Consider the following 72089-nt stretch of genomic DNA (forward strand, 5'->3'; position numbering starts at 1 on the left):
TAAAAATACTTTCATCGTTGTCATCATCATTATAATGACAGTTGTAACATACTTACAGTCCGCTTGTCTCCAGCTCAGATAGTCTTTCAGGTTGCGGTTACTAGGATACAGTACCACACGTCCATCAAATCCTGGCGGGTAGAGGAGAGGCTGCTCACCAAAAAACTCTTTCCAGTAAAAGACAAAAGAGGACGAGAACTGCGATGCCACGTGGGTCATGAGCTTGCTGCCGGAAGAAATAAAGTCAAACACACAACAACAACAACAACACAAGTATAATTACACACGCAGTTACCTTGCTCTCCTCTTGAACCAGTTGGAAGTCCTCTTGAAAACAAAACTAAATTCATCACTTTGTCCATAAGCAATGATAATATCCTCTAGCTCCTCCATGACCGAGCGAGCGCTGCGAGTCATCAGGCCCACGGCTCGGTTGTCATTGGGTTTGGTGAACTTGTGCTGCTCCGAAAACCTAAAACAATAATGACACCGTTAAATCTGATCTATAGGGACTATAACATTTGTTTTCCCACAAACATCACAGATGTGCATTAAGAAAAGCCGACTTACTTGTGGAAGTTGCGCCCATCCAGCCTCACAACAATGTAGCAGTTTCTCAGACAGGTGTCATCTACTTCAAAGTTACGCACATAGTCAAATTTGCTCTTAGCCATGGTACTAGTGGAAGAAAAATAACAGGGCAGTGGTCTGACAACACAAGACTTGACACTGTTGCAAAGTCTGCAGACATTTAGAACCTGCATCAGTCTGTTCCTGCAACAAAAACAATACCGATTTATTAACAATTGGTGTAGTATGTTGTCAAATGAATCTTAATTTAAAAAGGGATTCATTTTTAAGGGGCAATGGAGAAAATGGTAACAGCATACTGTGTATTTTTACATACAGACATTACAGTAAATTTAAGATGTCTGTAACATAAAGTGTCAAAAATATGTAGTCAACACTATTCACATCTTCCAACGCCTCCTCAATGAGATCCGTTTGTGTATTTGCGTTTATCCTAACAAATACGAACGAGAGACAAAAATGACAATAAAGTAACACTAGTAATGAACATTGCGTCACTCTTACCACACTTTAAACGACGGAAATCTTTCGTAATGATTATAAGCAAAACAACAATTTAAAACATCCTTCTGATAGCTTTGTTATCTTGACAGTTTAACCAGTCTTCGCAAATAACTTGTAAGAATCTATCAAATAACGTAGCACATCTCAGGCGAGTTGTATTTGGTCCGTTTCTGTATACGGTCGTACTAATAACACGGACACAATTGTACATGGTTCCGGATGAAGGCAAAATTAAAAAAATATATATACAAATAAAATGCTAATAATAATAATAATAACAATAATATATTTATATAACAGAGTTAGCATACCTGATATTTTGCATTTTTGTAACAAGGTCGCGTTTGTAGTGTAGTTGTGGACGATTCTTTAAATACCTAATATATTGTGCAAACATTTAAAATAACCCTAGACATTCTAAATATGAAAACACAGAACACGTTTAAAAAGCCCCAATTATGGCTTCGGTGAACACAAGTTCGAAGATGACCGATTTTCCCATGATACTTTGCGATATGCCTGCGGTCGTTTCAAACAAACATGGAGGAGAAAGAGAGGGACAGACGAAATAAGAAGCCAGATCGTCAAGAAAAAGACTCCGCTTCCAGCTCCAGTTCCTCATCGGTGCCACGATCGGTACCACGGGACGGCGACGCTTCTAAAGTAGACGTGTGTTCTGACAATTTTGACCCACTTTTGGCCCTATACGCTCCCGCGGTGCCGCTCCCGTTTCCGAACATCAAATGTTTCAACAACGTCGCGGAGTACGAGGGCTTTCTGAAGGGGGGCCGCGGGAGAGCCAAGCCGGAGAATGTGGAGAAAAAACGGCTGAAGGCCATGAAAGGAGTAGCCGACCCGGAACGCATCGAGAGGCTCAAGAAACTCATTGTGACCAAGAAGTCGGTGGATGAGGACGAGGAGGGAGGAAGCAGCAGTCGCGCGCCGCAGTCACGGCGACGCAAGCCTCAGAAAAATGTCCTGACGAGGATGACCCGTAGGTTCAATACACAGCATTGACACTTCTAGTAAAAGACACTTCTACATACTGTAAAATAAGAAGAAAGACAAACAACAACAACCACTACATACAGTACGCACAGGATTCCACAACTTTTAGCGTTATTTATTTTTATTTTTATTTAACATTTTTAGTGCAGTAGGCCTACAGCCGTTTGTTTTAGCAGTATAGTGTCGTTAGCTGGTTGTGAGAAAGAGAAAGCGAGAGACTGGAAGAGTCACAGAAAGGCAAAGTAGACATACTTGGAAGTGTTGGTCGATTCATGGATCAAACACCTGTTGGGAATTTTGGTGTTCAGCTTTTGGTAAAAGAACTAGACAAGTTATACAATAAGTACGGAGACATTGAACGGTTGTGTATTCAAAAATTTAGAAAAAGTCAAATCAAGTTCATCTGACGTGCTTCATGACTGGTGAGGAACTGACTCATCTGGAGTTGGATTTAAAGATTTGAGCCCAGACCAGAACAGAAGATTAACCTATTTTAAAATGTTGACTATAAATGAAACTATTTGTTATCTTAGCTTTTCAGCAATGTGAAAACAAGAACAACAATTTGATATACTCAATTTTCAAATGTCTCTCTGTTTTTAAATTAGGATCAGGATAATATGAATGCCTAAGAATTAAATGTTCAAAATTAGGAAACTAAATAAAATTATTTTAATTTGATAATCCTCAGTTGTAATAAATTCTACTTCTGGAGAATCATCGCACACAGTGGCGGAGCAAGGGTCCCCAGGGGCCCAAGCAAGAAGGGATTGGGTGGCCCTGGCAGGTGGGGTGTGAGTGGGGGGGTTGTCATGGGGCACGACAGACAACCATTCGTCAGATGCATGTTGTTAAATTTTAAAATTGCCCATCTGCATCTTAAAGAATCAACTTAGTTTAGTTTATTTGGGCATGATACATTTCAGACAAACATATAAATGGATTAAAAGTTACCTAGATAACAGATATCAGTATTTGCAGTTCAACAACATACAATCAAAACAATTGATGATCTCTCACGTCGTTCCCCAAGGGCCAGTGCTTGGCCCGAAGTCATTTATTTATTTGTTTCTTATTATTCATTAAGTTATTTATATTATATATAAATTATATCTGCTGTGTCTCCAAAATACTTTAAAGTGTTTTGTTTGCTGATGACACAACTCTTTACTGCTCTGGAGAAAATCTGAAACAGCTTCTGATTACGATGGAGAATGAATTAAAAGCATAAAAAAAGGTAGGTTTGACACCTACAAATTATCTCTAAATTTAAACAAAACAAAGTTGATAGTTTTTGGCACGAGACAAGTCAGGCACCAAGTCACAATTAGAGTAGATTCTGATGAAATAGAATAGAGTGTATGAAAATAAATTTCTTGGTGTAGTTTATCGATAAAAGATTAAGCTGGAAGTCAAACAAATACAATGTTAAAAGGAAAGTGTCCAAAATTATAGGGATCCTTTACAAAACAAAGGATGTTTTGAATAAGAACTCATCATATGCATTATATTGCTCATTATTATTACCATATATAACCTATTGTGTGGAAATATGGGGAAATATTTAGAAGCTGTTTGAAATCGGAAACAGTGACTATGATTTGAGGGGTATAAGTGTCGATAAAAATTCAAAATAAGAACAAATAGTAAGCAAAGGTGTGTTACAATTATAGGTGTATATCTGTAAAAATGCTTATCAACTAAATGTACAATACTGTTGGCATATCTATGCACGTATAAGTGCAGATGTTTATGTATAAGTTTGTGTTTGTTTGTTTTTTGTATGGGGGTAGAACTTGATAAGTTTTTTACTTCTTCCTACTCCCTTTTGAACATGTAAGCTGTGTTTAATGATGTTTATGTATGAAAAATATATATATTATTTTTTTAAATCTTTTTATTTTAATTGCAGTATTTCTGTTGCTGGTTTATATGTTTAGTAAACAAAACAATAATCCTAACAGCTTTTGTCTAAATAGCATTCCCAAGTTGTTTTTCTAAATAGTAATACTAATCTTAATTGCTTAATTATGGAAGAATAAATTAGCAATAAAGTATGTGGAGAGATTTTTCATTAGGCATGCACCTGCATTTACTCATTATAGCAATATTTTTTTCTAATTTAGAACAGTTGCTAAATTAATTGTGCTTCATTCAAATGACTAGTTGAAACAAAATAAAAACAGTAATACAATAGTAAAGTGCACACATATTTATTTAACCAAACAAAATTTGGAACCAAAAATAAAATATCTTCAGTATTTAAGTTATTAAACTGTGCAAAAGTCGGAACTTGGTTGATTTAAGGTTGATACAATATATGTTCAAGTCATTTTTAAAAGCGGTGCTTCCTTGGCGTTGTCTTGTGTAAAAGCAGTTATTATATGTTCAAGATTCAGTGATCTTCTCACTCTGTGCTCGATTGAAATTAAAGCCAGCCCTCAAATTCTAACAGTCATAAACAATTCTTATTACATTCACTGTCATTTGCTTTTCTCTTCTCCTTCTTTTTCTTTCGTTTTTAGCTCCTTTTCATCTTGTCGGAGAACCTCCTGCCGCCCTATTGTTTGTTTACACTAGCGCACGCACGCACGCAGTGACTGGAGCAACAAGTGTGTGTGTGTGAGGGTGTGTGTGGGGGGGTCACGGGCCCCTTTAGGGAATTTGAGACAGTCAATTGTTACTGCACCTAAGATATGCGGTTTGTGTGAAATCTATTGGCCCTCTGGGGGCCCCTCTGACTAGGGGGCCCCAAGCAATTGCCTGGTTTGCCGAATGGAAAGCTACGCCTCTGACCACACATGAGGGAGGGGCTTTGACAAAAAGGTTTGGAGGTACACCAGCCAAAAAAGCTTGCTAGCCGTACGTTAATTGGAAGTCAACCATAAACATTTCTTTTATGTGACCTCACTAGTCTAAAAATGACATTGTGTGTGATTAATATTACAGTTGTGGAATAAGACTTGTGAGGCAAAATTCATCCATCTCAGGGGGCGGCCATTTTGCCACTTGCTGTCGACTGAAGATGACATCAATGTTGCTCAGGCAACAACCAATCACTGGAGCTCACCTGTTTTCTGAAGCTGATCTTAAACCATTTTTACCTTTACATATTTACTTTCATTCATCTGAGAACACACACCTAGACAAGAATGTTTTGTAACACACATAACTGCAAAATATCACAGCTGAAACCAACCTGAGATGTGTTTTGTGTGCAGTATGCAAAGGCAGTCCTTTAGGCGAACTGCACAAATGTGTGGAGCAGAGGATAAGAGTCAAAGTTCACATCAGGACCTTCAAAGGACTGAGGGGCGTGTGCTCTGGCTTCGTGGTGGCCTTTGACAAATTCTGGAATTTGGTGAGTATTTGGACGTGATTGTCATTGGAGGCGGTTGTTGATTGTTGTCTCGTTGTCAGGCCATGGTGGACGTTGATGAGACGTACAGAGAGCCTCTTCTCGGCAAGGCCTTGTACCACGACAAGGCCCTCACCATTTCACGGGTAGGCTATTTACTAGGGCCCGACTGATATGCATTTTTTGAGGCCGATGCCAATACGCATTTTTGGCTGAGATAATACCGATTACTCGGTCGATTATTTAAAAAATATATAGATAATGAATAAAATGATCCCATACCCACTCCTTCTCAATGGGTGTCACTTACGCACTAACTTTTGCTGTTAAGATTTACTCTGCTTTGAATGACAAGTCCATAGTATGTATGACCTTATCAACACATTTCATGAAGTGTACAAGATTATTATATATATTTATGTGTCACTAATAAAACCATTCTTACTTGTTTTCAACTGCTGTACTGAATATGGTTAGAGTACATAATTGGGCTGGAAAAATAGCAATCACGATTATTTGATTGTGATTGATTCAAACGATTTGTGATTTCAAAACTTAGTATTTATTTAACTACTAAAGCTGCTCAATTATTTAAAAGTGTCATCGTAGCGTCTTGCCCATTCATCCCTGCACCTTGTTTTTGTGACGTACAAATGATGTGGAATTCAAGCCTACTCACCGTTCCTTTGCGTTTTGGCCTCTTGGGGGCAGTGTGGTGCCGTGCATCCATGGCGTACACACTTAAAGTGAGTACAGAAGAAAGTTACAATTGAATTCTATAAAATATCTCGTTTTTCACACATCAGGAAGAATTTGGGCCTCTGCGTAGTGTTATCTTACCTGTGAGTATGTGTTCCTACAATATTTGTGTGTGGAAATTCGTTATTTGAAGGAAAAACACTCCCGAGGTCGATGCTAACTTCTGGTTAGCATTTGAATGGGATCCTCCCTTTGCTTTTAGCATTAGAGCAAAGCTAGCGATGTTTTAAAAACGAAGCATGTTTTGTATTAAAATATAGAGTGGATGTTATTCTTATCGTCGTGTGTTTAGTTTTACTGTTTACTCCAACTGAGATGTCATTAAACAGTTTAAAGGCCGATTGGGGGACAAAAGAATAACCACAATATCATACGCTGCACACTTGCTAGTTACGCAAGCAAAATGGTGCATTCAGGGCACTTTCACAGCGTCAGAAACTTCAATTTTCTTCGGTAACGTTTTAAGGGGAAAATAATCGGGCATTTGCCCCATGTTTTGGCTGATGTTTAAAGGGCAATAATCGTCCGGGCCCTACTATTTACTCATTTGTGATTATACGTCTCAATAAACAACTCTTAGTATGATCAATACTGTGGAATGTTTTATGTACATGTTCACTCATCCCAATGTGGTTAAAATGTTTGCACAGCTCTTTGAGAAGCTGAAGCTTCAGGAGAGCTCAGGAGGTGAAGGCGCTACCATGAAGCAGTGTGTCCAGGGAGAGAATGGCCAGGGTCCGCCTTCAAACCTAAAGGGGACTTCAGAACACTCGTCCACTCACCTCAAAGGTGACCGCAAGTCATCAGAGCCACTGAAGGGCGCAAAGACTGGCCAGGAGAAAGAGTGCAGGGCATATGGCAAGGTCCATACTCGCCACATCAACCAGCTCTTCATCAGGGGAGAGAATGTTCTCCTGATCAACCCTCAACCGCTCTGACAGCCCCTGACTTCATTTCTTTTTGTGCCACTTCATCTAAAGCCATGTGTTGAATGCTGCTGTGAAACTGGCAGAGATCTGTGAAAATAGCCCAGGGTTGATCATACTGTATATATCATGTTGATATGTAAGATTTGCGTTGTGTTTCACACAAATCACCTTGCGGTTGAGGAATTAAAGATTGTTGCCTGTTCGTTTTGGTGTCCTTTTACGTCATTTGAGATCAAACAACATTATGGCGATTGGCGCACACATGGATACAAATAATATCTTGGGCTGGTGTAAATTGAAATTGTATTTTACTTGAACCTTACATGACTGGCCTGAAACAAGTAAAGCTAATGCAGTCACCGCACATGAACATGTTAACTCATTCACTGCCATAAATTCATTTTTAAAAAAGATTATAAAAAAATTGGGGCAAGAGGTGATAATTTTTTTTTTTATCGTAATTAATCGCATGACTTGACTATTTAACTCTAGTTTATATCGGTTCTAAATGTACAATAAAAGATTCTAGGTTTTCATACTCTTAACAAAAGTGGGAATTTTTTTAAACTAATAGAACTATTTCAAATGTATTTTTGACGTTGATGGCAGTGAATGAATTATAACCAAGAAAAGATAAAAAATTTGGGGCGTCAGGCGATTAAAGTTTTTAATCGTAATTAATCGCATGACTTCACTAGTTAACTTGCGATTAATCACAAATTTTATATCTGTTTTAAATGTACACTAAAAAAATTCTAGGTTTTCATACTCTTAACAAAAGTGGAAGCAAATGTTAAACTAATAGAAATAGTTCAAATGAATTTTTGACGTTTATAGCCGTCAATGGCAGTGAATGAGTTAAAAAAAAGGCAAATTTGCAACTAAATAAAATGTACATGGATATTATCTAATGACGAATGAACCCTACTTTTTTTTATTCCTAAACAGTATTGCTATGGATACACGGTGATGTTTCTAAGTTATGAACAGCAAGCAGTGAAGGAGAAGAAGAATACGGCGCACTTGTGGTTTTTAGTTTGAGTGTTATGTTTTATGATATGTTTGATTGTTATATTAATTGGAACTTTACTACTACATCTGAGACTATGGTGTGTTTGAATTTACACACGGATTATGTTGCTGACATAAGAATGTTGTAAATCGCAGACCCCTTAGTTACAGTATTTGTTGGTCTTGCAAGTGTGGCCGCCGGGTTCTTTAGTCTGAACCATCGAGAATTCATGTTGTTAAGAGTGCTGTATTTATTGCCTTAATGTAACCATTTTCCCCTCCAAATTTGTTAACAAAAATGTACTTATTCATGGTTTATTCATTATTAATTTATTTTAAAACCAATACAATAATTAATTGATTTGTGGTAAATAGAATGAAAGAATAATTAAAGTAGAACTTTAATATGAATGAATAATGGCTTGATTAATTATATTCAAAATAATTTTAAATAAAATACAAACTGAGAATGAATTATTGTTTTATTATCATCTTAAACAAATTTACATACGACCATTTTTAAACCTTATCTGCCCATTTTCAAAATAAACGTTTTACAGATTTTCATTTTGTTCATTTTTATGGTTGCCAGAGCTAAACAAACATACATTTGGTCCGTTGGTGGTGCGTGAACAGCCCAACAACCATAAAATCGGAAATCGTTATTTTATATATGCTGTACAGTATTTTTCGTCTTCTCATGACTGCGTTTTGGTACCATCCAGCAGGTGTCAGCATACACACGGCGCTTCCGGCGGGGCCATCGTCTCCAGCTTGTCTCTTGATGTTGCTTTTCCAGTTAGTTTGAGCAGGAATGACAGCGCGGTCTCAGCGGACTTCATAAATGCATTATGAATAATTGAGTTTGCGATGCTCGAGATTGCAGATGGCACTCAAAAGCTGTCATTTGTCTTGACGTCTCGAATTGCTTTTACTCTTTAATGGGCACATTACCCATAAAAGCACAATTTACGGCATCTCGTGGAAGCTGCAATGTAGATGTTTTTGTTTTGTTTTTGTGTTTTAATGGCAGAGGTTGCTCCCCCTCTTGCCGATATTTTTGTGTATTTTCTAATTTTAATTGGAGTGCAATGAAAGTAGGTCAGTTGCCTTATTTGAAACCAGAACTGAGTTGCTTTTATAATCAATGTACTGTACGTTCGACTTGCAGTCACGCCCACTTTCCGTCACAGCGTCCTTCAGAATTAAAAAAAGTTGTCTTTTTTTCTTCTTCTAAAAAATAAACCCAATTTTTACTTTTCTCTCTTTAGCCCGGGCAGGTGTTCTGTGGTCATGAAATTTTGTTGTCTCCTTGTGTAAAACAGACACAGGAGTACAAGCTGTCGTACTGTAAATGGCACTACCATGACGTCATATACAGCAATTACATAAAAACGTTTTAAAAAAAAAATCCTCAGATTTTTTAATGTTTTAGTTTGGGCAATATATACACTGCCAAAGCCATGTCAATAAAACTGTCAAGCAATCAAGTTCACTTATTAGATGTCTACAATTTCTAAACGCTGCTACTAGATTCACAGGACTTTTACGTATTAGTTTACGTATCTTGATACTTTTGATCACGTTTCCATCAACTACAAGTAGTGTCATTACTTGTGCTGCTTGAAGCGCTTTCGAATGACGCTAATGACAACGCACCAAATAACGCACACCATTAATTCATTTCAATCAACGGTTTAATGTTGTAGATAAGCAATATTGCTGTGTAAATCAAAATGGGAAGAATGCAAACTTTCTCAAAGGACTTTCGGAAATTTGCATATACTAGTGTTTCAGTAACAACCCCATTCTTATAGATCAACAGTAGAAACAAAATAAACCTGCATAAAACTAATGGAAGAAAACACGAGATTTTGGTCATTGTAATGCTTCAGACTTCAATAAAAGGCTACAATGTATCAGTGTGCAAGACCTCTTGAGCTCCCCAAGGCTGCAGGATCCACTTCCTTCAACTCTGGCGTGTAAATGATTAATAACATCGTTGGCAAACGGGTGGGGGGGGGGGGGGGGGCTGGGTGTTATTCAGGCACCCAAGATTGATGTAATATTACAGTTACAAGGGTCAGGAGGCACTTGGTCCAGTGAGGAGCAGTGCTTTGTATGCACATCCAACAGATCAGCACCACTGCTTGGTCGCAACGCACGTACACTCAAGCTGACAAATACTGCATGTGAGCGGTTTTAAATATGAAGAATAAAAGGCAAATGTGATGCAATCGTCAAACAGTCTGCAATTATACAACAAGCGAGAGGAAGTAAAGATGTTTAAGGGACAAACAAACAGCATAAGTGAACTAATTAAGACAACTGCCTTTGTGTACTGACAGTTTCTTGGCTTGAGGCACGAGTACAAACAGAATATTTGCACATGGTGTGGTTGCTGCCTTCACCAATGCATGGTCACATTGTCTTCTTTATGGAAGTGAACTGAAGAGAAAAGGCAAAGGTCTTCCAGGCACTCTGGGTTCTTGTACTTGGGAGGCAACAAAGAACACTGCCCAAGCACTGATTATCTTCTTTCAATGCAAAGTGATTACATGCTTCTTTACAAGTCATTTATATATTTACAACAGCAAGAAGAGTCACAATAATGTACCAAAAAGAAAGGATGGTCTAACTGTGGAAAACTGCCTTTTGCAGCCAATAGGTAACAAGGTAATATTACGGAAGAGGATTAGGGCCAGTGAAGATAGAGATATAGAGATAGAGAGAGAAAAAGTTGTCAGAATTCTGACTTTATTCTCAGAATTCTGCCCCCCCAACACACACAGTCAGAAAGCCAGAAAAAACAAAACAACAACAACAAATACAAGAGTGGGCCAATTTACAACATTGATGCGGTTGACTTTCTGACTACTCCTCCCACAATTCATAGCTCTACGTCACAAATTCAGAATTCACTCGAAGGTCAGAATTCTGCCAACCCTTTTCCCCCTCTTTGGTGGCCCTAATCCTCTTCCGTAGTAACAATGTGCACTTCATTCAAATCATTTGTGTGTGGATGACACAACTAATGACATTGTTACCTCCACTCACTCACTCACTGCAGATCTAAGTTCAAGAAACGAGATGTCGATTTCTATTTAAAGGCTAAAGGAAGACAGAGGACAATATGAGAGGTAACTTGATATATTAGAAAGTTAAAATGGCTGATCATGTTCTCCAAACACATCATTTCATAGGAGGCATCTCAAAAAGTGATGCATCTACCGATATATATATTTATATACATTTTTGCTATTCTGCTGATTCCATTTGATTGAGGTTATAAAAGCAAACACACCTGACATTCATGACCAGCAAGGCACATAATTTACCATAGCTGTCTGAAGACCGCACCGATCATTGGCTCACACTACACACACACACACACACACACACACACATGCATACGCTCGCACGCACGCACACCCACCCACCATTCCAATCCATTTCACTACACAGCATTATTTGTTTAAAATAAAGAGATTGCAGGGTGTTGGTATTGTGAGAGTTGACATGATTCAAGTACTCTTTGTTTGAAGCTCAGAACAATCCTTCATCAAAAACCCTCGGCTCATCTCTGCTGCTGCTCTTCATCACTTGCCAAAGTTCGCAAAGTCAGCGAAGGCGTCATGTTTGGGCTGCTGCACCATTCCCGGGTTTATGCCCATTCCCATGGCAGCGGGCATCGCCATCGGCGCCCCTCCCATGCCCATCCCCATCATGCCCTGGTTGGAAGCCATTGCCATTCCCATCATGGCCTGGTTGGCGGGCATCCCCAAGGCCATCATGCCAGGGTTGGGCACCATTGCCATTCCCATTCCAGCACCCGGGTGCACCATGGCATTGACTGGCGGTCTGACTGCTGAGGGTCCAACGCTCATTGTGGAAAATCCTTGTGACAGCATGTTGGCACCGACCTGGCTGCCTGCAATGCATTCAACAAGTCTTTCAGGGCACACACTTGAATTATATAGATTATTTTGTTACACTGCAAGTACTGTTTAACTGCAAATTATAATACTCAACTATTGAATATTCATAACGATACCACTAGCACTTTTGATACAAAAAGAGAATTTTTAAGAAAGCCCTATAAATCCCAATATAGCATTTTCCTTAATTGCTTGAAATGAATGGCAATTCTCTAGTAATTGATCGTAAAATGGCCACAAGAGGGCTACCGATACTGGCATTGGCCGCCATTGTGAGTAGCAGTACCTTGAAATACGGCCGGGTGTTGGTCCGATATTGATACCTTGCGCTCATACTTTCATTACTTTGCAAAATATTTCTTGAAATTCAACCATCGTTTTCGTTACAAAATAAGTGTCCTTGGACTCCTTAAAGGTGCAAATGAATGTAGGTTATGATTGCAAATATTTCATATAACATCATCATATTGTACCGAACCTCTGCTCAGCAAGAACTGCTAGAGTTCAGTGAGCATCAAGGGATTAGCTGCAGGTTTTCTGTATTTTCCTTTACTTTGTGCAACAATTGGAGGAAGGCAAGTAGCACTGAGATTTCTTTGAAATGTAAAGTGTATTACAAATTAAATGTATTATTATTTTTACACCGAAATATTGAAACATACTTAACACGACATTTTACTGTCAAAACTGTGTGTTTTTTCCCCGTTATGTATTGATAATGGATTGGTTTAATTCAAATACAATCTTTTCCCCATTTGTTTTACAGTTAAGCCTCTTTCACACTGTCCTTTGTAGCAGTTATTTTTGACCACCTTGCTGTCTAGCCAGTGTCTAAAAATCACTGCGGGATTGGCGGGTTGTGTCAATGGTCATCAAACATGTAATTATCTTAGTGTGGAAAGCCACAGTGGCTAAGAAATCCTTGGTTGAGCATTAGTTACTACTTCTTACCATTAGCATTGAGACAGTGTTTTTTGTTTGTATAATTTTTGCTAATAGTAGTGGCTACATTTTTTTTTTACAAGTGTAATACTGTTAAGAATGTTAAAATGTCCTTTTTGTTCCCCTCAATTTATCTTTGGAACAGATTAGAGCTTCCACTGTAGATCAAATTAATTGCAAGCCTGACTGTTTGCTGCCACATTCATTAGGACGGCGTTGCCAAAAGATTGCCAGATTGACAAAATTCTTAATGATCTTAATGATTGTTTATTCATGAGCATCCTCCTAATTAGCCTACTTGCGTGTGTGCAAGCCTTTCATGTTGAGGTTGAACCATGTGGTTATACCAACAAAGACTCAATTAGTATTATTGACGTCGGTCACACAATTCGAATGGACGTCGCCGTCTTTCTGTTACCTTGTTGAAGTGTGTTGAGGGTGGGTTGACTCTGCTTGGGCGCCTGCATGCCGAGTCCCAGCGAGTCGAGGTTGATGTTCACCGAGTGGTCTGACCAGGTGGAAGGGAGCGACGCTTTGGCTGCAGCACAATGAGAAACGACTCCCTGCTGAGCAGTCTGCGGCTGTAGAGGCGCCCCAATGTTCGGCAGGGGCTGGCAAAGGCATAAATAAAAAAACGACCTTAAATGGGCAGTCTTAACCACAAAGAGCTCTTCAGGTATTTTTCTTTTCCGTCTTAAGGTGAGAAATATTTTATGCTACAATCACAGCAATATGCAAGACTAATAGGTGAGAGCTGTGGGTCCAAGTTGAGATCTAATTAACTTGTCTGCTTTTGTTTAAGTAGGTCAGGCACCACTTGAAAGAGACACAGCTGACAGCCACAAGCATATTCGGCTTCGGAAACACCTTGTGAAGCCACATAACTCATCTGCTCAAAAAACATTCTATTTTAAATATTACCATACTACAAAAGACTTATTTATATGTGCTTTGATGCAGCCTCTGAACTGAAGAGAATGCATGAAGCAGTGGTAGTTATTACAAAAACGGCCAGCAGGTGGCGGCAGAGTATACGATATGAACCAGGCCCATGTTGAAAAAAAAACTCATTTACCCACAGTTCTAAACAGATTTGTAAATAATGATGAAACTTAGCTATATTCTAATACTAATTGCTACAAAACTGAAACAGATAGAAATATACTTTTTTTTTCCTGATGAAAGAAGAGACTCTAATCTTTCTTTTGGAAGGTTCCATGTTTTTTTTCCTCCAACTTGAAGATTGCAACTGGGATTCACTCAATGACAAGGCATTGGCCATTGCATACTATTCTGTGGGCGTTGCAAAATCAGTCAAAATTTGTAAAATAGCCAGGTGCGAAGGGGGTGGCTTCAGTAAAAATGGCTGGTAGCGCTATTGTGTACATTTAGCGTGTGATGTTATAATTTGGCCAAATTCATAACAATTTGCTTGCTTGGTTGTATCATTTGACACTTCATTTATGCACTCTACAGATACACTATTTGTGTGTGTTTTTTTTTTTTTTAGAAAGCAGTAAAAAGCAGAAATGTTGTTAATAGTTTATCTAAATTCAATAATGCTACTTACTTTAATTTGATGTCACAAATACATTTTCCCTTACCATATTTACCTCCTTCTAGGCAGACTGTGTGTACTATGCACAATAATCACTTTGATCATGTGACTGTGTTGGAAGTAATTGTCTTTTTGTTTCTTCGCTGTCATGTTCTATTGATCATGTTCTGTCTTTTGTCTTTGGAGTTGAAAAAAAATATGTATCTATTAGCAAAACGATATGTCTCCAGAGACAACATTGTTTTAGCAATTCAGACAGCAGATTTCACAAAAGGTCATGTCTCCTGTCCTTGTAATTAATGCAGAATAACAGTTATCCATGCTTATGTCTTACAATAATTATTTTAAACTTACAACGGCAAACTCCACAAAGAAGTGAGAGAGAAAGTTTTCTATGTCAGAATTAGACAAAAAAAAATCAACAATTTGTATATGATTCTTTTAGTTTATCAAGTTTACTTTTTTTTCAAAGAAAGAAAGCCTTCACTGTCACATAAATGTGGTTAAAAAGTGCATTTAGCAGGTTCTATACTGATTAGAAATGTTGGAGAGTGATGCTCTCGTTGGCAAATATTGTGATAACATATTGTCTCCATAATATGCTCTCGAGTCCATTTTGAATTATACACATCAGTCAAGCAACATTAACTGATCATATCAGCACTCCAAATCTGCCAAGTGTAATTCCCGCAAAAATGTCAGCATGAAACTGATGTCATGTAACGCTAAGCATACTGATAAATTATTAAGAATGGATGCATTGGTGTACGAGTGCAACCATGCATACCTGTGACCTCGACTGAGGCAGGCCTGTGGTGTTCATGCTCTGTGTACTATTCATGCTGAAGTTGAGGCTTTGAGAGGAAGTAAATGTCTGAGTTGGCCCCATCAAGTCAAACAGATTTGCTGAGGACGAACTGGTGCCCGCAGCGGCCACTGGGGCGGCGGCCAGAGCATGACCTGCTCTCATGGCTCCAAAAAGGTCATTTCCACTGGTGTCTAAAGGCTGAGCAGATGCTGGCATCTGGCCACCAGGGAATGCATTCCACTCTCCAAAGTCGCCGTTGTTGCTGGAGACTGGTGCCGCTGCAGGATAAAAGAGAAAAAAAGTTAGTTAGCTGTGTGAAGGTTGCTGTGCTATTGATATAAATGGAATATAAATAACAATGACATTCTGTAAACAAATCAAACCTGTCCTGGCACATCAACAGATGACTAAGCAGGGTCAGTCCATTTTCATGGATGTTTTTTTCGGTGATAACTGATACCAAATTTAAAAATTTAATTCAATTGATTCTGTTTGTTGTCTCTGTCTCAACTTCCTCTGCAGCCCCATCAACCCCCGCCCCGTCTTCCTCTGTCCCTGTCTCCTTGTCATCTATAACTGGAGCTGATGTGTGTCTGTTCTTGTTATGCAGAGCAGGTAGCATGTGCCATATGGCCAGCTTTCCTTCTGAATATTCTAGTAGCATGCTGGAGTAGCTACAATGGCACAACACACACTTAAAAGAAAGTCTCCAATCCTACCAGATCCTGTGGAAAGGCCGGCAGAAGCAGCAGGTGAAGAGAAGTCGGCAAATCCACTCATCAAGTCTGCAATGAGAACGAGTCATAAAGATGTCCATTTCAGAGAAGAGCTCCAGGTGCTCAGCTGACAGTTAGCATTCCTTCAGTGTGTTCAGGAGTGTTGGCAAAAAGGAGGGGTGCTGACATCTGTTCAGTTCTCCCGCCCTCTTCACTCACCAGGGACTAGTCCAAAAAACATCTGGTGCACTTAGTTCCTATACATTAGCTCCCCCCTCCAACTGTCCCCAGAACTCACTGACGCTAGCACCAGCAGCTGCACACATTGTGACAAGTGCGCAACTGTCGGTTTGAAGTGAGCTAGCTTGACAGCTAGCTTTAGTTAGCCCATCAGATCGAAATTTCCCATTGCCTTGAAAAGCCAGGTGCATGGACTCAACAAATCAACTTCACTGTATGGACCTGGATTGATTGTGTGGATATGTGTTTGTGTGAGAGAAAAAAAGAAACACACTGCGTGTTACAGATTTACTCTAAGTTACTTGACACTTCAGTACCATTCACACAATGGTTTAGGCAGAGGTGGGCATTCCATCACTTCTGACGGACTGTCTGTCATTCCGTCACTGACGGAGGCCCGTTTTTCTACGACGGCGTATTAGGGCCATATATATATATATTTTTTAAAGGGCGGGGTGCAAATTTGCCACTTCATAAAGTGGTAAATTTCGTAAATTTGCGATTTTATAAAGTGGCAGATTTGCGAGAAAAAAAACTTAGAAACTTACGAACTTACAAAGACGCCTCGCTTTGCGAAGGTCCACACCCTGAGGATCAAGCATTTATGATAATTTGTTAAAATAAATATTTACTTGTACATTTATGTTTCCAGAATTATTATTTACACATTCATACATTTTTTCAAGTATCTAAGTTGATGTGTCGAATCTGCTGCTTTCCGTCATTCACTTGCGCTTACCTAAAGTATGCTAGTTTGTGATTGGTTTGTGTTTAGTCAGCTGATAGGAAATCAGTAAGTGTTGTCACTCTAGCTGCCCCGTGTATGACGAATAAAGTTTAAATTAAGAATGAATCTCCATCATGCCTTTTCATTTTACAAACAGTGTACTATTAACCACCAACGAATCCTCCCTCACATGATTAGACTATAGCTACCGCTACGTGTATTTCCCGTAATAGTTTTTTTTTTCTCTCGCAAAAAGTGGCAAATTTGCGAGTTTTTTTTCTCGGAATATTGTCACGCCTTCTAAAAAATTATATATATACGTGACCCTAATACGCAGTCGTATTTTTCTGACAATAACCTAAAAAAAAAAAAAAGACGAACTAAGGACTGACAAAAGTGATTTCTTGTCCGCCAGTGACAAATCCGTCACTGACAGACGCCAATTTTGTTGACGACTGACAGACTGACGGAATGCCCACCTCTGTCGGTCGGTCCTAATATAGCGGTGATTTAGTGATGATGGAAGCATGGTTAAAATAAAATGAGGGGCTGACAATTACATAGTGGTTCAACTTGAAAAAATGTCGGACTGACGATGGTGCTCAGGAGGTTGACGAAGGACGCACCAGCAACATTTTGTTAAATGACCATCTCTATTATTAGGCATTAGGTATTTAATATGCAGTGAAGCTTTGCTTATTCTGATGGAGTTGTAAATCAGATTTTTTACTAGGGCTGATCAATTATGAAGAAAATATTCATCATGATTATTTTGGTAATAATTGAAATCACAATTTTTTGGGGTACAAAACAAGAAAATGTTGAAACGTAGAAAATATTAAGACAAATACAATTCTTTGAAACACTATTATGCAAGTTCCTTTAAGATTAAACAAAATTTATGAAATTAGTTTAAAAAAGGTGCAAATGTAAAAAAAATTAAACAACTCAAAATTAGTAATAATAATCTTTTTTTTACGATCATGCAGATTTTGTAATTGTGAAGTGTAATAATTCAGATTGTAATTGAATTTCGATTAATTCGCCCTATCTTTTACACTGTGGTGTTTTCAGTTGCAATGTATGTCTTGTGGTTGACAACTGCACCAGACACAATTATGTAAACAAACACCAATATTGCCTCCTCTAAAACCCAACTTCAATAAATGGTATGCCCTAAAAGTTCAGAAAATTATACCAGTTGAATGAGGCTGTGAAGGTGTTGACTCTGTCATTAGTAGGTCAACTAGTCCGCTACTCGAGGGCTGTGTTGCTGCAGATTGTGGCTGCAATAGAGAATACAGATAGATCAGAAGAGGGACAAATTGTACTTGCTGTTGATCTTAAGTGTATTCACACACAACCTGTTTGGTGGTGGCATTTGGGCTCTTGTCTCCTGTGTACTGGGCCGCTGCCCCCAAGTCCACTTTCTTAGATGGGATGCCTCCTCTCTTGCGGGTTGCTGTAGTCTCTGTTGCTTGGACTATTTGTACACTCTTGGTGGTAACAGTCTCTTCTTCATCTTTGAACTCTTTACCCGACTTGCCATTCTGAGATGAGCGACTTCGCTCCTCCTCAGTGTCACTGGTCAAGGGGAAAAGAACAAATTTACAGAAAGTCCATGCTTAATCTCTCTGCTTGAGATATCGTTATATTTGGAATACTGTAATGAAGTTGGTTCAGTTTATGCAAGTGATAAAATACAAATTGTAGGGTTTTGTGCTGGAGATTATTTGTTTTTGGCCAAGCATCTGCTGAATGTGCTGAATGGATATGCACAGTAATTCTCAAGTGTAAATTGGAGGCTTGGTGACAAACTATAAGTGAATACAGAGTAGAAGCCCCTCTCAAACAGGCTGATTTCAACAGGGCTCTACAAAGGTGACAATGACAAAGGTGAAAGGTGTGCTCTAATTCTTGATCCTTGGGGTATTTTGACAAAAGCAGGTCATTCTGTAATTTTGCTCTTAAACATCGCTTGTGGATTTAAATTTGATTTAATCTTAAAACATTTAACAACAAAGGCCCACCATTCTTTATTGTGAGTTTTTGTACTTTTGTGGTCGAACTTCTACAGTCTCATCAGCATTTATCTACTGTTTTGTAAGACTTCAGTGAGGTCAAATTCTTATCACTAACAAAATAACGCAACAGTTTGTGGAGGGGGACGGAATAGATAAATGTAACACTTGGCTTTATTTTGTATTGTCATTAACAATCTTGAGTATTTTACATGCCACTACTTTTTCTTCAATAATTATACTGTCCAGTTTTTCTGTTTGACTTGATGGGGCCAACTCAGACATTTACTTCCTCTCAGAGCCTCAACTTCAGCATGAATAGTAAACAGAGCATGAACACCACAGGCCTCCCTCAGTTGAGGTCACAGGTATACAACACATTTGGAGATCAAATTAAACCAGTATGTCATGCACTTTTTTTTTTACTTTTCTTGATTAAAAACAACATAGGCAACATCAGTTTGATCAGTCTAGTATTCAATTGGGGGGTATTCCAGATAAATATATTTAATAATTTTAATTTAGTTGATACTTGTATGCTTAGTGTGTTTTCCCAGTTCACAAGTGACTTGCAGTGATGAGTCTGACGACCCCTGATGAGACAAGCTAAAAGTCACAACAACTTACATATCTCTTTCAAATATTGATCCTCAAATTGTGACTTACATTTGTCATTGCTCAAACTAGTCAGCAATTTAATGTATCCTATTATTATTCAAACTGAAGACCTTTCAAACAGCCATCCACCTCATTCCCAGAGTCATGTACACTACTGTGAGATATAAAATGCATAGAAGTAAGATATAGCCATTTTTTACAGAAGCGTATTGAATTCAATTCAAAAACTCTTGTTTTTCTGACAATTTTTTTCAGGGAGCTGTTTTTTCTGAGTATTTTTTGTGTTTAGTTTAACAGATTTTTTTTTCTGCCATAAAAAAAAATCCAAAAAACGGGGGGAAAAAATATTCTGAAAAACTGAACCAAAAAAATATGAAAAACAGATCACCAGCTTCTGTTTTTCTGAGTTTTTTTTGTTTTTTCTAACCTCTGTACTCCAAGTGACTTGTTGGAGACTCGCTAATAGTGGACAATTTCCCGCATACTTCCAAAGTACCTAACTATATCACTTACTGGCTTAGTATACAAACATGTCAATCGAATGGCATGATTTTAGTAAGCTAACAGTTAAGATTCTACGGAAGCGTATAGCATGCGGGAAAGTGTCCGCCATTAGCGAGTCTGCAACAAGTCACTTCGAGTTCAGAGGTTAAAAAATAAATAAATAAATTACTCAGAAAAACAGAAGCTAGTGCTCTGTTTTTGGGAACATTTTTTCTCTCAGTTTTTTTAAAATAATTTATTCTCCTGTTTTTCCTGAATACTTTTTTCTGTATGTCTGAGTACTTTTTCCTCCTGTTTTTTCTTTTCCCCTTTTCCCCAAAAATTTATGACATAAAAAACTATGCAGTAAAACAGCAAAAAAAAAAAAATACACCAAAAAACAAAGCGCCCCCCAAAAAATGAGTCATAAAAGTTTGAATGAGTTTTGAAGAGATTTAAAATCAGCCATACTAGTGTGAAAGGCGTGTGGGCATACATTGCATTGATGATGATTGCTGATATTTGGGACATTACCACTTATTCGAATCCCCTACCTAAATCGGTCTGGTGAGTCGTCTCTATCCTTCTTCCTAAACTTGTTGATGGTATCGTCAATAGTGCTTCCAATCTTGCCACTGATCTCTCCCAATTTATCGCTGAAAGGAAACTGCCCTTTGTTATTCTCCCAGTCATCATCCCATCGGTTACGGCTTTCACTGGAGTCATACCTATCTGACGCTGGAGGAAATCACAGGAGAAGGTCAGAAATGTCAACGTTTTTATGAAAGGGACTGGGATTAGTTTACACTTGTCAAGACTGGACTTACAGTAACTTCTGAATCCTCTACTGTCGGAAGACACACCAACATATTTATCTTTATTTTTCTTGGCCTTTTTCCGCTCTTCCCTTAGTCTTTCATCGTCCTGAACCAACTCCACCATCTCCTTCACCTTCTGTCTCACATTCACTCCTTGGTCCTTCCCATGCTCATCTAGGAACAGTACATATATATCATGTAGCATTAAAACATGGGATGGATTTAAAAAAAAAAAGTGTTATAGGAACAGTACATATATATCATGTAGCATTAAAACATGGGATGGATTTAAAAAAAAAAAGTGTTACCTGTAAGTGCTGACTTGCATACACGGAATACTATATAACCAGCGTTAAGCAGAAATGAATACTTTTGCCACCTTAAATACACACATGGTTGAAAATAATGAAAGCAACTTTAAGGGACTGTGTGCGTGTGTGAGTGTGTGCGCGTAATTGTGTAATAAGCAAAGCTTTCATCATAGCTCACACTAGAGCTTTTGTTAATTAACATTCTGTTCTGAGAAAGCCTCTCATTATCAAAGCAGATCTTTGGAATTAAAGTGACAAAAGTGTTGCAAGGGATTGATATGCTGTCGTATGCACCCCTATTCCAAACTGCAAAGGGAAGCATTGAGTAAATTAGAGGATGTGGTGGTGGGGGCCACTTACCAACAAAGTGGTAGCTTTCTAATGATCTGAGGTCATATAGATGTTCTCTGGCACTAGTGACAACCCGCTCTGATCCATTCTTGATTAGATGAGCAAGCAGCAGTAGAGACTGCAAGGCAGGACAGATAATACAAGTCGTAAGAGTAAGAGTAAAGTCAGGATTAATGATTGATGAATGTAGCATACAACTAAAATGATAAAGAGGGATTCGATTTTTTCGCTGGGCCGGTGGAGACAACTCAGCATATGTTTTTAAAAAACATCCTATTGATTTCCTTTCAAACCATATCTTAATTGTGTTAATGAGTAGTTAAATAATCTTTCCCCCAATTGTGACCATGGGTCTTTGCCTTATTTTACATAGTGTATGCAAAGAGTTTGTGGTACATGGCCAGCAGACCTTGTAGACTCTCCTCCAGTTCTTCTTGTTATCTCTCAGCATTCGAGTCCACAGCATGTTCATCACCTCGGGGAACAGCTCGTACATGAAGGTGGCTCTGAACATTGACACATTTACAGGGGCAAGAAATAGGTCACATATTAAAATTTTTATCTAAAATAAATCATAGCCAATATTTGATCTGGTATGTCTTGTAAAATTGTTACGGGGCAAAACTTTATTTTTCTCTCAAATGATGTCATGTAAGAGCAACAGTAAGATCAATAATATAGATGTAAATTAGGGCTTAACTAATATGTATTAATGGAGGCCGATGGCGATATTGATATTTGTCAAGAAAAAAAATTACTGATTAATCAACCAATTAAGTTAAACAACGTCAGCTTTCAACATCAGTGATCGGTTAGCTAATATCTTGTTAGAAAAGCATGAGTGCTTCAACTGCCATGTTAAGTTGCAGCCCAGCTCAGCGACGTTAGTGGCTAGTATGTTCCCATCAAAGGCAATGCATGTGTATTGAAAATAAGTCATAATGTGCTCATTTCTGAAACAACTTTCATGAAGCTTAGTTTTTTGGCAACGCCAAAGCATGTACTATTAGTACAGAAGATGCATCCTTGATATTTTGGTTTTCGTAATGTTCACGGGAATGGAATGCAGCAACACTGTGACGTCGTAGGCATGTTATCTACCGATTGTTCATATCTATGATAATAACGGTAAGACCACTCGGTTCCCAGAATGCATTTGAATTGCTAAAGTTATAAGGACATTAATCCTTGTCATATTTAAAGGGTCAGTAAGGTGAAAAATCTACTTTTTGAAGCTTTTAGCCATGTTAAAATGCTAATTCCTCACCAAAAACATAGCCGAAGTGGTGCTTTCCAACAACAGCCCCTCTATGACAAATTCTAGGTCATTCTGTTCTCCAAGCACCAGATCCTCCTAACCCACGAAAACGAGCAGGTCCTCGGTTTGTGAGGTGTGGAGGTTAGGACCCACACCGCCACTGCGGACTAAACACACGCCCACTTTTTCTGAGATCTCCATGCTCGCAGGACAGTGATCAAAGTTGCCTTTATCAGTAAACATTATGTCCAAGTGAATTCAAAGCAATCAATTATCCTTCACATTTGCAATGCCAAAGTGCAATGACAATTGGCCGTCTCAAATTCCCAGAAAGGTTCCACGTGCTGCGGCTGACGCTTGTGTAAACTACAAGTAAAACCTTGCATTTACGAACCAATATGAATTAATGGTGTAGTGCATAGGTGTCAAACTATGGTCCTCGAGGGCCGCAGTCCTGCAAGTTTTGGAGGTTTCCCTCTTTCCACACAAGCTGATTCCAATCAGCAGGATCGTTATCAGGCTTATGCAGAACTTGCTGATGAGCTGATCATATATCAGCAGTGTTGCAGAACGGAAACATCCAAAACCTGCAGGACCGGAGTTTGACACCTGTGTAGTGGTTGGTGCACTCACCCTGAAAGCAGAAGGTACTGGGTTCGCATCCCACACTGCTTTTTTTTCTCCTCTCCTCCCCTCCTCCTCCACTACAATTTCTTGCGGCAAAGGAGCCGTTTTGCTACAAATGCTTATTGAAGAATTGAACAGCCATTCAATTTCCACATTTAAAGAAAACACGGTTGTACTGCAGGGGCTCACCGCGGCCTCACGTGCAGGAGTGCGCAAACACGGCGCTCCAGAGTTTTGTGGGAGATGCGCGCAGCAGCCGACTAGGACGAGAATGGCACGGCAGCCACACAGGCAGAGGCGGGGTTTTACTGAACTGTTGAACCGGGCGTCTTCCTTCCGGGTTAGAAAAATAGCCAGCATAATAACTCATATTTCATAAGAAATTACATCGCCATGGTGTCAAAGGTAAGATTATATGCCTATGGTTAACTGTTAAAATACAGTGATACGGAACCTTTAACACATTTTGCTTGATTTATGTTGCAGTTGAACTATCATTTTTAAAACAAACGGTTAAAATGGTGACATCCCAGTCAATTCCTCTGCATGAGTTGCAATGCTCACCCAAGCACTGCTTGTAAAACAGCACTTTTCTACCTGAGGTACACAAAGCAATTTAACACTGCTTCGTCATTGTACCTACTGATGACGCAGCATCAGGAGCAACTGGGGTTCAGTATCTTGCTCAATGACACATCAATGTGGTCACAATGGCTGGGGATTGAACCCACAACCACTGGGTTGGAAGACAACCACTCTACCACTGAGCCATGCCGCCCTAGGACTTAACAAATGACAAACTCATCCAATGACTGTATTTAACTGACACATGTTTGTATACAAATTGATGGAATCAAAGCTAGGATATTGTTTTCTGAGTATTTATGAGATCTTTGTTATCCGTGCGCTAATTTGTAAATTGTTAGGGGTAATGGAGGGAAATACAATCGGCAACTTGAGCCAATGTGCCGGTGATTTTTACCAATGTTAGAAGGGGTAAAATTGGCCAATTTAAATCGGCAGTCCAAATAAAAAACAGTGCTTTTTAAACTGTAGTAATTTCCAATGGTGTGACAGTTTTGACCAATGCAGGAAATGATGAATATAGGTTCTCTATTTCAGTACACTATCACAGTGGTATGACTGTAGTATTTATAGCATCATTGCTAATGCTTCAAGATTGACGCAACATTGCAAAACTGTACTTTGAATAGATACACTGGTGGTTTACTGTTGCTTCTGTCAAAATACTGGAGGTGAGAGAGACCGCATGCAATAGCAAATGAATATTTACTATAATGCTGTTACTAAGTAAAATGGACCAGCAAAATAACAGGCACGGCAAATGCTTAAAATAGTGATTGTTGTGCTAACCTTGAAATTTCACTCATCAGTTGTCCTGATGGTCCCCAGGGGTCATCATTAGTGGCCTCTCTGACTTTAGACTCCACCTCTGAGTAGTTCATAACCACATTGGTTCTGTGAAGGAGAATTGAAAAAGAAGACACAAAACACCCATGTGAACTCTTGCTTTAAGTACAAAACATGCTTTGTATTTAATATCCAAACCAAAACACTCAGTCGCTGTTTAAACAAGGGGAGCGAGAGGGAGTGAGAGTGAGAGAGCTCTTGTTTGATGGCATTTAAAAAAAGTTACATAGAAATAGTTTGGTGGCTTCTCTAACTGAATGTAAAAACAAAAACAGCAACATTGGTAGTTAAACTAATTAATACGTGACGGCGTTTCAGTCACCTGTAAAAATACTCAGAATTGTGATGATAATACAAACTGTGTGTTATCTTTTCGATCCCTCAGCACAACATGATACAACTTCATTTTCTGGTTAGAATGTGACCTCATTGAATAGTCACAAAATGGTGCAAAAATGCTGACGAGTTTGTAGAGATTAAACCACAAAAGAATACAGGCTTGCAAAAAAGAATGTGGGGCCATTTTCTGTTATACACACAGTAACCCCCAAGGTCCTTCATTTTGGAATCCGTCAAATATTTCCGGAAAATAGTTCTCAAAACTAGTCTTAGGCGGAGAGACCTTAAAATTATAAGACTTAAAAATCTCATGAGACATTACCTCAATGAACATTTAACAAACTCCGCCTAACCAGTAAAATGTTTTTAGATGGTGACTCAACTGCCATTATTTACAATAGGGAGAGAAAAATCTAAATTTAAACAAATCAGAAGTCAACTGCCAGCACTGACCAGTTTGTGTTGGACTACCTAGCATATGTATCGAGTACAGTACTTGCTGTTCTCATGTTCATTCTTAAGAGTAAGTTCATCAACTTTTATGTTTTTTAAAGACTGCAGAATCATAACCTACAGTATAGCATAACAAAACATTTTATTACAATTAATTAATTATTAAGTTCCAACTGAGCTTCAACCATGGTGGCAAAAATGGATCTGGGCACATGCACACATGCCACCTCAGCAACAAGGCCTGAAAAAAACAGCATTGATTTGGTGGCAGTCTAAATGGGTTACACCCTTTTCTGTGGTTGTAGAGACAGGCGGTGTCACTACGTCCACACCAGCACGGGATGGTTACACGTTGGAGGACACAGTGTTCTTTGGAGGAGAAAAATAACACCATAGCGACAAAAAGGTTTTTTATCTACTAGTATGTCAGTTTTTTAAGTCCCTGTTTCCTTGATGAAACTTAATGTATAACTTTGTATCAAACTTTACTACTCTATTTCAAGTTCTGTTACTTTTGGTATGTACTACAACCAGGATAAGTCCATAGCCTCTAGGGTCCACTAGGTCTGGGCGATATACAGTATCGTTATTGTAAGGCAGGGAGACAGCTGCGCATCAGCAAGCCATAGAAATACAGTATATACACAGTAGTACACAGGTATTGCTTTACAATACTCAACTGTATTTATAATTTCATATGTAGCAGTGGATAGCGAAGCTTGTGGTGATAATATGCAAGAGCGGTGTGCGCTATTCCAGTCCATTATTAATGGAAAAGAGTCTCGCCTTTCAAATGAACACTTTCTTTATGATTATCACTCACGCCCTATTTCAGTAGCAACCTGTGTGGACTTTGCCTGGAATTGTACTTTTGTGGATGAAAAAAGGGATACAATGCTACAAATTGTATGAGGAGCCTCAAAGTGCGATACAACTGGTGACAGTCCAATCCAAGTCGGGTTCGGAAGCACTGTGCGCTGTGTGGCAGGCCTTAGCATTAAAGCTACCCAAGGTGTCAAGCCACAGACATAAGGAAAAGATGGTATGATACACACACATAGATGCAGTTAACACATGCACACAAACAAGCACTTATGCTGTAGCACAAAATTATTTTTTTTTACATTAAATGTGAATTTTATTCTTTATTTATTGAGTAAAAAACTACACATATAATTACACATAAAACAGGTTTGCTTTCATTGAATTGTTATTGTATCGTTAGAGAGATATCTGGCATGAAAATCAAGATTTGAACTTTTGTCCATACCACCCAGCTCTCGTTAGAATACTAGAGCACAACATCTTGTCTCCTCTTAAAGCGCTTCTCAGAAAGGATTGGGTAATGCAATGCTTCATCTAGTCACTTGCGACCGCTGAAATGATATTGACGTGAAAGTGGAAGTTGCGTTACTTTGACAGTGATGCACTATCACATAAATTTCCATCGTGAATCATAGGTTTGTAGATTCTCATGAGACCAAGTGTTTTACGATTCACACGCCCATCATCTTCATTGACTTGTATAAACTAAACAAACAAAGCTAACTGAAGCACACAGTCAGAAACTTGTTTATTACATCACTGTGAAAGATACATAACACACACTTAATTCTGTGTTAACACAAAAAAACAGGATCTAATTAATTTATTTACTTTTTCAGTACCACTTACTACGTCATTTAATCGCCCAATACCCCTTTTTTAAAATACTTACTTTCAATATGACATTTCCATTTACAGTATACTGTAAAACTGTTGTAACTGCTGTGTCTGCAAAAAAAAATATCCCAAAAGTGTAATAGAAGAATTACTGTATGTCAGGCAAATATAAGCTAAATGAAACTCTTGAAATTTTAAAAGCCCTTATAAGTTGTTAGTTGAGTTTAAAAGTAGATTAAATGTTTACTAATGGCGTTATCCTACTATCCTGACATAATTGACTGTCACCTAAGAATCACAGTGTAAAGCAGAATTATTTGCATATGCTTGTCAAATCATTTCGCTTGTTAACTGCCGAGAATTTATACCTGACTTGCTAAACTTAACGTTATAGCACAATGAATAAACATCCCCCTTTCTCTTTATCATATTTTGTTGTTCTATTTTATTTTCTCTTGGGACTTACTGGGCTAACCGCGGACCTGGGGTATCGTGTTTCGTGGCATATTGTGGAAATGTGTTTGGTATGGTAAAATTCTTTGAATCATTGAGTACAGTAGATTCCCCGGTTCAGTCTTGTTCGACATGAAACAGACTCTCTTTGCTACTGTACGTTCATACAGTGTTGATAAAGTGAGCAAAATTAACAAGTATCATAACTGCCAGGTCACACGGTTAGTTTATGTATTTAAAAAATATTATTTCAACCTGGTAGTCGATCAATGCTTGTGTCACGGCAATGTTATCACTTCATTATCCAAAGCTGTCAAACTAGCTTAGCTGGCTAGCCTGGTCAGATAGCCACCTAGCCAGTACGCTAAGAAATTAGCTTGTTGGCTAAGTTTATTAGCTTGACCTGTCAAGCAGAAACACCAACAACGCACTTAAGTGTCGAGACGGTTCACGCTATCATATCAACCAACAGTAAAGTAACACCGAGATCTAAAAGACGCACGTTCCTGGGTGTTAACTGCCCTCTGTGGTTAGCAACATTTAAGCTAGCTTAACTTGTTCGAGCGACGTGACGTCAAAGTTTTTGATACGTGTCTCTTTCAAACAGGTAAACTACACAAAATAAAAGGCTATAGAACAGCGATATACTCACGCCTTGTCAACCAGCTCCCGAACCTTCCACATATTCAGCATCTTGGCTCTGTTAAAAGAAGCTCTCCGCCTCGCTGAAACGCTTTAGTCGAGCCCAACACCGATACCAAACCTTGAAATGGGAAAAGTAAAGTGTCGTTACACCTCTCGTTCAAGACAGGAGGCGCAAACGCACCACCAGGCCGTCAGGAAAGGTTACTGCGGGATTTATCCTATGTGGCGTCATTTCACACAATCATTCCAAATACTGCAAAGTGGAGACGTCTCCACTAAATACTACCGTTACACAAAGTTATGTTTAGAGTTAAGTCGAGGGTGCAAACAGCTTCATCATGCGTTATTGTAAAACAAATGTAAACACCAACTAACCTCATACAACAATAAACGAGGCAAATTTGATCATAAACACTACATAACCCCCCCCCCCCCCCCATTATTACTGTACTACTACGTTTAGATAACAAATAACCAGAGCAACAGTGAATAGCAATTTTTTTAAATTAATTTTTATTTTGTATGTGGGTGAGTATGTGTATGTGCGTGTGTGCGTGCGTGTGAGTGTGTATTCATTAGTTCACCTAAAACCTATTAAAAAATCCCATATCGTTCACCTAAACCGAACACTTCAGAACCCAGCCAGAGCCGTGAGGCCGTCAGGAGACCCGAGGAAGGACCAAAGAAAAGAAAGGAGAGTGAAATTTAGCACCGACCAGACACCACCCACCACCCACCGGGCCACCAACCAGAGTCCTTCACCAACCCCAGAAACATCCAAATTCCAACAAATCAGGAATACCTCAAGAGACAAAAGGAGAGACTGAGGAAGGAAGGACAGACGAAGCAGAGTGAGATCCACAGACACCAGCCTCCACCGATTCAACGACCAGAGAAAGAAGCAGATTGTGTCTGAGTTTCGATAGATCTTGGTGTGGTGGATCTGGCATGCATGAAAATCTCCACCAAAGAAGGGAGCCGTCGACCCCTGCCAGGACAGAGCAAGCGCAACACCTCAGGCCACGGCAGCGCCAAGGGACAACCCCCTGGCCCCGCAGGGTCCACCGGCCGGAGTGCAAACACAGGAACAGGAGCGCCCCCCCACCCCAACATGGCCCGCGACCCCAACCCAACGCAGCAGGACGGGGCACTGCAGGCCCGCCAGGCACCCCACCGGTCCACAGCCCCCGCCCCCCGGCCACCCATCCACCCCAACCCAGCCCCAGCCGCCCCCAACCCCCACTCTGACTTTATCTCCAATGCCTCTAACATGTGTTGTGCCTCTGATGTACTCATTCCTGATCATATCCATCCTGATCACTCTCAAAGAGAACCTCAGCATCTTTATCTCTGCCACCTCCAGCTCTGCCTCCTGTCTTTTCCTCAGTGGCACTGTCTCCAGACCAAACAACATCGCTGGTCTCACCACAGTTTTATAAACATTTCCTTTCATTTTAGCTGAAACCCTTTTATCACACATCACACCTGACAGTTTTCTCCACCCGTTCCAGCGTGCCTGTACACGCTTCATCACTTATTTTCCACACTCTCCATTGCTCTGGACTGTTGACCCTAAAACTCCTCCACCTTCTTAGTCTTTTCTCCCTGTAACCTCACTCTTCCACTTGGGTCCCTCCCATTCAGATACAGATACTCCGTCTTGCTACGACTAACCTTCATTCCCCTCCTTTCCAGGGCAAAGCTCCATGCTTCTAGCTTCTCCTCCACCTGTTCCCTGCTCTCACTACAGATCACGATGTCATCTGCAAACATCATAGTCCATGGAGATTCCTGTCTAACCTCTTCTGTCATCCTGTCCATTACCATAGCAAACAAGAAGTGGCTCAGAACTGATCCCTGATGTAGTCCCACCACCATTTTGAACTCCTCCATCACACCTACAGCACACCTCACCACTGTCTTACAGTCCTTATGCATGTCTTGCACCACTTGAACATACTTCTCTGCTACTCCAGACTTCCTCATACAAAACCACAGTTCCTCTCTGGGCACCCCGTCGTAAGCTTTCTCCAGATCTACAAAGACACAATGCAGCTCCTTCTGACCTTCTTTGTACTTCTATATTAACATCCTCAAAGCAAATACTGCATCTGTGGTACTCTTTTTTGGCACAAAACCATACTGCTGCTCACAAATGTTCACCTCTGCCCTCAGTCTAGCTTCAACTACTCTTTCCCATAGCTTCAATGTGTGGCTCATTAGCTTTATTCCTCTGTAGTTGCCACACCACTGCACGTCTCACTTGTTCTTAAAAATGGTCACCAGCACTCTTCTCCTTCATTCCTCAGGCATCTTGTCACTATCTAAGATACTGTTGAACAACCCAGTCAGAAATTCTACTGCTACCTCTCCTAGTCACTTCCATACCTTCTCAGGTATATCATCAGGACCAAATGCCTTTCCACACTTCATCCTCTTCAATGCCCTTCTCACTTCATCCTTACAAATCTTTGCTACTTCCTGGTCCACCAACGGTCACCTCTTCTACTTTTTGTTCTCTCTCATTTTCCTCATTCATCAATTCTTTAAAGTACTCTTTCCATCTTCCTGTCACACTACTGGCACCTGGCAATAAACTTCCATCCCTATCCTTTATTACCCTAACCTGCTACACGTCCTGCCCATCTCTGTCTCTTTGCCTTGCCAACCTGTGTAGATCAGTCTCTCCCTCCTTACTATCCAACCTGTCATACAAGTCATCGTAAGCCCCTTGTTTGGCCTTTGCCACTTCTACTTCCACCCTACGCTGCATTTCCCTGTACTCCTGTCTACTTTCTTCAGTCCTCTCAGTGTCCCACTTATTCTTAGTTAACCTCTTTCTCTGGATCCACTTCTGCACCTCCTCATTCCACCACCAAGTCTCCTTATTTCCTTTCCTTCCAGATGACACACCAAAGACTGTCCTACCTGTCTCCTTGATCACATTTGCTGTAGTTGTGCAGTCATTTGGAAGCACCTCCTGACCATCCAGAGCCTGTCTCAAGTCCTTCCTGAAAGTCATACAATACTCTTCCTTTTTCAATTTCCACCATTTTGTCCACTGTCTTTGCCGTCTTTGTCTTCCTCACCACCAGAGTTATCTTACACACTACCATCCTATGCTGTCTGGCTACACTCTCACCTACCACTACTTTGCAGTCGCTGATCTCCTTGAGATTACACCGTCTACACAAGATGTAGTCTACCTGTGTACTCCTGCCTCCACTCTTGTAGGTCACGCTATGTTCCTGCTTCTTCTGGAAGAAAGTATTCACAACAGCCATTTCCATTCTTTTTGCAAAGTCAACCACTATCTGTCCTTCTGCGTTCCTCTCCTTGATACCAAACTTGCCCATCAACTCCTCATCACCTGTTTCCTGCACCAACGTGTCCATTTAAGTCTGCACCAATGACAACTCTCTCATTTCTAGGGATTCTCTGCATCATTTCATCAAGGTCCAACCAAAAGTTTTCCTTCTCCTCCAGCTCACATCCTACCTGTGGCGCATACCCACTAACAACATTGATCATCACACCTTCAATTCCTGACACAATCCTCAGTATTTGTGCTTGGGACCGGCACAAGAAGACACTGGCGTGTGCCCCTTTGCGGCTATATATATATATATATATATATATATATAAAACCTAACAAATCACTTTTTAAAATTTTGCCCAAGGCATAATATATTACAGATTTTTTTTTATCATCATTATGCTTTTCATAATTTTTGTGATTATGTCAAACAATAATTCCCAACTGATCCATTCAACAACTCCTTAAATTTATAAATTTATGTGCAGTAAAGGTATGGTCTGTCACCTAACGTAAAGTTTATTCCTCAGATGCCCAAATTCATTTGTCTATATATAGAGGGTGTCCATAAAGTCTCTTTACCATTTCAAAAATGTATTAAAAATGCAATTGATTAGATATTTTATTTCGATTTGTTCTATTGTATTCAGCGTTTATTAAAGTTTTTTTTTTTACCTCTTTTAATGCACTTCTACATGGGTACCATTAGTTGCACAAAGCACATCAAGACGGGACTCGATTTCTTGCCATGTTCGCTGTAGCATAGCCTCATCAATTGTGGCAATGGCATCAGTAATCCTTTGCTTAAGGTCAGTAATGATAAACACTGTGTTTTTTTTAAACACTGAATACAATAGAACAAATCTGAATAAAATATCTAATCAATTGCATTTTTAATAATTTTTTTAAATGGTAAAGAGACTTTATGGACACCCTGTATATTGTTTTTTACATTAAATATGTCAAATGATTACATTTTTAAAACAAATTAATCACATAATATTCTGTAATTAATTGCGATTAAATATTTTTGTTCAATGCTTTTTCCTAAAAAGCTTGTTACAGACATTTACTTGAGAAAAGTCTGGGAATTCATGTAAAATCTTTAAATAGAAATGATTTAGGTTATTAGCTGTTTTTTGTTGTTTTTATTAAAACTGTTGAATACAATGCTTTTCCGTAAAATGCAACTGTTGAACAAAATTTTCAAAACATACTGAGCTTTACCGACATCTTATTTAAATATGTTTTTGTTTTATATGATTTTTAATATCTTTGAGTAGATATTTTCCCTCTCTTAGTTTCTTTTTTTATATGGTGTTTGAAAAATAAAATAAATTAATTCATTCAAATTATTCTCATAGAATAGCAACAATTGTTTGCAAGGTCCTGTGGACTTGAGCAGGATATTTTGATGATACTCCACAAAAACACAACTAATATGCTAATATTTTATTTGGATTTGTGCATATTACAATGCATAGCAGTTCTCCACAAGCGTCAAGCAAGTGTTTATCCATCTTCTTGCCTCCAACTTTGGCTGCAAATGTGAGCAGAGTTAATCATCCACCACAGGAAGTAAATAAATGAGAGGTAATTGAGTTATTATTATTATTTTTTAAATGCCTGTGTCCATGCTGTAGATTGCAACAACAAAAAAAGGTCAGCGGGCCATAAATGACCCCTGGGCCATACTTTGGACACCACTAGTCAAACCAGGTCACGGTGCAAACGAAACTCTACCACTGACTGGAAATGTAGTTTAAAATTAAAGTGATTAGAGCAACATATGCTGTGTCACCTCCTGTTATATTTTATTTAGACTGAAGTTGGAGAAGAAGATTTTTTTTTTAAGTCAGACATGTCTTATTCCTGTTCACATTCATCAGTAATTACCTTTGGTAATGATTATATTTTGTATATTATTTGTATCTTAGTATTTTATGAAGGGTTATAGGAGATTCAGGGCGAGAGGCTTACTTATTAAGCTATATCACTCAAAAAAAAATGTCTGTAAAATTAACAGTGAATTTCTGTAAAATCGTGATTTGTGACATAAAAAATTGTGAATGAAGCATTGTGTAATTTACATTGATGTGTTGTAAAACCGAACCAAACATAACTGTTGATTGGACAGTAAGAAAATGTTAAAGAGATCTTTTTGGGAGAATTCACAAATTACTGTAAATTAATTACTTTAAACACAGATAAACTGTCAAACAAAAAACATTGGGATACAGTTAAAATTACATCATAGCAGTGTTAGAATACCACTTTTTGTCAGAAGGTTCTTTGGTATATTTTGTTTATGCCAAAAGAAACATGCATTTTACAAATTCATATTACAGATAATAATCTTTAGATATACAGTAAAACCATGTGTAAAACATTCTGCTTGTTTTTACAAAAAAAAAAACTGGCAGCTGTGGTTACCAGAATAATTCTGTAAAAACAATACTGAGCAAATATAAACAATTTTACAGAACAACTTGCATTTTATATATCCTAAAACTGTACTTGTAGATTCAACAGTCCTTTACTGATAACTAATGACAACAGGGTGGCGTGGCTCAGTGGTAGAGTGGTTGTCTTGCAATCCAGAGATTGTTGGTTTGATCCCAGCACAATGTGACTGTCGAAGATCCATAAGCAAGATAATGAAACTCCAGTTGTTCCTGATGCTGTGTAATCAGTAGGTGAAATGAGTCGTCAAATTGTAAAGCACTTTGAGGGCCTTGTTAGATAGGGAAGTGCAATACAAATGCAGTATTATTTTCCAAGAACATGCTTCTTTTATATGATTTTGTTTTGTAAAATGTACATGCAGATTTTGTTTATTGTACATTGGATTTCCTTAAAATGTTGACATTCAATCAGAGGTGGCAAATCCAGGTCCAGAAAGTAAAAACCCTGCCACAGGCTTTAGCCTCTGATGCTAGCTAGCTAGCTCCCTAGCAGGTAAACGAGCACTATGGGAACAAGCTAGGGAGCTAGCTAGCTAGCGCCTGGGGCTAAAGCCATACTGTGGCAAGGTTTTTACTTTCTGGACCTGGATTTGCCACCTCTGCATTTAATACCAGTAAAATGTACAAGTTGTTCTATAAAGTTATTTACATTTGCACTGTATTTTTTACAGAATTTCCCTGGTAACCACAGCTGCCAGCTTGCCCCTGTAAAAACAGCAGCTTATTATTATTATTATTTTTTTATTTTATTTTTTACAGTTTAGGTTTTATGTGTTCAAGTGGACAAATTGAGGCCGGGTGTTTGTTCGAGCGAATGCCACAAATAGCAGGTTGAGTATCTGGTCTCGTTGGAGGTCCACACTCTATTGAGTAGTTTTCAGTGTGTTTTTGTAGCATCTCAACAAACTTCTCACGCTCCACAGTCAAACCAAAACCTTTCATTTGTGTCCAAATGTGCACGCAGCCACATGAAAGTGAGCAGGTCATCCCCGCTGTGTTCTCTCACTCCCTCCCTCCTCATCTGGCATTCAGGCATGCAATGACCCAGTGATGCTGTGTGACAGGCCAGCTAGGGCACTGGCTGTTTGTGTCAATCCAGATCAATCACTCCCTCTTCTGGACGGACGACGTCATCAACGCGCACAAAGGTCACTGAAGCCAGGTCTGATGTGGCGAGCAGCGAGGTCAGTGTGGCATGTGAACACTTGACTGACTTGAGTGTCAGCTTCGATATCCGAAGAAGTTCATGAGGAGGAAGGAGAATACAATGACTGGCAGGAGATGTATGATGCTCATGTTCTTAAATACACATCAGATTCTCATGTGACTTGCGTGCTAATACAAAAAACATCTAAAGCCTTTTTGTCTTATTGATTAATACAGCGCTGGGATAGAAGGCCGACATCCAACAGGAGGCTCTAATGATACGCGTAAATCGGCCCGTGACTTTGACTTCTACAGGAGAGCAGGAGGAAACAACACAATAGCCAAAATACAAGCCTTTAGAGAGAAGAAGAACAACAAGAAACAGCACTTAACGACCCAGAATGCACGGCACCCGAGGGAGCAACCTCAATTACTGTTACACGTCCGAAGAGCCGAACTCGAGGAGAAGTGATTGCTGAGATGGAAATGGCCGTGTGTGATTGTGCATGTGCGAATGTGTGTTAGACGATGGATAGAAAGGCACTCAGTAAAAAGATCTTTCAGGAACACTTTGCCTCTGTGACGTTGACGCGAGCTGTTGATTGACGTGCACTTCTCGACACAAGCCAGCGCTATCAAGCTATCTGCCACGCATTAGGAATGGCGTGCTCCTCTGGGAGGGGCCTAAGTGGTAAATGATGTTGCTCCAGACACTCTCTGTCAACAATGTGTGTGTGTGTGTGTTTTAGACTGTGTGAATGCTGAGGAGAGCAAAGTATTCAATCAAAGACTTGATTGAAAAACTCATGTGTCCTGAAAGACCAGAAATCTGTCCACTGATGTGATGTGTGCATTGGTGCATGTGGGAAAATAGCGTAATTGGAGTGATGACAAACAATATTATTAGTTTCACTTTAGCACAAATAAAGACAAAATATTATTTCATGCTCACGATGTGGCAGGTTGTTCAACGGACAACCTTTATGTTTCCCCTGATTAAAAAAATAAATAAACAAATGATATGCAATTATGACACTTGCAGCTAGGGGGCACTCTGACTTTTCTGAAACCGAAATGTTTTCACTGAGCGCTGTGAGCGGAGATATTTTGATTCGCTTGCGCAAGCATATTAAAGTGCGGTACTGTAAATGCCAGTCAGTGTTGAAAGTCAAGGCTGTGTGTTTACATGTCCAAACTTCTAATAATAACTGTGCTGAGAAAAATGCTTAAAATCATCTCAACTCAGAAATGTGCAAAGGAATGGCACTTTTAGGACGATTATTTGTCTCTATTAACGTTTCATAACAATGCCTATTGTTTTCCCCACATTAGCTATAATTTAACAACTGTTTCTGTGGAGTCATTGTGTGAGGCTCCACTCCCCTTTTGTCCATGTGAGTGTTCTTTCTCAAGTGTTGTGTTTTTGTTGGCCCATTTGCAGCCTCAGTTAGATCTTAGGCCCTTTTCCCAAGCGATATAACCTCCACACACATCAAGCAGTATCTGACCCCTGTCTCCATGACACATGACAGGTCCTCTGTGGTGTGTGTGTGTGTGTGTGTGTGCGTGTGTGTGCGTGTGTGTGTGTGTGTGTGTGTGTGTGTGTGTGTACAGTATGTGTGTGTTTGGGCATGAGAGCATTCATTGTGAATGTCAAGTTTTCTTGTAAATTACATTGTGCTTTATATATACATATATATGTACCCAATTACACAGAAGATATCTGACTATGCAAGAATTGAATGTGCCTAAGAAATGAGTCCAATTGTGACATGCACATGCACACACGCACACGCTCACATCCTGCTGTGATCTTAAACCGCACACACAGATGTTCCTAATGGGACAAAAGCAGCATTCCCATTCCTGTGGATAACCAGTCTGTTTATTTTTCTCTTTAAACTAGACTTGACTGCCACTTTCTCTGGTGAGAAAAAGGATGAGAGATGATAATAATAAAAACAAAGTGCAGAGAGAGGCTCCCACCGCAGTTTTGGCTTCCAAAGTCAGCTGACAGAAGTCAACTGGCAACGCTCAGCAACTGTGATTTAAAGGGGATACTCATGCGTTGTATAATGGAAGCTGATACCTGGACAGATTTGTTGCGTTTTCCAACATGAGGAAATGAGCTTGTTGTAATGTTGAACGCTTATATTTACGAGTCGCGACGTTACACTAAATCCTGTTTCCTTGAACGTGGCCGAGACGTCATAGGAAGCCACGCAGGTATGCTCAAATCCAGAGAACATCTGCTCCTTTACTACCAGATTGAATTAGCAATTACAGAGAGTAAAAAGCATAACAAAACATCTGGAGCTGTAAGGAGTAGAGGTTATAAATCTGAAAGAGAGGAAGGGGGGTATGAAAATGAGCCAAAGTGAGATTCTCAAGGACAGTGTCTCTGATTGGCCCATTACTATGGCAGAAGTGTCAAAGAAGGACCCGAGGCAATGGGAGAAATGGAGAAATTGGACAGAGCACAGGGCTTTAGAGGGCATGGAAGCAATACGAGTGAATGGAGTGCTGGTATACAGTGCCAACGTGATATCCGCAGATACAGAATGTTAACTGTCCTTACAGGAAAGCATCTTGATAATCAGACGTGAAGTAATAGGAAAATTCTTATTCAGGGGCCCAAAAGAATTTGATCTTCAATGGCATAAGAATGAATGTTTACGAATAAGGATGGGCAAGGACCGATACCAAGCCGTATTTTAAAGCATCGGTAAATGACAGAAATCTTGTTGAATTTACTAAAGGAATGTACTCAATTTTATTTTGTCAAATACATTTTAGTAGACAATAGGCCTACATCTACTGTACTTAAAAATGGATCTTGATCAAGATGATTTTATTTTGTGCAACCACAGTATGATTGCTCCACTCCTTAGTGGTCACTAATACGGATACCAAGTACCGATACCACTAGTACTTCTGCTCAGGGGTGTCAAAATTTGTGTGTTAATTTAAAGTTCCTTAATGCCACAAATTCTTTTAACGCAGGATTAATGCCTGCCCCTTACTTGGAAAGCCTGTACTGGGGGAATTCCAGTCACAATGCAGCAGACACGTCCACGTAAAAATTAAGCAGTAACATTTTTAATAATAATGCATATATTTGTGGTGACTGGGGTCAAGTCGTATTTTAGAATTATAAAAATGTGCAGTATTTCACAAGTTACTCCATGTTGAAAATTAGATAGCTCTTAGTATGAAAAGAAAAATGCACTGAGCTGTCACGTCTTACAAATGCAATGATGCCATCTACTGGCAGAAATATGACCTCAACACAAATAATACTGCTGATTTTTTACATTACAATACATCTTTCTATTAGTTCAACATTTTTTCCACTTTTATGTTAACAAAAGTATGAAAACTATATAATAATATTTTATTGTACATGTTATTGTACATTTAGAACAGATATAAAAATTTGCGATTAACCATGACTAATATTGAAGTCATTAATTTATGATCGCCTGACACCCCTACTTTTTATACATAACTTTTCTCCAAAAAACAATGACAGATAATTTTAAAGAGACATACACATCCCAATATTGAATTTTCTCTTAAAATTGCATGAAATTATAGATCGTCTTCCCTCTTGTGGCTGTTTAACTATCAGGAACTACAAATTAGAAATAACAAGAATAGATATTTGCCATTAATTTCATACAATTTTAAGGAAAATGCTATAGTGGGATATATAAACCTTTATTGAAAATTATCTGTCATTGTTTTTTGGGGGAAGGTTTTATGGATCAAAAGTATGTATCAGTATTTGGTATTGGTATCGGTGACTTCTTAAGAGTTGAAGAAAAAAAAAAGAACATCCCTAATCAGGAATAGCCTGTCCCATAACCCCCCACCAACTAACTAATAAAAAAACCCGAAGTGAGTTGACATTCGGGTGCATAAAGTGGTGCATGCAAGATTTCCTTTTGCACCTTTGTAAACATTATGCAAGACTATTTGCATTTTCTCCCCAAAATTCAGCGAAAAATTCATGAACATTTTCGAATAGCCTACTGTGTAAAAGACCACCACCAGCTTTGTTGTTTTAATCATTGTCATTTTGACACAGGGAAACAGTAATGGGACAAATAGGGAAGCCCAATGGTGAAGTGGTTACACCTGTCACACGCACACACACACACGCACACACACACACACACACACACACACACACACACACACACACACACACACACACACACACACACACACGCACACACAGAAAGACGGTTCCAGATTGAAATGTGCATTGGCTCAGGCTTTGGCGTTTCCATGTTCTCCCTCTTGGGTGGGTTTCCTCCGGCTACTACAGCTTCCTCCCATAGCCCAAAAAGAGGCATGTTAGGTTAATTGAAAATTCAAAATTGCCCCAAGGTGTGAATACGAGTGTGAATGTGTCATGTCAGCTCAGATAGGCTCCAGCACCCCCACAACCCTGCATAGCTTTACACAATTATTACAGTCATTGAATCAAACAGCAAGTTAGCAAAATTAATGTAAAAAGGAGAACCCGCTGACATGGCAATCAATGAAATAAGACACATCAACCTTGATATTGATAAAATTGTGTCAACAACTAGACTAGACCAGGCGTACAGCTAAATCATTATTGTGGGAATGCTGAAAGCATCCCACATATGTTATTGTGATTTTTATTTTCCTCACTTTTTTTGCTGTGAAACAACTCCCACATAATACTTCCGATTTACACCGTTCAAATTTTAACTTTGTTAAAAAATTCAAGCCTTCCGGGATATATATATCGTCTGATTTCATATTACAGTACTTACAATATTCACACAATTTAACATTAAATATCAACTTTTCCCCATTCTTTTTCAATTGGACAGATATACAGATAGTCCCACTTTCCACGCCCACTTCCATACATACAACTTATCATCTTTACCACCTGTACCATACTGCTCAGTGGCGCAGTTGGTAAAGTGCATTGTCCAATAACCAAGGGGTTGCGGGTTCAAATTCTGCTTGCCCCACATTTTAGTACATTCGATGGTTCGATACAAACTGACTATCATATCAGGAAATGGATGATCATTTCTCTGAAATGATTAAATCCCAATTTAGACAGATTGCAGTTCAACTTTTTATTCATTTGACATTTAACTACTATTAATTTTTTTTAAATTTTCACAGAATTTATCTTTCAATTCCCTTCATAACCATTCAGCTTAGCATTCAGCTATTAGAATTCAGCTTCCAGCATTCCCACGCAATTTCTGCAGAAATTGCACTTAGTCTAGTCATTGTAGACCTCCTTTAACATCAGGTGAAAAAACTGAAAGAGTCTGACACAAGAGAAAGTGTTACTGAAGGACAATATCAAATACATCTTATCAATTAAAAGCAAGTGTTTACATTTCCACTCCAAGGCCAGACACTTGGCGGATGTTTCAAATAGGTCAAGGTTGAAGCGAAAACAAAAGTTAGTCGATTATCAGTCGAGGTGCGCCATTCCTAATTTGTATGCTAATCTGGTCATCATCACGCAGGCCCGTTTACCATTCTACATCTGCATGCACTCATTTAATTATCCAAACACAATTCACAAAAGTCACTGGAAACAAACCAAACCAAAATAAAATCATTTGCATATATTTAAAAGAGCAGATAAACTCCCTGGAGGTTGGTTAATATTTTAGAGGCATAATAATAATATGCTAAATCATTCACATTTTATCCGGCACCAAAACAAAGTGGCTTTGTCGATGTAATTAGGGTGTTTTAGAGTTGAATCACCCTGGCAAATGACCATGTTTTTCTCTCTGGGAGATCGGTGTGTGAAAGTATACACCTCTCCCCACGTTTGTGCGTGTGTGTGTGTGTGTGTGCGCGTGTGTTTATGTTGTATTGTCATGGTTCTCCTCCATGTGCGTGCAGTCTTAGAAAAGGATTGATTAAAGAGCGAGTGTCTGTCTCAGAGCAGTTAATGAGGTTTAGTCCCATGAGCTGCGAGGATTTGAGTGTGTGTGTGTGTGTGTGTGTGCGCACGCACATTTGTTTGTGCGTGCGCGTAGACCTAGTGGAAGACACTGTTAATTGGCTAAGACTTACTTTCAGCAGGGGGATAGTCAAGGGCACAGTGCCTTCACAATTGTGAAGCAGAACAGCATTTTGTTGTTTTAATATCATTTCACTGTGTATCACTATTAGTATGTTTGCATGCCTGCATACAACATCAACATGCCCCCTAATGTGAATGATACAGAAAACAAAATGCTCATTGAAACGTGAATGGGAAATCATTTGCTGTTCTGGGCTTTACCTGAAGCTTAGGATGTGAATGAAACACATTCATTCCCATCTCTGGGGATGAGAATAAAAACAACAAAAGAGAAGATTAAAACAAGAAATTCATAAACAGAAGGCATCATGAGGAAGACTGGGGAATGGAGCGGAATAGTAAGAGAGTGGCCGGCCGTGATGGAAGGACAACATGTTACCTGCTTGGATTTCGTCACACACCTGTCCATCGACAAGAATATAAAGACCTGTATGTTCCCTTGCAGTGCAACACTCAGCTAGTCTCAAACAACAGGGAGCATTGATGCTTTCAAGTGGAGCACAGCTCAAAGTAGAGCAAGACTGTGTGTGTGTGTGTGTGTGTGCACGTGTGTAAAACCCAGGCATTTCCCCCCTTGGGACCTGCACAAACACGCTTCCCATCTTTCCTTTGAGTTTTACATTCAAAGGTTCCACTCGTTCAACTGTCAATCATCCTCCCAGCCAATCAAGGCCTTCCCTTCTCAGTCTGTTTATAGATCAAGGGTGGTTTAAGCGTATGTATGTGATGTGACTGGAATTTTTACTATGACTAATACTAATAGTGTAAATATTCATATTTTTTAGACCTCAGCAGTGGTGTCAATCAAAATCAAGTCTATTGTGTCATACTGAGAGCACGCTGGAACCATTTTCATGACTTCAAGCTCTGGAAACACACTCACAATAAATCTGAAAGGAATCCGGACCAAGAGAAATATGTATAAAATGACTGAATGAGGTAGTAGCAAGGATGCATGAAGCAAGAGGGAGAACATTCTTTGCGCAGACGGAGGTTATTAAAGACATATCTTTGTGTTTATTAAGGCTGGTGAGTGTGTGTGTATGTGCAGATTTGTGTAATCAGTGGACTATGGCAGCATTATTCTGTGTACAGGGCTATCGCAACCCAGATCTGTCATGCTTAATTTAGTGGCTGAGGCGACAAGAGAAATAACTATATTGCATAGGAAATTTTCAGTATGCTGCAAAAGTTTATTTGTTCTTCTTGCATTGCTCCAATGAGCATATTGAAGACACGCCTTAGCCGTGGCCAAACTGTTAAAGAGGAATTCAACCCCCACAATTTCCCTCCCCTACAATATATTCAATGCATCTCCACTAGTGTAAACACGACATTCTGATTGATATTGTGTTTGTGGAATATGAACTAAGCGGCAAAACCCACCTGTTTCCCCCCCACCTCACGGACGGCCATTTAGCCACTTGCTGTTGGTTGAAAATGACATCACCGTTGCTCAAGACTCAGGTAATGACCAATCACGGCTCACCTGATTTATGCGTTTGCAAGCTGAGCTGATTAGCTGATTTGTTGTAACCTGAGCCCTGAGCAACTTTGATGATCTGCAGTCAACAGCAAGTGGCAAAATAGCCACCCACTGAGATGGCTAAAACAGGTGGATTTTGGTGCTTAATTTATATTTCACAAACGCAATATTCACCAGAATACCATGTTTAGAGTAGTGGCGATGCACAGAACATATTATTGTAAATCAACTTTTCATTTGATTTCCCTTTTAACAAAAATGGAAGCAGTTGGCCTAAGGGACTGCTTCCTGATTAATTATACAATTACTCGAATGGTAAAAACAAACTCCTACACAGGAAAATTTGTATATTTTACTTACTTTGGTCCTACTCTAAACAGTAAAAATTACACTTGTTAGAGAGTAAAATATTCAGAGTAAAATTTACTCAAAGTTTTTTTTTCTACTGTGTACGAGAGCATTGGCCTATCGCGTGACACGAAGGAAATTTTAGAAGGCAATGTTTTTGAGTTATATGAGGGTTAAGGTACAAACTCACCACCTTCATCTTGGGAGACGGCAACTCTACCACCTAAGCTATGCCACTCCTACTGTTGGAGGTACAAAGGTTCCAGCTGACATGAGCGATATACTAAGATACAGTCGGAGCGGCATGGCTCAGGGAGTAGATTGTCTCCCACCCTGAAGTTGTGGGTTTGTTCCTCAACCCTTGATTGACTTGAAAAAATATCTAGTAATATTTAGCCAAAATATCTCATTGCAAAACGCACTTAGAATTTCTGAGTGAAAAAGTCAAAGAGGGTTTTTTTTATGGAGTAGGCTCTCATACACACACACACACACAAAAAAGTAAATTTTACTCTGTTTAGAGTCAGAGTCAGAGTTTATGTATTGTTGAGATGTTTCTTTTAGTTGCAAATATTTAGAAGTCCTACTTACATTTTTCTGTTGACTCTGTAGTTTCTATCAGTTTTATTTTTGTAAAGTGTCTTTGAGTCATTTGAAAAGCGCTATACAAATAAAATGTATTATTATTTGCGTCGGACCAAGTAGACTCTTTTTTTTTAACAGCAAAATGTACTCTACAAAATGTACTGTTTACATGTGCAACTTTAATCAGATTCTGATCACAATATAAAGACTCCTAGGCTATGACACATTAACACTATTAACACTATTAACCCTGTGCTGTGCAAAATGTAATTTAATCAACAATGCCTAAGACTTAAGCATGGTATCGTGTATGTGCAGCTACTAAGGAAAACTAAGTGTGTGATAAACAAATAGAGCGTCAGGTGACAGCTGGCATCACCTCTGATTGCCATCTATTATGACGGAACAATAGTTTCCTGTGGGACACGCTAACAACATGCGTGTATGTTTGTGCGTATGTGCAGCAGGGGAAATTAACCCAGCTATACTTTGTCTGCTTTGTGCCAGCAGGGAAATTGAGAAAAATGAACGGGCATGGTGGGAAAGAGAGGAATCGCTCACACATCTGTTATTTGGTGAGATCGACAGCTGCCATATGTTGGTACCTGCGTGGGAATGAATGGTGAGTCGTAATGACCAACAGAGGGCAGCAGAGAGCTACCGAGCTGATTTCCCCCTCTCGAGGCCTGTTAGAAAACTTCGGTTTGAACGCAACTATCTCCTACTGTAAATGTCACCTCGCAGTAGAAACCCACTCAACCTTTTCTGGTGCTTAATTTAAGTGTAATTGATGGGCTGATGCGGTTTGTGCGTGAAGCAAAGTTTGGTTCATCACTGCCAGACTGCTGGGGTGGGAAAACTTTGTTGTTGTTCTTAAGTGTTTACCCCCAGATGAAATGAGGTGACACTTAGGTTTGACCTGCAGGGCCACTGGTAATAGAGGACTGTGTGTTCATGGCACGTCTCAGTGAGAAAGTAGCTGGATCTATTCACACGACATGCAGAACCTTGGCCTCCAGGCTTGGGTTCCTGCTTGGGTAATGATTGTGTTCCCCTGTGGAATGTACAACATTGTCTCTCCTCAAATGAGGGAGACACACAAACACATGCACTTCAATATGCAGGGAGCACACAAGGTTGTAAACGTGTGCAGACAAAATATGATACACACATACACACGTGTCACACACATTAGCTCCACAGTATCAGAAGCATTGATTTGGACTCCCTCTCAGGCTTGCTGGGCTCTGGTGTGATCAATCAGTGAGCTTATAGCCCACAATGTGTGGCAGCTTGTATTGCTCTTTCTCCCTCTTCTCAAGCGATCAGAGAAAATCCCACTCCAAGCAAGCGCAATGCACATTCATGCAATTTTAATGACTCTTAAATTAACCATCATATTTTTTGCTTCACTTCTTCACTGACTAAATCGCTTAATATGCATCAACGCTGGCCTCACTTGTGGATTAGCCCTGACATTTTTATAATTCCTTTGCACAGGCATTGTGTTTATTTATGAGTGTGTAGGCTTTTTTGGCTGATAAATGGCACAATTAAGTATCGCTGAGACACTTGAGCAGGCGTTTCAGGCTGCTGACAGATTTTTAGTGTCCTCTTCCTTGGCTAACGATGAAAGTAAATAATGCCTTAACGAGGTTGCCGGAGCAGTTGTTTTAGGATTCATTTTATGCCTTATATGTGCTTTGAGCAGCAGCGCTTGTTGAACACCGCTCAGACGCAACCCAGATTTTGATACTTTGAATTTCATTTAAAAAGCTTGTTAACAAATTCCCCTTTTAATCACTTCCAAGGTTACAAGTGAAGATTGAATTTTTGTTACATTTCCAAATTGTCCTCGCTGTAGACAAATTGCATCATTTAGTCTTGTGTGTCATTTTTCACAAAAATATTTACAAGGGGTGTTTGATGTCAGTTGTTTTCTTCAGGCCGATACCAGTACAAGTACTGAATCCTTGACTAGTCACCGACACCAATAACAAGTATCAGTACCATTAGTACTTTTTGTTGAGTCATTTTTGGTTCTCTCTTATTTTTAAATATTTGCAGCTCTTTTTCCTGTTTCGAGCTGTTTGCGTCTGCCTTTGTTTTTGTTTTCAGGGCTGGGCGTGGTCAGGTGTGCCGGGCTCCTCACAGCTGCTTGCCATCAGCAATCACTCTTAGTATTTAATCTCTGGTCTTACTTGCGCCAGGGCTGGACTGGCCATCTGCCATAAAGGGCAGATGCCCGTTGGGCTGGCCTCTGTTAGGGCCGATGCAGTGCTTTTCAATTATCATTTTCTTACATCTTACCCCAAGAGACTGGCCAACAATTTAGAGGGACCTGTCCATTAATCCGTTTCAAATATAGATAGCAAACTGAAACATCAGTCAAGAAATTAGTCTTTTAGTGTAAAACAACTCATAAATATTGGTCAGATCCTATACTTGGGTCAAAAAATTATGACATTTTGTATAAAACACCCTAGAAAGTTTGGTCAAATTGACCCATAAAGTGGATCGGCCCATTTTTTATCCATAATTGGGTTACTTTTGACGCAACTGTTTTTAGAGTCCATAACACTATCGATACAACAAAAAATCCCCCCCAAAATGACAGATAATATACAAACCATATAATAACATAATTTTAAAGACATATCCATCCCAATATAGCATTTTCTCTTAAAATGGCATGCAATGAATGGCAATTTTCTATTCTAATTCCTAGCTCGTACCGTAAAATGGCAATGCAGGGCTCTGCCAGCTCCCACTGGGAGAAAATTAGGATTCAATAAGGCCTGGTTTAAGCCCGATATTGATATCTAGTATTGGTACTCGCTCATAAGCAATATTTTTTATTCCTTGAAATGGCGGAGCAGTAGATTGAAATAAGAGGGAACTTGTCACTTACAGTCTGCACTATTGAAGGGCTGCTGTTGGCTGCTGCGGGTTTAGCCATGAAAGCAGTCTGACGCAATACTTTGCAACAGTGTTTTACAGTATTGTTTTACAAACTATCATAAATAGAACAAGGGAGAGTATTAGCCCCGCTACCTGGGAGGAGGAAGGGCAGCTTTATGAGCCCTCCGAGGCCGACCAGGGAGCGCCAGGGCTCCTGTGTAGTTAAGCAGCAGGCTGTGGCCCTACAAGCTGCCCCCACATTTACAGAATGCCCTTGGACGGAGTGTGTGTCTGTGAGAAAGAGTGCGGGGCATGCATGCTCACGGGCTAATGAGCGCATGTGTTAATGCCTATGTGTGTTTGCGTGTGCATGTGAGTGTGCACGGACGAGATGTTGCTGGGTTGTGTCAGTCTCCAGAGGGAAGGAGAAGGACAAATGCTCCTTAAAAATAGCCCCTGGGCAGCTGGTGTACACAGTCTATCAGCAGTCCGTCCCTGGGGCCAATGAGGGAGGGGGATGGATGGAAGAGAGAGAAGTGTAGTAAGAGAAATGTAGAAAAATAGGCTGGAATATGAGTGCAATTGAGTGAAAGGAGGAAGAAAAGCAGCAGAAGACAAATGACCTAGCGTTGAGAAAAAAGGGCCCAAAAGTCAAAGAGAAAAGAACAAAGTTGGTGGTCAGTGGAAGAGAAAAAGATGGAGAGCATGTCCTCTTCCCGCCAGAGGTCACAGTACAGGCGCGGGATTTTTGAGAGCAGCTTTGTCCCCAGACGTCTTCAGTTACTAATATACCAGTGTGCCTTTCTCTAAATCGCTCCCAGTCGGCGAGAGTCGAGATCCACAAGACCCGCTGAGACCTTTTGTGGAAATAACTCGACTCCATTTGCTCTCGATAACCGCCTCTAACAACCTGCTCTTACTGTATGTGTGTGTGGGAGGTTGTGTGTGTGTGCGTGTGAGTGTGTGAATACTGCATTTCAATTGACTGTGAGCCGTGGACATGCGCTTATTAGGAATCTTGATGTTTTTCAATTCTCTTCAGCAAAGTTATCAAGCTATCAGATATTTATGGCAGTGGAATGTTTCAGATTTGAAGGATCCGACGTTTGCTTTATGCAGAAAAATGATTAAACCCAAGGAGATAAGATAAGACTCTCCAAAGGAACATCAGGTGGAATACCGTGCGACTGGGAAAATTTGTGGGTGTATTTCAACTTTAAATGAGAAATAAAGAAGTGGAAGTCATTCTGTTTGCCTGAAGAATCCCACATTCTCACAGTATCATCTACACACCAATTAAGAGTCCCAGACCTGGGAAGGATCAATGCACTTCTGAGTGTGTGTGGGCGGTGTATATGTCTATGGATGTATTTCGCCGGTTCCTCCACCGAGCTAATTGAGCTGTTTTTTTTCAACAGTTGGGAGCTCTTAGGCTGCGGACAGATGCCCTTGGGCACAAGGTGTGTATGTGTTTGTCCCACTGGTCATGTGTTCCGCCCCTTTCACGGTGATTGTGTGTTTGTGTCAAAGGCATGCAGGTCGTTGGTCTGTCACTGGCGTATTTAGCGCTCTCTAGACATCATTAGTACCCTGACTGTCACACTGGACCGTCTTAGCTGAGCTCTTTATAAAGCTTTGTTTAGAATACTCTGGCCACATGTGCTCCATTGCGACTGATGAGCCTTGAGCGGGTGCTGATGGAGTGTGTGGGTGTGTGCGCGCATGTGGAAGTGGGGTGGTGATGGAGCAAAGCCATCCTGACAGAGATGTTACCCAGCAGCGGCAACCTATGCTACACACACACATGAACACACGCTATAACCTATTCTCAAACAACCTGTCTCTCAATGTCATAGTATCAGATTTAACTTCAGAGAAAGGGATACTTGTTGTTGAGCTAAAGATGTTTTCCACTGAAACTTGAGGATCCTAAAACATATCCTTTAATATATAATATCAGGAGCATTGATTATAATGTAGTTTATTTGTCTCATCCTCATTATTATTTTTGGGTGCTTCTGTTAATTTATATACCAAATTATGTGTACAAATTAATTACTAATTACATATTAATCACAATGGCTATAACAAAATATTTTATCTATATTGCTTTATTAATTCATATATTCAGACTGCTAAAAAGAATACACCACAAAGATCCATCCAAAAAGTTTAATATTTTTTGTTTTGTTGTCATTTTACAGGAGCAGCAACAGTAGACACACTCGCTTGCTTGTCTTTTCCTCTAAACTTGAATGGGTGAACAGTAGGCATTTGCCTAATGCAGGTTGTTGATGTTGACTGCCCAATAGGAAAGTTTAATTTTGCCAGCCTTGGCTGTGAATTATTAATTTTAAAACGTGTCCAAATTGTAGTTTTTTTTCCCGAGCTCCTTTTTTTCACCTTAACTGCGAGTAGTCTCACTAAATAGCAATGCTCACAATGCACACTTTTGTCCCTCCATCACTCCAAACATCCCTCTTCCCCCTTCTGCTTAGTGTGGACACACAGATGCCACCACACATCTTGACCAAACACATACAGCGGGAAAAAACACCAACAGCAATCAGGGGGCAGCTCCCGTCATTCACTTCATAGAAGGTGTTATAAGAAGCAGATTGTTTGCAAGTGACAGCATCACTATAGAACAGGTGCTAAGAAATACTTTACAAGGAACATTTTAATGAGTTTAACTTTGCTTTAATCATTTAAAGACCTTTCACATTGCACTTGGTTTTCTTCTTTCCTGTATTTGGAAGTGGCTGTTGGTCTGGTTGGTGTATTGCACTTTGAAATCACTCAGCCCTTCACAGTGATGCCACTTCAGAGTTGAACATGAGGCCATGCCCACCTAGCGCGTAACATCACCGTTCCGTCATCATGCCCATGCAGCACATTCAAAATGAATGGGTTTGTTGGGGTTATGCTGTACCCTGCTAAGTGCAGTGTGAAAAGTCCTTATATGTTTTTAAGAGGTATTGGTGAGTTAATACTATCATGAAATCTCTAGCACTAATCACCAGACAACCATTCACTCTCACTTTCACAGCATCACTGAGTGGGAACTGAACCCGTGCTGCCTGTACTGAAGTCAGGCGAATGTACCACAGCATCAGCAGTGACTTGGGTAAAGCCAGAACACATATTGTATTCATTCAGTCGCTTTATATTGCAGATTGTCACCAATTGCGGGTGGGTCTGGAATGTATACACCACAATAAATGGAGGTTCACTGTCTGTGTCATAAAAGGCCAATTAAAATGCCAAATATAAGTTAATTCTGTGGTGCTGTTTGGATGGAAGAGATTCCTTTTTTGATTTGGTAGACATAAAATATAAAATACCATAAAATATAGATAAAATACTATTACCAAATATGTGGAGGTTTCGCTTAGTTATTTTTTAGCAAGATTTATTATTTTTGTATTTTTTTTTTTTTAGAGCTCAGTATTATTCATTCAGCAGCCTTTCCAAGTCAATATGTCATCATCATCACTCTCTTCTTCTTCTTTTTTTTGCGTGCGTGTGAGTTTGTGTGCTTTGATTCACCTGAAACCTGCTAAAAATCCCAAACTCTTCACCTTAACCGGACCCTTCAGAGTCCCGCCAGAGTTGTGAAGTTGTCAGGAGACCTGAGGAAGGATCAAAGGAAAGAAAAATGAAACAAAGTGAAATCCAGCATCAACCAGACACCACCTACCACCCACAGAGTTACAAAACCAGAATCATTCACCAACCCCAGAAACATCTAAATTCCAACAGATTAGGGAGACCTCAAGAGACCAGAGGAAAGACTAAAGGAAGGAAAGAAGGATAGATGAAGCAGAGTGAGATCCACAAACACCAGCCTGCACCGATTCAGCGACAAGCAAGATTGATAAAACATGTAAACATGCTTTTGTAGGGTTTGTGTCAATGCAGAGTAATCGAACATTACAAAAGGATACTACCTATAGATTCTCACTCACAAAAGCAAAAACACATTTTCAATGGAACTGATGATAATGTTCTTACAAGGGACTCAACGTCTTCTGAACTCTGAAAATAGTGCAGAGACTAAAGAGAAGGGTGCACTCATGACCCTGGAATGGCAGGCTTTGGTTACCAGCATCTGGTTACTAGCATCTGTCACCAGTATGTTTCTTAAGGTGTAACGACATGAGTCAAGACAAACTGTTCAAGCTAGCATAAAAAAAAAAGATAAATTACAACAATAAACATATTTAGTTTGTCAGCTAAATTGCAATTTTAACATTGTAAAGTTGGATTTTTCTTTTATATGGAATCTTTTGATTTTTCAATAATTCCACCATGTTAAAAACAAATGTTAAGTTAATCAATAGCTTATGAAAAAATCTGATTGCGCCGCTATTATGTGGTAGATTCAATCATCCGTTGAATCAACAAGTTGTCAATGTCGTTTTCAAAGAAATTTCAAGCTGGTGTTTGCTGTCTCTCTTCACCGCAGCAGCTGCTTCTGATGGTTATCTCTCATTCATTTTCAAACACACACTCACACTGCTGCAAGACACACACTTGCACACACATTTCTTTTGTCTTGCATTCTTTTTTGATAACTTCCAGCTTAACTTCCAGTAGAAATGCGCCAGTCAGTCCTCGGGCGTTCATGTGTCGTTACTTTCAGATATACACGGAGATAGTGTCTATCTTTTTTACCACAATACTAGTCATTGTCTTTCTCTCCAGGGACCCTCCAAATGTAACTTATACTTACTTTACAGGACTTGTGAATGTTTTTGCGGCAGAATTGAAGCAAGAGTTGAAATAAAGCTATTTTGTGGCGAGCGTATCCGAGGTTGTGGTTGTGTGAAAGGGCTGCGGCTTCGTGAGCAAAATGACAAAGTTAGTTTGGACCTTACAGATCTTTAAACTCCCATGGGTCACCTTCCCTCTCTGTGTGCTGATTGTGCGTGTGTGTCAGATGATTGCTACCCGGGCTAACAGAGACGAGTCCCTCAGGTCCCTCTGTGGAGCTTCTCAGGTCTGGTCAGTTAACCTCCATCTTTCTCTTTGATTGCCGCCGCTCAGGGAAAACAAACCAAACCTCCGTCAACTGTCTTTGAGCACACGCACGCGTATGGAAACTGGGATTTTTTTTTTCTGCCTCTCGCCTTGACACCATTTCGACATGTCAAGGAAGCTGAAACATACTCAACATAACAAAGCTAACTTCAAAATAAAGTACCAAATAATACGATGACGGCAATGCAAATAGCTTGACTTTCCTTTAAGACGTTTAGGATTTCGTATATCGTAGTTTTGATTGACAGTAAAGTTGTGACCAATATCAAGACAACGCTATCCCAAACTCATATTGAATCGCTAATTTAGGACGCTAAGAAAAGGCCAATTAATTACACCATCATTGTATTTTTTGCAGAAGTCTCCGACTTAAGTGGCTACTGGCTAGCATGCGGCTAGTTAGCATTAACAATGAGTGCCTGGCTGGTACTGTAGCTGTAAATGACAGCTAGCTTACTCAAATTGTTTGTTTGAATTGTTGAATTATTTTTCAATATTCTGGACTAAGGCTACTTTGTAATTTACTCTCTATGTTTAAAGAAAAGGTGCCTTAAATTGCACATTGAGGTCTTTTCATTATTAAGAAAAAAAGATGAATAGAACTTTGTCACTTAAAAAAATTTAATTAACATTCGACTTAAAATGTCAAACACAGCTGTTTAGATTTTAGGAACACAACTTTCAGACATTAACTCATTTGCTCCCAAAACATATACAGTCTACTTTAAATATTACCATGCTCCTAAAGACGTATTGATACTTTTTTTTATGCTAGAGCTTACAGAAGGCTTTGATGCAGCCTCTGAAATGAAGAGAATGCTTGAAATAATTGTAGTTATTACAAAAACGGCCAGCAGGTGGCAGCAGAGTATAAGAGATCAACCAGGGCCATGTTGCAACAAGTTTCTCCAGTGTTTTAAACATATTTGTGAATCATGATGAAACTTAGCTATATTATAATGCTAATCGCTGCAAAACAGAAACAGATAGAAATATATTATACTATAGTGTATATAATATAGATTTTTTCTTTCCTGATGAAAGACAAGACTTTAATCTGTCTTTTGATAGGTTCCATGTTTTTATAGCAATAGAACACAATATTTTGTGGGCCTTGCAGAATCAGACAAAATCCAGTAAAACAGCCGGGTTGCTTCAGTGAAAATGGCTGGGAGTGAAGGAGTTAATACCTTGTTATTTTACACATTGACTATGTATAAAATAAAAATGTTTCTGCCTCATATTGCATTTAAAATTGTGTTTCTAAATCCTAAACGGCTATATTAGACATTTTGAATTGATTTTTTAAAAATTTAATAGGGAAAAGCGTTTTATAAAACAAATGAAGACAAAGTACTATTTATCCCAATTTTTTTTGGATGACCAGAAAAATGATCCGATCCGTGACTCAAATTTGTGATCCGAACCGTGATTTTTGTGAGCTGTTGCGCCACTACACACGCACGCACACACACACACACACACACACACACACACACACACACGCACACGCACACGCACACGCACACGCACACGCACACGCACGCACGCACGCACAAAACTTAAACATGGACATATGCCAATGCCCACATCCCCTCATTCGCACATCTAGACTAAAGGGGTAATGCTATACAGGCGGTGTCAGTGAAAGCAGGGTACTTAAGGTGCTATTACACCTCCATTACCTTTACTCTCATGCACAATCAGGGAGAGGTGATGGCCCACGCTCTGGCAACACTCTTTCCTCTGCTGACAAAACTATGGACACAAGCCTGGGGCCTGCCACTCCTGCGCAATCATAAGGCAGGCGAGAGGAGAGGATTTCATCAGACGTGTGTATGTGTGCATCAAATGGAGAAGGACGCCAGTGCAGCTAACAGAGAGCGAGGCCTTACTGCACCAGCCATGAATGAAATAGTGGCTACGCAAAGTTTCATGCCACTGTCAATTCCCACATATGAAAAGAAAACTCTCTCTTTCTCTCTCTCTCTCTCTCTCTCTCTCTCTCTCTCTCTCTCTCTCTCTCTCTCTCTCTTTCTTTCTCTCTCTCTCTCTCTCTCTCTCTCCCTCTCTCTCAACTGGCCCTAGATAGTCACAGCCACCCCCCACCCCCATGCTCCTCTGGGACCCCGTCTCTGTGTCGTTAATCAGAGCTCCTCTGCTCAGCTTCCCTCTCTTTTTCTTTTTCCAGCCAACACACACTCACACATACAGTACATGCACATGTTCAGTCTTCTTGCCTCCCCCCACCCTCCCATGCATTCTCAGCCCCATCCATCATAAAACAGCATTGGGGAAGGTGGGGCTATGCGTGTGTAAGTGCGCGTGAGATTGCGTGTGTGCGTGCGTGTGTGCACAGGCACACATCGCCGTGTCTCCTCAGCAAAAATGAATTGAGACTTTACAAGAAGAAAGCAATTAGGCCGGGGCTCTGCCCTATCATTCACTGGCTAATGTATCAGAGGCAGAGTGAATATTATTAACACACAGGGAGGGGTAAGGCTCTGTGGGTTTTTACAGCCAGAAGGTAGGACAAGAAAAGACTAATGATTGTGATGAAGTAACCCTGAGTTGACGGGTTTTAATCACTTGTAGGCTTTGTGGCTTCGCACTTGATGTGCTTTATATGATAACTGCATGGCTTCCAGCGCCATGTCATTCTCCACAGCACTGGAATGGAAGAATCAAAAGAGTCATTATCAAACATGGACAAGGATGACTGCATGCTATACAACAAGATTACTCATTTACGGGGACACGTGAGAGAGTGTGTGCAGGGCCACGGGGCTCAGGAAAAAATGGAAAGCATGGTGCAGCGGTGATATTTGACTAGTGTTTGACTAGTGGTTGGTTCAGGTGTCTCTACCTCTCACCAAAGCTCGTTGTCATATCAGAGAATAGATTTTGTTGACATTCGTTATTATCAACCTATCATGCAAATGTCAGATTAAAATGGAATACAGTGATCTCATCGTTTGATCGTTTTCATATGGGTTTCTATAGTGTAGAGAGTAGAGCTGGTTTAAAAAAATCCAATAATTATATATCATAATATCAAATCGATTTTCCTTTTCAAGCCTGATATTGATTCATAAAACCATGAATGGATTATTTTAATATTTCATTTTCCCCATAAATTCAACAGAAAAGAGAATTTTAAAGGACATTCTTTTTGTATCTTATTGTTTTCTTGAAATTTACTGTTCACATGAATTTAAAAGTATTTTCTTACATTTATGAAAGACCTGAATTATTTTCCTTTAAGACAATGCAGAATCTTTTTAATTGATATTTACAATTATTGGATTAGAATTATGACAATATTTTCATCCTTTTTGTAAGACTTAACTCATTGCTCCCAAAAACGTATAAAAACGTTATATTTTAAATATTGCCATAGTCCTAAAATTTTTCATTAAATTTTTTTTTAAAGATGCATGTCGCAATATTGACGCAAATTGGAGAGTTAAAATAACCAAATTTTTCACACACACGTTTTAAGAATTGTATAATGGACAGGAGGCACTACTGTGGCACAATGGCTGCTGCCGCTATTTTCCTGTAGAGTGAAAAAATGATCGGGGTTTTGGGACCGAAACATTAAGGTTTCTCCCCTCAGGCGCGTGCACGCTCTCACTCTCACTGAAGTGCTGGGAAGGCGGAAGTGTTTGGCAGTGTATCTACGGCAGTTTGCCACCTCTGGCTTAAAGCAAATGTAGTTATGACAAAAACGGCCAGCAGGCGGCAGCAGAGTATAAGAGGTTCAACGAGGGCCATTTTGCAAAAAAGCTCTTTTCCCCAGTGTGTTCAATAGATTTGTGAATAATGATGAAAGTTAGCTACATTCTAATGCTAATTGCTGAAAACGGAAATAAATAGAAATATACTTTTTTTTCCTGATGAAAGAAGAGACTCTAATCTTTCTTTTGGTAGGTTCCATCATTTTATAGCAGTACAACACAATTTTCTGTGGGCCTTGCAAAATCAGTCAAAATCCAGAGAGAGGTTGCGTCAGGAATCAGGACAACATGAAGTCAGTTACTGCTTCCGGAAAAATTTAATTTGGAATTTAACGATTGTGGAGTTTTTATCATGTCCTTGATATTTAAGAAGACTTGATGTTCCGTAATTAATCAATTTCAGATTGAAGTGAATCAAATTGAATCGGAAAAATTGAAATCAAATCAAACTGAACTCTTGTGAATCGAAATAGAATCAATCAAGGAAATTACAATCGATACCCTTTCCTAGTAGAGAGGCAAGCCAGAATATAGTTGCACACGTTCAGTGCAGTTCCAAGTTTTGCTACAACTTGAGCTCTTAATGAAGAGATGCAGCAAAATTAGGAGCAATAAAACGTGGCTGCGTGAGGCATGGCAGTCACGGAGGAGCGAGTTAGTTCAGAAGATAAATTCATCGTCCATAATATAACTGTTTTGGCTTCACGCCAAACGACAAAGATCAGGCGAAAATCATATGCAGTGCACTTCCATCACCTGAACGGGCAGCGTCCCGCACAGTACAATGAGAGCCAAGCTAATAACTAGCAGCGACAACAGCTCATACAAAAACAGCAGGCCGTCACAGAAGCGTTCACCAAACTCACGCCGTATGACAGTGGCTGTGCGCTACGAGCTGCCAAGTAGTAAGTTGTTGTCTTTTTCCCAAAACAACGCCATTACTTGCATGTATGCAAATTGTAGAGAAATAGTGGCGCAAAAAATGTGCATTTTAAATTTTTTTTTTACAAGCGGCCTCTGTAGCGTTTGTGAAATGATCAGGCCAAGCGGCAAACTAACACCTTAATGCCAATTTGCAAAAGTTACCCGTCCATGCCAGAACACAACAACACGCTAACGTGCGTAGCTTAGCAAAAAAACAAAACAAAAAGTCTGTCTTGCATTCAAGGCCAGTTCAGACCATCGGAAACTACATAACCCGCGATCCACTCACAAGGGTTGTTAACTTGTTACAGTATTTACCTTTAATTATGAAAGGTGCTTTTTACTTAGCAGTTTGTTTTAACTTTGTGTTTACATGCTACTCTCTTCTCTCTTTTTTTTTTACCATGACTTTATACCAGCCAAGTTGTGTGCACTTTAAGACATTCAGTATTTTGAATAGAGTACACTACTTGAAAACAGAACTGTGACTTTTGCTATTGTTTTGCTGCTTGATTTTTTTTCTTTACAAAAGGTATTTATTATTACTCTAATTTAATTTTCATTTCATATTAATTAAAAAAATGTGATTAAATCAAAATCGAGATTTTATGATTAAAAATCGTGATATTCAATTTTTGCAAGATCGCCCACCCCTACTTTGAGTTTATTGCTATATGCACTGCTGTTTTGCCCTGCAAAATGGGGAGGTTGCAGTTTTAAAACTGCTAGCAAGATTTGAATATAGCCTAACCACTAATTTCTCCCATTCCTGAATCTCTGAACGAAGCCACGCCCCTCATCAATATGCACAAGACATTCACTACAAGCTAAACAAAACGACGTTAGCCACAGCTTGGTGGCATGACTTCTTGAAAACGACTGACCCTATTTTCATACTATTTACGTAAAAACAGGCATATCTTCTTTTTCATGGTACAAGTCTAGTTTAGCATGTTTATAAATTTGGTAGACAATAGAGTATGCTGGAATGCTTCATTAGGCGGTGTATTGTGTGCAGTGGCAGCGTGGAAGGGGGTTCACACAAGGACGTACCATCAAGGTTGTAAGGTGGTCTTCAATTGCCCACATCCCATGCGCAGCCGACTACATCATCTGCAAGAGGACATTTTCTTGCTGTTCCTTTGACTGTAAACGCACATCGCGCGCACTTCTTTCATTAATTTAAATGGATCAACGAGCCATCTCAATTGGCTGGGCGTTGGTTGCGTTCCCTCCCACATTGGCGCAAACTCCCTCGTCTATGTGCGCTAGCCAAGGAAAATACCAAAAGAAAGAAAACACCACCCACGTGCTCAGTTATACTGTGCTTTTGCAGGTAGGTCCAAAATACAGTTTGAAGGTTTGTTACAATCAGTAAAAAAAAGTGATAAACTGTTGAGTACAAATTAGATTTTCTTCTATATTTTTATTGTATTATATTACATATTATACTTAATTTCAGCACATTTTCTTAAGCAAACATGTTAGGCCAAAGCTGCGGGGGGTGTGCCTGTGACAGCACAGCAAATAACTGAAACATCATCAGCCTCAGTCACGCCTTCGGCCTCTGATTGATTGTTTTTCTTCGGGACAGTGGTTTCCTGCGAGTCAAATTAAAGTTAAAAAAGGGGATCAGAGAGAGCTGATTTTTTTCCCATAGATCGTTTTACTAATGTGTTACTGTCAGGTCAAACTGGCAGTTTTAACCAATATGAGAAAAAAACTCCTTTAAAGTAGCAGTTGTTTAAAGTTTTATGCTTAACATTACATATCGTCGCTGTCCTGTGAAAAACACTTAAGTCCATTATTATTTTTAATTTAAATTTTTTTTTTTTACGTCTTTGGGATGTCTCATCCCATCAACGTAAACATGTAAAAAATGAGAAAAAAAGGACATAAGTGTTTATTTTATTTAATTTTTTTACAGGACATTGATGATATGCTAATTTCTGTTAGCCCGTCTATGGTGTTTGACATTATATGTATATATGCAGAGCTTCATTGTACGAAATGAGGTTAGGTTGAGCATTATGGCGTTTAAATATACAATATTTTACTCTTTTTTTGTTTTATGTGTCAGTTTTACAGTAAACTTCAACTGGCAACACACTAAACCTCATATTTGTAGAACTGTGAGAGCGAGAGAGAGAGACAACAGATCTAAGGAATGATTTTAAAAGTGTCTTACAATAAGTGTAAATGTATTTTAAGTGTGTGGGAGGGGTAAATCTATAACAAAATGTTTTTTAATTGGTCTCGCTGTACAGTATTGCGGATTTCCACCTATTGTTGATATTGATAAACAGGCTTTACTGTAATGCCTTGGAATCATATTAAACTATGACTGGCAAGGACTCCTCAACAGGTCGGTGATGAGGCAAAAACACCACTCCATATTTATTTCTCCTTTTGAAATTCTGACCTTCCCATGATACACCACTGTTAAAGTGAGGAAGGGACAACGCTATAAAGGAGACAGAGGTGACTGAGGTGGAGTTTTGATGGACAGAGTCAAGAAGGAGCAGGCAGGGGGGGAGTGAAGGTGAGAGAGCAGTGTTGATTCACTGATGCGGGGAGACAAACCATTTGCACCTCGGCAGAGTGTCCCTTTTCCCTCCGCGTGTGTATGTGTGTGTGTGTTGTGGGGAAACTGGGTTGAGATCTAGGATAGGTCACAGACTAATGGTGAGTTTTTTTTTTTTTTTAACAGCGTTTTAGTCGAACATCTCCGCAGCGGCCTTAAATGTCATGCATTTTAAAAAGTCGGCATTCACTGGGGACGCGCTGACACGACTGTGTGCGCTCCCTTCAAACGGGAACCTGATTTAAAGCAACATTTCATGCTCTCTGGTTACATTTGTTGACATCACTCAGCTCTTAACAGCAAATGTGATATGATAACTCAATCAGGCAAAACGCTAAATATTGAGATAAGCCTGTCGTGACCCTGAAGAAAAATAGGAGGCCCATGTGTTCCAGCCTGTTTCTGTGTTACAGTCACAATTACGGGAGATTACGGCGAAATCGCTTCCACATGGGCTCAATGAAAACTTTACAATCTCCCACAATACACGGCCAGGTGACTTTGTTTGGACAGAACCAGAAAAGGAGTGGACGTGAAGGAAATAAAGCAGAAAGCCTCCGTACAACAGGGACTACATGACCTGGCCTTGGTTCAAGTTTTTACATGTGAACCATCATGCAGCCATCATTCACTCTCCCATGGATGTCTTTTCCAAAATCAAATCAAATTGAAAGCAAATGTGCCGGGTCAGACCACACGAGAATAAAACACATTCTTGTTGTTTCACAATCTACCACCAGAAAATAGCTGGCTCAAAGAAAGACGAAAAAAGAATGAGCAAGCAAATGTGAAAATCAAAATCAGCTTTAACATCAAGAGAAAGCGGAGAGGAATGCTGTCGAACGGAAGCCCTTGAAATATATTTGTTTTGCAAAAAGAAAAGACAGCCGTCATAAAGGCTTTTGTGCTAAAACGATTCATTCAAAAAGCTGGGAACTTTGTCTATGTTTTTCTTATGAGAAAAAAAAACTTCATTAGAAAATGATGATGACGATGATTATTATTATTGCTAATTATTAGTTTCAAAAGATGATTCCTTAAAACCATTCCAAATTATCATTTACGACAAAGATTTAAGAGGGAGCCATAATAAATCTCATTGGCAGTGGCGTTTTATATGGAAAAATGGCGGGCACCAACCACAACCTACTTGGAAAATTATGCTTCACTATCTCAGCTTTTATCATTCCAACAGTGTTCTAAATGTGCACAAACACCACGAAGAAGTCACGATTTATTGTAAATCATCAACATTTACAAGGTTGTGATTGTGCCTCACTTGTCGTCAGGTTCAGTCGAGAGCATTGGTGTACACCAGTTGCAACCATTTAATAAATATGAATCCATTACTGAACATACATAAATAATATAAAGCAGGGGTGTGAGAAAACTAAATGTTTTAATCGTAATTAATCACTTGTCTTCAATAGTTAACTCACGATTAATCGTAAATTTTATATCTGTTCTAAATGTACAATAAAACAAAAATATATTTTTTCTAAATTCCCTTACTCTTAACATAAAAGTGGATAAACATGTTAAACTACTGTAATAAAAATATGGCTGCACCTTTTGTGATTGATACAGTAATTTCATAATCTGTAAAATTGAGTTTAAATTAAAAAGATGTTCTGTACTGTAAAAAAATAGTGTAATATTGATTTGTGTTGAGGTCATTTTTTTCTGCCAATAGATGGCATAATTGCGGGGCTCTCCCTGGTGTCCGGGGCGGCGCCGCCCCGGCGCGGTCCGTCGCTCTGGGTCCGGCGACGCGGGTCGGGGCCTGTGGGCCGCCGGGGTGCCCAGTGGTTCCCTCTCCCCTCCCCCTTCCTCCCCCTTGCTTCCTCTCCCTCTTCACCTCTCCCCGCCCGTCCTCCGCCTCCCTGTCCCTTCTCCCTCGTCGCCCTTCCTCCTCCTCTCCCCCTCTCTCTGCGGCCCTGCTGCTGCCTCCTGCCCTTCCTGTCGTCTCCTTCCCCCGTCCCCTCCCCCTCCCCTGTCCGCCCTCCTCCCCCTCCCCTAGGCCGGGGGTTCCGCCCGTGGCCCGGGTCTCGGCGCTCCGGGGGCTGGGGGAGTGGGCGGGATTGGTGTTGTGCCCGCCCCGCTCCGGTGGGCCTCCGGGCACTTCGGGCGGGCCCCGGTATCCGGGGGGCAAGCCCCGCCGGGGTCCCGGTGGGGTGGGTGGGGGTTTTGGTGGGCGGGTGCGCCTCCCCCCCCCCGCCCGGTTGGGGGGGGCCCAGCTGGTCGCTCCTCTTAACTCACTGCACTAGTTTTGCACAATACATTTTAGGGCACATAACACACTTTGGGGGGGAGTGGGGTGGGGTGGAGACACCGTCTCCGCCCTGCAGCTCCCCTCCAAATTTTAATGCACCACACAACTGGGGGGGGGGGGGGGCATCGGTTGGGGCGGCCGCGGTATGAAGCAGTGCTGCGGTCGCCTGTCCGTGTGCACCCCCCCCCCCCCCCCATTAATTTATTTTAATGCACCACATACGCTCATTGACATGCCTGGGGGGCGGATGGATCGGAGCAGGGGGGGATATCATTTCCCTCTGCTCCGGTTCACCTGCCCCCAATTTTAATGCACCACACACACACATTTATGTATATACACTGGGTGGGGTCACACACACGGTTTAGGGGTAGAGTTCGCCAGTCGGCGAGCTGGCGAACTTAGTAACAGGGTTAGTTTTTCACTTAGATCGTTGGGGTGACGACCGGGGCCTCTCCCCGCTGGGCCTGGGGTTCGGGGATGCCGCCCGTCCTCCGGTGCCCCCATCTCCCCTTCTGCCCCTGGTGTTCCGTCCCTCCGCGTGGTGGGGTGGGCGCGGGTGCCCTCTCCGCTCCGCTGCCCGGCCCCCTCTTCGGCGCGGATGCCTGGGTGCGGTGTGTCCCCGGGGTCTGGGGTCGGGGGCTGGGGGGCTGTCGGTTGGTGGGGGTGGGGGCGGGGGGCGGGGGCGGCTTGGTTGGTGGGGGGGTGGTGGTGGGGGTGCCGGGGTGGGGGGTGCTGGGGTGGGGAGGGTGTCTGGGGATTTGGGGACCTGGGGGCGGTTGGGGCTGGGTTGGGGTGGGTGGCGGGGGTGGGGGGGCGGGGGGTCGCGGGGGGAGCGGGGGTTGTGGGCCGGTGGGGTGCCTGGTGGGCCTGCAGTGCCCCGTCCTGCTGCGTTGGGTTGGGGGCGCGGGCCGCGTTGGGGTGGGGGGCGCTCCTGCTCCGGGGTTTGCTCTCCGGCCGGTGGCCCCTGCGGGGCCCGGGGGTCGTCCTTTGGCGCGGCCGCGGCCTGGGGGGCCCTGAGGTGTTGCGCTTGCTCTGTCCTGGCGGGGGTCGACGGCTCCCCTCTTTGGTGGAGATTTTCATGCATGCTAGATCCACCACACCAGCATCTATCGAGACTCAGACACAACTTGTTTCTCCCTCAGGTCATTGATTCGGTGGAGGCTGGTGTCTGTGGATCTCACTCTGCTTCGTCTGTCCTTTCTACCTTTCCTCAGTTTCTCCTTTGGGCCCTTGAGGTTTCCCTGATTTGTTGGAGTTTGGATGTCTTTGGGGTTGGTGAAGGTTAGTGGCCCGGTGGGTGGTGTCTGGTCGGTGCTGGGCTTCGCTTTTCTTTCTTTTCTTTGGTCCCCCTTTGGGTCTCCTGGCGGCCCCACAACTCTGGCTGGATTTTGAAGTGTTCGGTTTAGGTGAACGGTATGGGAATTCTTATTTATTTTTATTTTTTTTCGCACGCACGCACGCACGCACGCACGCACACACACACGCACGCACACACGCACACACGCACAAACACACATAAAAAATAAAAAAAAATAAAAAAAAATAAAAAAAAAGGGAGAACAATGATGATGACATTTCAAATGATCAATACTGAGATCTCCCCAGAAAAAAAAAAAAAAAAAAAGAAAAAAAAAAAAAAAAAAAAAAGATGGCATAATTGCATTTGTAAGACAATGGTGACAGTTTTTTTCCCCAGAGCTATCTAATCTTTAACATGAAGTAACTTAAAATACAACTTGACCTCATGTAGTCTCCACAAAATATGCATTATTACTAAATTTATTACTGCTCAATTTTAACGTGGACTTGTCTGCTGCATTGCGACTGTTTTCCCTAGTAGGTGCTTTCCAAGTAAGGGCTGGTCATTAATCGCACGTTAAAATTTTTTGTGGCATTAAAGGAACTTTAAATTAACTCAAAATTAACACACTAATTTTGACACTCCTGATATAAAAGTTTTGGCATATTTTCTGTTCTGATTCTGAATTGAACAACTTCAGAGTTTGGATTGTGTAAGGATTATGACATGGCAGACTGGGGAAGGGAGCGATGGTTTGGATTTTTGCAGACGATTTCAGCCACGAATGAACCGGCTGTTCAGGGAACTCCTGAAATTCCCGATGGCCACCACGCCCCTGACGCCTCTGTCTTAAATATAAGATATGTAAGAAACAAAGACAATCATCTGGTGAGTCGTCATCAGTTTTTGTGTATGAAGCCAGACAAATTCCGTCTTCATTACCAACATTAATGGATGTGTGTCAATGATTATTCCATTGCCATAATAAAGTTTTAACTAGGTTACGCCATCTTTAATCCCCAATGCATGCTTGGTTGTCAGTCATCAGAAATTCAACCAATTTAGAACTTTAATATCAATTTTATGCGTTGGGGTTGGGTGCTACATTTTTTCCCTCTCACTAGCAGCTTCCAAAAGCATCAATTACCAATGCTTGGCTTTTTATGCTCGTCTCCCCAGCCAATCATTTTATATAGGCTCTATGTCATTAAAAGGAAGGCGGCGATTGTTAAGCAAAGGGAAGTTATTTCTACTTTCCCTTTTTTAGTCCATAAAGTAAATGTGTTGAAATGTTTTGAGTGTCGAAAAATGTGAAACAATGGAGGGTAAAGTCAGAGCATGTGGTCGTTAACTCAGGCTGGCATACCTGTCTTGCTTTTATAGGTGGCAAAAGCTACTAATCCTTGGGTCCAATATTTATTTAGTCCAAGTTTTGCTTTCCTGGACCCTTGCTATGCATCTCCTCGGCTCACTGCTTATATATTCCTGGCCCTTGATGTATTCCTGGCTCAGGAAGCAAGTTTTAGTGGCCCGCAAGGGCTGAGTGAGAATTGACAGTGTGTGCCAGAGTGAGAGGGAGACGCAAGGGGGGGCCTGTTTTACTTTGTAAGGTCACTCAGAGTACATCTGTATGGAGTGGGAACTCACTCGCTTTCACTGTCACAACCACTCACAACAGCCATCTGTAATGTTGTTATGTGGAGCACTGTGTCCCTTTGTCCCTTGAAAACACACACACACACACACACACACGCACACTTAAAAACAGAGGTGGCAAATCCAGGTCCGGAAAGTTAAAACCCTGCCACAGAATTGGCTTTAGCCCCTGATGCTAGCTAGCTAGCTAGCTCCCTAGCAGGTAAACGAGCATCATGGGAGCTAGCTAGCTAGCACCTGTGGCTAAAGCCAAACTTTCTGAACCTGGATTTGCCACCTCTGCTTAAAAAGGGGAGCAAACACGTGCGCTGACCTCCGACCTGGATGCCGTGTCGCCGTTCACACCACGACAAATGAACCGGCGCGAAAACACATTGTCATCATCACGTCGGCTTCTAATTGCAACTCCATGTGTTTCTCATAAAAAAGTTGTTTTAGGGTTTGATTCCGCTCAGCTGTCAAACAATCCAGCAGTGTTTTGAAATATAATTGTGGGGACCGTAAGAGTTTCAAACCCAAACCAAAACATCGCGGCGATCCTGGTTTCTAATGTTTCTAATTTGTTAAAATATGCTGAGTGAATGACAAAAGTAGAAGTCCGAGCTGCCAAGAAAAACATATCAGAGGCCGAGCTGCGTGGAAATACAGAGTCTCTTTAGAAACATGATCAATGTAACCTTTGTTACAGGAAGGGGAGGGAGAGCGAGGGGCGAGTGGGAGTGAGGGGGCCAAAGAGACAACTTACACAGACACTTGTGTACATGTTTATTTATCACCATATCCTTTGCGGATGCAAGGGTCAAAGGAATCCTACAAATCGGAGCTGCCTTTTGCTTAAGTATGCAGCAGGCAGCGATACACGCCGTAGATGTACACATGCACTGTTGTGGTGAAGCCAATTGCGGGGCGAATATGTTAGAGAGCAATTTTGGTGTGTCAAAGTGTCAAAAGTGGAGTGGAAGAGGAGAGAGGTTTAATCATTCGCAGATGGGAAGTGGATCTTTTACTTCTCATTTAGGCTTGTTCGCTCCCAGGCTGGACTAAGAAGGATGTGTAAACCCCCCCTCCAGCCCCCACCCCACTTCCACCCCTCACTTTTCAACCCAAAACTAACATACAGCCTGGAAATGATGTGTGTGCAATGGAGAGAGAGGGAGAAGCAAATTCAGATGGTTGCGACATATCTCTCCTCCACCCCAACCCTGCTGCTTTCTGTTACTCTTTCCCTCGCTCTCTCGTTCCTTCCCCACATATCTGTTTCGCCGAAGAATAACATACAAACCCTCTGTGAAAGGATTCATGGTTTATTAAACCAGAGGTCCTTTTCCTGTTTCAACACGGACAAGAAAAAATAAATACCGCCGTTTGCTTTCTCTCCCTTCTTAGCCATAGAGCTGTCATTTTATTTTATTTTTTTACATTTTTTACCTCCACCAAGGAAGTTATCCTCACTGTAGGTTTATTTGTTTATTTGGTGGGTGTACAAACTCCTGTCGTGACTTTTTGATGTATCCACTTTGATTTTTACCTGAGCCAAGCCAAGGGTAGGGAGGTAATCATGAGTGTGTGTTTATTACCTCCACCAAGCGACTTATTTGATTTGGGAGCAAATCCGGATAAAAATACTGATATAGGAATTGATTTTCTCTTTTCGCTGTTGAAGTGACAAAGGATTTGCTTGCCTTGCTCTAGGATGCCAATAGTAGAGTCAGTACTCCTCAGGGTGGGGAGTAACAAAAAACATGTGCCGGCATTCTGTATTTTGGACATAAAAAAAAAATACAACATAAATAAAGCACATAACATACGGAAGACACCCGGTTATTTATTTAGGACCTAGGCAGTTTCAAACAGGTGGAGCGACCTTGTTAGCAATCCAACAAGTGGATAAATTGTCATACCACATGAAGGGGGAGAGAAGGAGAAAGTGACGTTAGGAAGTAGCTGTTGTGTTAAGCCCTACAAACGTGGCCACTTGCCAGTATAAAACCAATACAGAAGATAAAAAAACACACAAAAAAAACATATGATGATGATAATAATAATAATGCACAGATTTATGATTGAAATACCATGTGAGCCACTCCCCGTCTGTGGAGCGCGGAATCCGTCTGCTGTGCCCCGATCAAGTTCTCTAGAGTAGCGTTACGCTCCCTGCACCATTACTTGACGTGGTTCCAGTTCAGCCACCAAATTGTCAGGTGCGCCGGGCGCATGTCAAAAGAAACAACCTTGGTAGACCCACCATGGCGCAGAGCTGTCTGTCAAATTCCCAAATAGGCTTAACGAGGCTTCAAATTAAATAGATTTAATCCAAGTTTGTGACGTTTCTGGATTATTTTAGCTTGAATATACATATTTTTCTGAGAGGCTGTCCTTTTTGGAGCAGTATTTGATACTAAAAAGTCATGATTAGTACTGGCTCATGGTTACTACGCTGAACCAATATTACCTATTTGTGAGATCTGCTATTTCTCAAATGCATTTGGTCACCTTTGAGTTTCTCGCATATAAAGTAATGCACGAATAACATATACTACATTTTTTCTTACATAATTACAAGTCATTTCCATTATGCACTGTGTGCATTGGGAGTGGAGTGGGCGTGGGACACGCGCTTGGAACACACTGACTGGCTCGTCTTTGCATCTGCAAAGTTGTGAAGTGTAACGTTAGTGATATTTGACTTGAATTTAATCCCACTTGAAACATAAAGAATGAAATGGACGTGTGGCAATAGCAATCATTTTGACACACAGACGGTGCATTTGTGAGACGCGTTAATGACGTGATGTTATCTTTAGGAGTCATCAATGACAATATTGAGGAGCGATTGTCTCATTACCCCAAAACATTTCAACTTCCTCTCTTATTTGTCAATTTCCTCCCTCCTCGTTGGATTTTCTGGTGGGAGGCACTAGCATGTAAATTGAGGAGCGACGACCTAGGAACGTGCAATTAGAGGAATGAGATGAACCCATCCTGTTGCTCTTTCTGGTGTGTGCACCTTTGCCATCTAGGGGCAGACATACATGGAGCTGGTCAAAACTCCTCGGTATGCCACAAAAATGTTAGTCATTCTTTGCAGAGGATAACGAATATAGGCCTGTGAGTATTGGCATATTGTCTGTCTACATGTGCTGCCCCACCATTTGTGTTCAATTGCTTGAAGGGTAATAATTGATTAATTCAATTGACAGAGATTGGTATCGGCTTCACTTTCCTTAATTTTGGAGGACTGGCGATTACTGATCCTTTACAATGAAACAATCTTGTCCACCGATCTCATCACCCTCCTCAAAGGTCTGAAAAAAAAATCATTGTCCTCTTCTGCTGTGAGATTAATACTTGACTTTTAAATTTTATTTGAGAGAACTGCTTCATGGTTTAAAACAACATGTTTGTATTGTTTCACTGTTATGATTAAGTTTTACAATAAAATACGATTGGAACATTGATAGTGTATGCTGTTGGTTGTGAAAAAAAAAATCGGGATCGTCAAAAATGTAGATCGGCAGGTAAGACGATCATCTATGACATTTTCCATTTTTTGTTAGTATTGAGCTAAAATGTCTATTGAGTTGGTTGTTTTAAATATGCAAAATATAGTTCTCTTGGTATTGTGTTTTGTTTAGCAGTAAACTACAACTAGGGGTGGCGTTAAACTTTCAGAAGCCTCTTTTTTGAAGATTGAGGAAAAGCAGTTCAGATAATGGATGGATGGATGGATGTTCACTGGTCGTCAAACTGCTTCTTATTGTGAAGTGAGTTGATTTGAGTTCACTGCTACCATACAGTGCTTGTGCCTCAAAATTTCCTTAGCAAAAAACAAACAAACAAACAAACAAACAGCTAAACATTTGCTTTTATCATGACGAACCTGCCACTCACACTTCATCGTATAATAAAAAATAAAAAAAGTAACGAGAAATTATTTTCACATTTTTGGAGTCAAATATACAGTAATGAGATTATATTGTGATAAATCTTGGTTGTGTGGAATATTATCACATTTTGTTCTACTTCCATTCAAAGGAAATTGTGCCTTTATATTTGCACTTAGCTGATACTCAGCCACTCTTTGATTTTACCAAGCGTGAATGTGTCAGCCTTGGAGGAGGTCTCTTGTTTTTGTCCTCAATTTTCCTAGGCGCAATCATTTAACTTTGCCTCTTTAAGTGTTTTGAACCAACCGCCTGCTATCATTCTGTTATCAAGTGAACTTTTGTCTTTGGGACACCAATCAGGCACACGGCCCCATTAAAGCCGAGTGTGTGACCGCTGAATGGGTCCCTTTGGTTTACACACTGTGTCTGCATGGCCGCCGCGTGTGTTAGAGCAGGCCAAACTAGGATAACTCAGGCTAATGTATTGTCCTGAGCCTGCACCCTGACACTTCCCCCTGCTGGCGCCTGCCCATTCATTACTGCTAATTTGACATGTTTACGGACCCCCCTCCTTACATTACATACTTAAGGCGATCGACTGACCTTAAATGGAAACACCTACAGCCGCGCGCCGCATCAATACCACATGAAGATGTTTGTGTCTGTGTTGGCGCACGCTCTCGTGTCTGCGCGAACCTTTGACGCAGTGCATCAATACTGAGTTAGTTATTAGTGGATAATCTGGAGGAGCAGCTGAGTTATCTCTTCCAGCATTTTTGCAATAAGAGTGCATAATGCGAGGTCAACAATTCAAAGTAATGCATAGTGTGTATGTGTGTGTGTATATATGGAAAAAAGGAAGATGGGAAAATATCCAAATAATGGGCCAGTGCGCTCGGCGTAAAAACGGGCCTAACTTCATTTTCGTGCCGGGGCAAATCTAGTTCAGCATATTTGTGAATTTGGTAGACATGTTATGCCTGCCTGGGCATGCCGGTGCACCGAGTTGCGTGGCCTGCATCTGCAAATTTAGCCACAAAAAGTAGACTAGATTTTAGACTCGGTAAAAGCTGGACTAAATTGTATCGCATGTGGTGTAACGCAATTCTGATGGATCTCATCAAGGCACAGGCAGACAGATTGGTCTCTTCGCAGATGTGTGTGGTTGGCGTCATCGATTTCATTCATCAATATGACAATAGACGGGTTCACGTGGAGACTTTTTAGTCATTCTGATTGAAATCATTAGAGTTCATTTGTCATTTAGCACAGTAGTTGCGATAGTTTTAACACTTATATTGAAACAGCATATTGATAAAAACAAGTTTCAAGTACTTTAAAACAAGTTCTTCCCTTGCAGACGACATCTTGGAGAGACGCTGCCATTTTAGTGGGTGGAACTGACGACGTCATGACGCATTACGTCAAGACAGAGCATGCGCATGTCGCACGCAGTCTTTACATGACGCTCATTCAGATTGACGAAAGGAATATACCAGCCCCGTGATTCCGAAAGAAGTTCCATTTGGATTCAGCCTTTTCATTCCCATTAAGGTGTTTATATGTTGCATTTTCATCCCGTTTTGTTATCGGAATACATGGCTCCATGTAAACCTGGCTCATGTCGGGCAATCCCTCTGAATCAGTACAGGAATCAATTCAATGGACAAATTATAATCATTATCATCTTAATAGCACCACTCTGACCGTGCAGCACAACTATTGGTGAGGTTTCCAAAAGCAATCATGGGTGCGATGCGGTCTCCAATTGCCCACATCATATGCGTGGCCGACCACATCATCCGCAGAGGGAGAGTTTGCAGTTTACCTGTCAATGTCATGCACGGATCCCAGCGAGTCTATTTTCTGTTTTTGCAATGTCAAGCCTGCTTGCGCTTGTACTGCCATGATTCTAATGCAAATGAGGGGTGCCGCTACGATTGGCCAGGAAATGGCTTCATTTCATCCCATAAAGGTGCACAAGAGTGCAAACACCCTGTTACGCCCAGTTCTACCTGCACAAAGTCTAGGAAAACACCAAAAGAAATAAAACAGCACAGTTAGACTGCTCTTTGCGCTACAATTGCATTGGGAACAAAAATAGGGCACAATGTGTTTCATTAATTAGTTAGTTGCAATGCGTTTCATTTATGTAGTTGTATGTGCTTTTTCCAGGTTCCTGCTGTGCAACCCCGCCCCCCCCCCCCCCATCCCATTTAAAGGAGCATAGGTTGAGCCTTGTCCCCACCTTATGTTTTCTTTTTTCATCTAAAGGTGTCTACACCAGTCCGACGTCAGTGGAGTCGGCCTGACCATCAGCACACTGCGTCGGAAGAATTGAAGGAAATACACACCGCTACAAACAGACACCGTTGCGTCTCCATGTCTTGCCATAGTTTGGCTTTTGTCACTCTATCAACATCCCCTTTAACGATAATGTCATACAATGCCAGTCTCTCTTGAATCATAGCGATGAATTAGTCTTATCGGTTTTCTGTCCAGACAGACCTTATACGTCCAAATGCAAAGGGTGAGCGAAACTGTAATGGCTTTCCATTGTTGACTGTCTGCGATTGTCACTTCCTGTTCCAAATTAGTTAGCTAACAGCCAGTCACAGTGAGCAAATGTCACAACGGACTGACGACGATTCAAGAAGTTGAATCGAAAATGCCCCCAGACAACAATGTGACGTTACAATTGTGATTTATATAGATTATTTATATAGATTATTTATATAGATAGCGACACCCAGCCACTTCTCAACTACCGGCATCGGATTGATGTATTAAGAAACTTAACTCATTCACTCCCAGCCATTTTCACTGAAAAGTATGGGAAAAAGAGCTTGTTCCAACATGGCCCTGGTTGATCTCTTTTACTCTGCTGCCACCTTCATTCCGTTTTTTTGTAATAACTACCATTGCTTTAAGCGACCTCTTCATGTCAGGAGCTGTATCAAAGCTTTCTGTATGCTCTAGCATAAAAAAGAAAACGTATAGTGTAGGACAAAGTATTAAAAAACGTATTTATACATTTTTGGGTTTGAATGAGTTAAACTCATGAGGCATTAAGAAACTCGGGTGCTGATAGCAACCCGCCAGGCTTCTCGTTCTGTCATTGTTATTTTTACGTTTCTTGTACGGGTTGTGACGACAGATTCCTTGTGTCTTTTACATACTTGGCCAAAGATGATTCTGATAAGTCATAATTTCTTTTGTTTGCATTTTCCCATATTCAGCACTTAAATACAGCATTGTGTCATTAAATGAGCAATCTTGCGTCGTCTTTCACTGATACACAACATTAATCACCAATTAGCTTGTCCTGCGACCGGCTACCTCTCTCATTAGAATTTGATCGAAAATAATGGTACTTAATGATGCTTAGGAAACATAATTAAATGAGTGAGCTGTAGAACATGTGGACGGACTGCGGCGCATCAATCAAAGAGGACCCTGTCAATCCAGCATTCATCGAGAGCAACAGACTAAAAAAAAAAAAAAAAAACACAATGTGCCTGCATATGTGTGCGAATGTGCCGAAAACCGCTGGCCTCTATCACGACCTCATTAGGAGAAAATGAAGGCTGGATATGTCCCCATCACAAGATAGCGTTGGTGCTTCAAAGTGCGAATGACATTAATATGTGCCTCAGTCACTTGGCCTATCTAGCTGTACTGGAACAGATGAAGAAAGAAACAAATAATAAAGGGCGTATCTCTCTCTGAGGTAGCTGCTTCTAGCCCTAATTAGCATCTGAATAAATG

General features: G+C 40.5%; 3 protein-coding genes across 6 annotated transcripts in view; 1 reads left to right on the top strand and 2 right to left on the bottom strand.

Annotated features, from left to right (window-relative positions):
* The window catches only part of thg1l (tRNA-histidine guanylyltransferase 1-like), a 4384-nt gene extending 2357 nt beyond the window's left edge, over positions 1-2027 (bottom strand). The window contains exons 1-4 of one of the 4 annotated variants that reach the window (XM_077578839.1): positions 1407-2027; positions 571-678; positions 296-472; positions 57-226 (exon numbers count right to left, since the gene is read on the bottom strand). In XM_077578839.1, coding sequence (XP_077434965.1) covers positions 57-226; positions 296-472; positions 571-678; positions 1407-1492 — 541 coding nt within the window. In that variant the 5' untranslated portion in view covers positions 1493-2027. Of the gene's footprint in view, positions 1-56; positions 227-295; positions 473-570; positions 775-1095; positions 1308-1406 lie in introns of those variants that run through there. The other 3 variants (XM_077578837.1, XM_077578840.1, XM_077578838.1) reach the window with 3 other exon arrangements.
* lsm11 (LSM11, U7 small nuclear RNA associated) lies at positions 1563-7351 on the top strand. Its single transcript, XM_077578841.1, has 4 exons — positions 1563-2089; positions 5325-5464; positions 5524-5607; positions 6871-7351. Exons 1-4 carry the CDS (start codon positions 1636-1638, stop codon positions 7156-7158), a joined length of 966 nt encoding a protein of 321 aa, XP_077434967.1. The 5' UTR covers positions 1563-1635; the 3' UTR covers positions 7159-7351.
* Positions 7352-9839: 2488 nt separating this feature from the next.
* On the bottom strand, positions 9840-28777 carry clint1a (clathrin interactor 1a). The gene is made up of 12 exons (XM_077578120.1): positions 28567-28777; positions 24951-25055; positions 22101-22197; positions 21701-21809; positions 21039-21203; positions 20766-20949; positions 18454-18673; positions 18288-18375; positions 16126-16191; positions 15386-15684; positions 13459-13651; positions 9840-12091 (listed from the first exon to the last, which is right to left on the bottom strand). The coding sequence occupies exons 1-12, from the start codon at positions 28605-28607 to the stop codon at positions 11760-11762; spliced, it is 1899 nt and encodes a 632-aa protein (XP_077434246.1). The 5' UTR covers positions 28608-28777; the 3' UTR covers positions 9840-11759.
* Between the last annotated feature and the right edge of the window lie 43312 nt (positions 28778-72089).

The sequence above is a fragment of the Vanacampus margaritifer genome, chromosome 10 (assembly GCF_051991255.1).
Source record: "Vanacampus margaritifer isolate UIUO_Vmar chromosome 10, RoL_Vmar_1.0, whole genome shotgun sequence".
NCBI classification, from domain to species: domain Eukaryota; kingdom Metazoa; phylum Chordata; class Actinopteri; order Syngnathiformes; family Syngnathidae; genus Vanacampus; species Vanacampus margaritifer.

Coding starts and splice junctions, on each gene's coding strand:
- lsm11 (XM_077578841.1), top strand. CDS start 1,636: ATGGAGGAGAAAGAGAGGGACAGACGAAATAAGAAGCCAGATCGTCAA. Junction 2,090..5,324: donor TGTCCTGACGAGGATGACCC/GTAGGTTCAATA, acceptor TTTTGTGTGCAG/TATGCAAAGGCAGTCCTTTA. Junction 5,608..6,870: donor AGGCCCTCACCATTTCACGG/GTAGGCTATTTA, acceptor ATGTTTGCACAG/CTCTTTGAGAAGCTGAAGCT.
- clint1a (XM_077578120.1), bottom strand. CDS start 28,607: ATGCTGAATATGTGGAAGGTTCGGGAGCTGGTTGACAAGGC. Junction 18,674..20,765: donor GACTCACCAGACCGATTTAG/GTAGGGGATTCG, acceptor CCCCTTGACCAG/TGACACTGAGGAGGAGCGAA. Junction 16,192..18,287: donor TTCACAGCCTCATTCAACTG/GTATAATTTTCT, acceptor TTCTCATTGCAG/ACTTGATGAGTGGATTTGCC.